Here is a 72089-nt window from a genome sequence, read left to right on the forward strand (position 1 = left end):
CTCCTGCTTTTTTTTTTTTTTGCTTTCCATTTGCTTAGTAGATCTTCCTCCATCCCTTTATTTTGAGCCTATGTATATCCTTGCATGTGAGATGGGTTTCCTGGATACAGCACACCAATGGGTTTTGACTTTTTATCCAATTTGCCAGTCTGTGTCTTTTGATTGGGGCATTTAGTCCATTTACATGTAAGGTTAATATAGTTATCTGTGAATTTGATCCTTCCATTTTGATGCTAGCTGGTTGTTTTGCCATTAGTTGATGCAGTTTATTCATTGTGTTTATGCACTTTACCATTTGGTACATTTTTGGAGTGGGTGGTACTGGTTGTTCCTTTCTGTGCTTAGTGCTTCTTTCAGGAGCTCTTGTAAAGCAGGTCTGGTGGAGATGAAATCTCTAAACAACTGCTTGTTCATAAAGGATTTTATTTCTCCTTTGCTTATGAAGCTTAGTTTGGCTGGATATGAAATTCTAGGTTGAAAGTTCTTTTCTTTAAGGATGTTGAATATTGGTCCTCACTCTCTTCTGGCTTGTAGGGTTTCTGCTGAGACATCAGCTGTGAGTCTGATGAGCTTCCCTTTGTGGGTAACCTGACTTTTCTCTCTGGCTTCCCTTAGCATTTTTTACTTCATTTCAATCCCAGTGAATCTGATGATTATGTGCGTTGGAGTTGCTCTTCTTGGGGAATATCTTTGTGATGTTCTCTGTATTTCCTAGACTTGAATGTTGGCCTGCCTTGCTAGGTTGGGAAAGTTCACCTGGATAATATCCTGAAGAGTGTTTTCCAGCTTGGATTCATTCTCTTCGTCACATTCAGGTATACCTATCAAACGTAGATTAGGTCTTTACACATAATCCCATATTTCTTGGAGGCTTTATTCATTTCTTTTTACTGTTTTTTCTCTCTCTCTTTTATTTTTTTTTTACTCTTTTTTCTCTAATCTTGCCTTCTCATTTTATTTCATCGAGCTGATCTTCAATCTCTGATATCCTTTCTTCTGCTTGGTCGATTTGGCTATTGAAACTTGTGTATGCTTTGCGAAGTTCTTGTGTTGTGTTTTTCAGCTCCGTCAATTCATCTATATTCTTCTCTAAGTGTTTATTCTTGTTAGCATTTCGTCAAACCTTTTTTCAAGGTTCTTAGTTTCTTTGCTTTGGGTTAGAACATGATCTTTTAGCTCAGAGAGGTTTGTTATTACCCACCTTCTGAAGCCTGTTTCTGTCAGTTCATCAGACTCATTCTCCATCCAGCAGTGTTCCCTTGCTGGTGAGTTGTGATCTGTTGGAGGAGGAGAGGCGTTCTGGTTTTGGGTATTTTCATCCTTTTTGCACTGGTTTCTTCCCATCTTTGTGGATTTATCTACCTGTGGTCTTTGTGGTTGGTGACTTTCAGATGGGGTCTCTGAGTGAATGTCCTTGTTTTTTTGCTGATAAAGTTGTTTATTTCTATTTCTTAGTTTTCCTTCTAACAGTCAGGCTCCCCTGCTGTAGGACTGCTGGAGGTCCACTCCAGACCCTGCTTGCCTGAGGATCATCTGCAGTGGCTGCAGAACAGTAAGGGTTGCTGCCAGTTTCTTCTTCTATTATCTTTGTCCCAAAAGACTACCAGCCAGATGTCAGCCTGAGCTCTCCTTTGTGAGGTGTCTCTTTGGTTATATGGGTGTTGGGGAGCTGCTTGAGGAGACAGTCTGTCCCTTATAGGAGCTCAAGTGCTGAGCTGTGAGCTCCATTGTTCTGTTCAGAGCTGCTGGGCAAGTACATTTAAATCTGCTGCAGTGGAACTCGTAACTGCCTTTTTTCCCCCAGGTGCTCTGTCCCAGGAAGGTGGGGCTTTATTTATAAGTTCCTGTCATTCTGCTGCCTTTTTTCAGAGATGGCCTGACCAGCGAGGAGGTAGCCTAGCACAGTCTGGCAGCAGAGGCGTTGCTGAGCTGACATGGGCTCTGCCCAGCTGTTGTGTGAACTTCCTTGGTTTTGTTTATAGGGGTATAGATAGAACTGCCTCGGTAATGGCGGTCTGCCTCAGTAATGGCAGACTGTCTCTGTAATAGTGGACTGCCTCGGTAATGGCGGATTGCCTCGGTAATGGCGGACTGCCTAGGTAATGGCGGACTGCCTAAGTAATGGTGGACTGCCTCAGTAATGGCAGACTGCCTCAGTTATGGTGGAGTGCCTTGATAATGGTGGACTACCTCAGTAATGGTGGACTGCCTTGGTAGTGGTGGACTGACTTGGTAATGGTGGATGCCCTTCCCCCTGACAGAGCTGGACCATCCCGGATCCAGCTGTATTGCTGTGAAACTCTCAATCCAGAGTGTTTCCGATTGCTGGTCTTTGTGGAGGTGGGACCAGCTAAGCCAGATCACCTGGCTCCCTGTTTCAGCCCCTTTTATTCAGTTGAACTGGCAACTCTGACTCCCAGGCATTCCAGTCATCAGTTGAAATGGCGCCCAGATTTGTGTGAGTTTTTGTGCGGAGACCCACTGCGCTGGCTGAAACAGCCATGTTGGAAACTCACGGCAGTTTTCCGCCCAGGAATCTCCTGGTCTGTGGGCAGTAAAAATTCGTTTGGAAATGTGGTGATCACCCACCCTCTGCATTTTTGCTGGGAACTGCAATCCAGAGCTGTTCCTATTCAGCCATCTTGGATCCTCAACATTTTATTTTTGAATAATTATTGATTGATAGAGACAGGGACTCATTCTGATTCTGTCACCCAGGCTAGAGTACAGTGGCACAATCTGCATCATTGCAACCTTGAACTCTTGGGCTCAAGTGACCCTTTGCTTAAACATTCCAACTACCCAGGACGAGAGGTGCATGCCACCACACTCGTGTAATTTTTTTTTTTTTTTTTTTTTTTTTTTGGTAAAGACAAGCTCTTGCTATATTGCCAAGGCTGGTAACATCTGGCCTCAAGTGATCCTCCCACCTTGGCCTCCCAAAGTGTTGGGATAATAGGCATGAGCCACTGTGCCCAGCCATTACAGCAGAATACACGTACCTCTCAATTACACACAGAAAATTATCCAGAATAGTCTTCTAAATTTGTTAAGACTTATGTTGTGGCCTAAAACATAATCTATTCTGGATAATTTTCTGGGTTTTTCTTGGTTGGTAGGCTGTTAATTAATGCCTCAATTATAGAACTTGTTATTGGTCTATTCAGGGATTCAACTTTTTCCTGGTTTAGTCTGGAAGTTCTGGTCAGGGCAATCAGGCAAGAGAAAAAATAAATAAAAAAGTATTCAAACAGGAAGAGAGGAAGTCACAGAACTAGAAGAAAACTACCTTAAATTTCATATGGAACCAGAAAAGCTCTGATATAGCCAAGACAGTCCTAAGCAAAAAGAACAAAGCTGGAGGCATCATGCTACCTGACTTCAAACTACAAGGTTACAGTAATCAAAACAGCACAATACTGGTACCAAAACAGGTATATAGACCGTAGGGACAGAAAAGAAACCTCAGAAATAACACCGCACCTCTACAACCATCTGATCTTAGACAAACCTGACACAAACAAGCAATGGAAAAAGGATTCTCTATTTAATAAATGGTGCTAGGAAAACTGGCTAGCCATATGCAGAAAACAGAAACTGGACCCCTTCCTTACACCTTATACAAAAATTAACTCAAGATGGATTAAAGAGTTAAATGTAAAACTTAAAACCATAAAAACCCTAGAAGAACACCTATGCAACACCATTTAGGACATAGTCATGGCAAAGACTTCATGACTATAACACCAATGCAATTGCAACAACAACCAAAATTGACAAATGGTTTCTAATCAAACTAAAGAGCTTCTGCTCAGCAAAAGAAACTATCATGAGAGTGAACAGGTCACCTAGAGAATGGGAGAGAATGTTTGCATTCCATTGTATCCATCTGATAAAGGTCTAATATCCAGATTCTACAAGGAACTTAAAGACATTTATAAGAAAAAAATAATCCCATCAAAAAATGGGCAAAGGATATAAACAGACACTTCTCAAAAGAAAGCATTTATGCAGCCAACAAACATGACAAACAGTGCATCATCACTGGTCATTAGAGAAATGCAAATCAAAACCACAATGAGATACCATCTCAGGCCAGTTAGAATGGCAATCATTAAAAAGTCAGGAGACAACAGATGCTGGAGAGGATGTGGAGAAATAGGAATGCTTCTACCCTGTTGGTGGGCATGTAAATTAGTTCAACTATTGTGGAACACAGTGTGGCGACTCCTCAAGGATCTAAAACCAGAAATACCATTTGACCCGCACCTCTACATACCATAACACCGCACCTCTACAACCATTACTGGGTATATACCCAAAGGATATATCCTATAAAGACACATGCACACGTATGTTTATGGCAGCACTATTTACAATAGCAAAGACTTGGAACCAACCCAAATCCCCATCAATGATAGACTAGGTAAAGAAAATGTGGCACATATATAGCATGGAATACTATGCAGCTATAACATAGAATTAGTTCATGTCCTTTGCATGGACGTGGATGAAGCTGGAAACTATCATCCTCAGCAAACTAACACAGGAACAGAAAACCGAACACCACATGTTCTCATTCATAAGTGGGAGTTGAATAATGAGAACACATGGACACAAGGAGGGGAACATCACACACTGGGGCCTGTCATGGGGTAGGGGGTAAGGGAAGGGGGAGCATTAGGACAAATATTTAATGCATGTGGGGCTTAAAACCTAGATGGAGGGTTAATAGGTGCGGCAAACCGCCATGGCACATGTATACCTATGTAACAAACCTGCACATTCTGCCCATGTATCCCAGAACTTAAAGTAAAATAAAAATTTAAAAAATGAAAAAAATTCTTTTGAACTTTCAGGAAAAAGTCAAAAAGTAATATGCTGGTGAGGTTACGGAGAAAAGGGAACCCTTATACACTGCTGGTGGGGGTGTAAATTAGTTTAACCATTGTGGTAAACAGTATGGTGATTGCTCAAAGATCTAGAATCAGAACAACCATTCAACCTAGCAGTTTCATTACTGAGTATATACCCAGAGGAAGGAACAGAAAGCATTCTACCAAAAAGACACATGCACATGAATGTTTACTGCAGCAATGTTTACAATAGGAAAGACATGGAATCAATCTAAATGCCCATTAATGACAGATTGGATCAAGAAAATGCGGTACATATACACCATGGAATATTATGCAGCCATAAAAAAGAATGAGAGCATGTATTTTGTAGCAATATAGATGGAACTGGAGGCTATCATCCTTTGCAAACTAACGCAGGAACAGAAAACCAAATACCATGTTTTCACTTATAAGTAGAAACTAAACGATAAGAACTTAAGAACACAAAGAAGGAAATGACAGACACTAGGGTCTGCTTGAGGGAGGAAGATGGAAGGAGGGAGAGGAGCAGAAAAGAATTATTGGGTACTGGGCTTTCATAATATGTACAACAAACCTCCATGACACATGTTTATCTATGTAACAACCTTCACATGTACTCCCAAACCTAAAATTAAAACAAAAAAAAAAAAAAGAAAAAAAATAGATTCCAAATTCATATTCTGAGGCTAACCTAATCCTGATAATACAACTTCATAGTAAAGCATATGTTATGTGCCTTCATTTTAGCCTCTTCACCAGATAAACATGCTGGATCAGATTAATATAGCCTTGGGTACACTGGATGCAGTCAACGAACTGAAAATATGTTGTTTCCTATTCTGATCATTAAAGAGCCATCAGAAAAAATCTGCACTCATATAGCATGGACACAGTTATTTATTTACAGGTTTGCTTCCAGTGCTATGTTACTCACCTGCCTCTGGCATAATATAATCTAAAGAGATCTAGACTGTTTGAACATATAGAAAACCTTCTTCGGATTCATTTCATCGAGTATCATGCTGATGGGGCTGCATTGTTGGTTCACTGGAGATCTTATTAAGAGATGTGCATTCCAGGGCTAGGAAAGATTTGGAGACATAATACTTTATTAGAGTATTTAGGGGTCTGGGGTATTTAGGGGTCTAGAGGTAAAAGCCATGGTGGGATATACCCTCAAAGTAAAGGCAAATTGCTTCATTTTGCATTCCCTATCACAAAGAAAAAGGTGGTGCCTGCTATATTCCTCCATGGGTTGTTGAAGCAAACATTTCCACCTGTGACTGCTACTCTGGCCCATATACTAGATAATAATGAAGTGGTCATCTTTGAATAGGGCCCAAAACAAGAAATGACCTTGCTGTGGGTCCAGGCTGTCACGTGAATGAGTTAAGGATATGCCACCCCAAAATATGCCAAATCGGCATATTGATTATTTCCAGCTGAAAGCACTTCAAAAACCACATTTCCAAAAACAGCCATTTGACCTGCTGGTTCCCAAATGTAGCAAACCATAAGTTCCATACAGACTAGGAGTTCAAGACCAGTCTGGCCAAAATGTCAAAACCCTGTCTCTACTAAAAATACAAAAATTACTTTGGAAGGTCAAGGCAGGTGGATCACTTGAGGTCAGAAGTTCGAGACCAGCCTGGCCAACATGGTGAAACCCCATCTCTCAAAAATTAGCCAGGCCATGGTAGTACACATCTGTAATCCCAGGTACTCAGGAGGTTGAGGCAGGAGAATTAGAGAATTGCTTGAGCCCAGAAGGTAGAGGTTGCAGTGAACCAAGATTGTGCCACTGCACTCCAGCCTGGGCAGCAGAGCAAAACTCTGTCTCAAAAAAAAAAATGAAAAAGAAAGAAAGAAAAAAAAAAAAAAAAAAGAAAATCCAGGTGTGGTGGCACATGCCTATCATCCTATCTACTCAGGATACTGAGGCATGAGAATTGCTTGAGCCTGGGAAGTGGAGGTTGTATTGAGCTGCGTTCACATCACTGCACTCCAGCCTGGGTGACAACTAACCACTATCAATCCCTTTTTAAGACGGGGAAAAGAGTTCAGAGATGTTGGGTTCCTTGCTCAAAGACAGACAAGTGTAAGGGAATGGAATGGAAACTTGAGCTCAGGTCTTAAGGCATCATCTGTGTTCTTTCCACTATTTCATCTTAACTTCTCTCAGAGTGAGCAAATAAGAGGCTTTCCTGCCAAATCTGCCCCCATATCCTCCTGTTTTTCTGTTTGATAAACATAGCAGCTGCTGCTTTGGTGTTTTGTTTTGTTTTGTTTTGTTTTGTTGTTTTTTTTTTTTTGAGATGGAGTTTCGCTTTTGCTGCCCAGGCTGGTGTGCAATGACGGGTTCTTGGCTCACTGCAACCTCCACCTTTTGGGTTCAAGGATTTTCCTGCCTCAGCCTCCCAAGTAGCTGGGATTACAGGCCTATGCCATCACGTCCAGCTAATTTTTTGTATTTTTAGTAGAGACAGGGTTTCTCCATTTTGGTCAGTCTGGTCTCAAACTCCTGACCTCAGGTGACCCACCTGTCTTGGCCTCCCAAAGTGCTGCTTTGGTTTTTTACTCTGAATTTGAATGTCTTTATATTGGCCTTGCACTTTCTAGTCCTCCAAGATCCCCACCAATCCCTGTGGTCTAACTCCAGGTTGCTTCACAAGGTTGTTACCTTCCTGGCTCTTAAGGCTTTTGTGTTTTTGACCCCTGAAGTTTCATTCAAGTTCAGTTTCGAATGTCTCATTCCAAAAGTCAGAAAGACCGGGCTAAAGTCTAAGTTATGCGTTAACCTTATTGTAAGGGTTAAAAAATTTAAAAGATTGAATTTTCCCGGTTGCCAAAAGGATGAGACATTCCCCTACCCCCTTTTCTTAAAAGATTTTCTTGAGCAAATTGTAATTATAATCCGTGTTATGTGTGTACGTGTCTTTTTAAAAGCTAAATACCCAGGTACAAATAAAATAAATAAATAAATAAATAAATAAAAGCTAAATAAGCCTCTTGTCAGACAAAAACCAGGAATCTTTTTCTTAAGATCCCAGGAGCCAACTCCTTGAAATGTAGGTATCAAGGTAGACAGTGCCCCTGTGTTCCACACCGCAGGAGTTAACCTAAGCGCCTTACTCCAAGCCTTAAGTACCTGTTTGTCACAGAGATAACGTTTTATTTTTCCTTTGGATAAAGGCAATTAGCCAACACAGACGGCCACTCCAAGGGTAAACTACCAAAAAATTGAATACCAAACCACGTCGTTAACTCGTCTTCCACGAGTACATGCGTGTGCTTGGCTACATAAAAGGCGAGATTTTTGTCTCTCTTTGCAATCTCATTAGCGGATTGCCTGTGACACCATTCCAGTCTGGTTCGATGCTTACAGAATAATACAACTTTTTTTCCTTTTCTACATTTGTTTAGATTTTCTAGGACGGCAGGAGATTTTTTTTCTCGACAATATCAATTTATTTAGGTCCCCTGCTTTTACTGCCACCCTCCTTCCCACCTGCTTTCAATGGCAAATTAGAATAGTGACTTGCCCCTTGCTTACCTCTTGCTTGACTTTGGGAACCGGTAAAAAACTGCAACCCGTGGGCGGTGAGAACCACGATTCCCAGCATTCCCAGCGCTCCGAGTCCTTTGAACTTCCTTTTCCGGGTCTCGAAGCTGCTGAAACCGAAAGTGCTGCGCTGTGGGCGCACAGCCGAGATTGATTCACCTTCACCTGCAGAACTCCAGCTGACCCAAGTAGGAAGCCAGGCGAGCTGTAAAACATGAACGGAAGAGTGGATTATTTGGTCACTGAGGAAGAAATCAATCTTACCAGAGGACCCTCAGGTATGTGCGGAACGAATCATATCGGACAGTAGGGGATTAGAGGGTGTAATTGCCGACACCTCTGCTGCTCAGCGGGATTCACCTGGTCTTGGAGAAGGCAGGCCCCAACCTAGAGGTTTCCTCCGAAGCTTTGGGGTGCTTAGAGAACTTATATTGAAATCCATCATTAGCCAGATACGGGTCTGAGGAATCCACCTCAAAATCCAGTCGGGTGGCCACAAATATGTATAGTCAAGAAGGGGTTCTTTCTGCAAATCGTGCGAGAAAAGCCTTTTTTAAAGCCTGCGTTTTAAAGCCAGCTTTCCTTGGACACCACATCCTTCCTTCCGTTGTCTGTTCTATCCCTCTCCCTACGAGGGATCGTTTAGTAAAATGGGAGCTTAAACGGCGTGGACTCTGAATGCATAGCCGTTTTCCTGCAGCTGGGAACCCTTCCTTGCGCCTTTCATTTCTGGGAAATTCACTTAGAGCCTCAACTAGAATGTTAAATCACGAAGAGCCCTTAGAAATCTTTTATTTACACAGGTTCCCAAACTTGGTTCTGCCACAAAATTACCCAGGGCTTTTTGGTTTTGCCTTTTATTTAAAAAATAAAAAAGTTTATTTCCTACGTCGCATCTGCAGGGATTTGGATTCAAAACGGTTGTGTGTGTGTGTGTATGTGTGTGTGTGTATGTATTTTTTTTTTAAATGAACACCTTATGTGATTTTGAGTAGCCAAACTGCTATCCTCTTCCTCCACTGAGGCTCTTCATTAAACCAGGCTCTTGACATTACTACATTCTGCCTTCTTAGGACTTTGTTGACTTTCCTTTATAGTTGTTTAGTTCATTGGTTAAGAGCTTTAGCTTTGGAATTACAGTATCTGGGTCCAAATCTTGTATCTAACCTCTTACTGGTTCTTTGGTACTTACTGGCTAACTTAAGTGATGTAAGCCTTAGTTTATCATCTTTAAAATGGGGATGGTTGTAAATACACTTCGTAGTGTTGTGAGAATGATGTAAAATGTTTACAACATTGCCAGACCCATGGTAGGCAGTTTGAGTCTGCTATTGTTGTTGTTAATGGATGAATGGCTAAACTGACACAGTAAATCCTACTACTACTGTATTCCAAGAGTCTCTAATAAATCATCAAGTACTATGAGCTCCATCTCTGAAATGTTCCCGAAATTCTTTCACTCCTATTTCCATTGCCACTATGTAGGGTAGCCCATCACCTTTTCTCATCTGCAGTTCTGCAGTAGCCTAATCATCATGGATAGATTATTCTTTATAAAATATGACTTTCAGAATTACCCATACTTTGTGTCTTCCTTTCTTCTTTTTTTTTCTTTTTCGAGACAGGGTCTCACTCTGTTGCCCAGGCTGGAGTGTAGTGGCATAATATCAGCTCACTGCAGCCTCTACCTCCCAGGCTCAAGCAATCCTCCCACCTCAGCCTTTTGAGTAACTGGTACCACTGGTATACACTGCCACATCTGGCTAATTTTTTTTGCATTTTTAATAGAGACGATGTTTCACTATGTTGCCCAGGCTGGTCTCGATCTCCTGAGTTCAAATGATCCACCCACCTCAGCCTCCCAAAGTGCTGGGATTATAGATGTGAGCCACTGCACCCAGCCTTCCTTTCTATTATAAAAAATTGGAAGTTGGTTTTACTTATTGGAATATAACTCATCACTAATATCATTATTATTATTATTTTTAGAGACAAGGTCTCACTTTGTTGCCCAGGATGGTCTTGAACTCCAGGACTCAGGTGGTCTTCCTGCCTTGGCCTCCCAAAGTGCTGGAATTACAGCCGTGAGCCACCACGCCTGGCCTGTCGCTAACCTTAATGGATTAATGTCATGCTTCATTTGTGGGCCTAAACTTTAGTCAAAGGCTCATTTGGTATGCCCAAGTTTCTTGGATTCATTTTTTTGCTATTTTATATAAAGTTCTCCTTCACTCACTGTTAATGTGTATTGACTTTTGAGGTTAACATAGAAAGTTACTTTTAAACCAAAATCTGTTTTTCTGTACTTTTCATTCATTGGTAACTTGTTCTCTTAGTACCATTTAAAACAATGCTAGTTCCTTTTCTGATTGCTGTGCAAGTAGTAAAGGCTCTAGTTCTGCTCCTGTTTTGCTTCTTTCTTCTTTAGCCTAAATATCTTCGGTTATTTTTTATTTTATTTTATTTTTTTAGACGGAGTCTTGTTCTGTTGTCAGGCTGGAGCTCAGTGGCGCCATCTTGGCTCACTGCAACCTCTACCTCCCCGGTTCAAGCGATTCTTCTGCCTCAGCCTCCCGAGTTGCTGGGGCTACAGGTGTGTGCCACCACACCCAGCTAAGTTTTGTATTTTTAATAGAGAAGGGGTTTCACCATGTTGGCCAGGATGGTATCGATATCCTGACCTTGTGATCCGCCCGCCTTGGCCTCCCTAATTGCTGGGATTATAGGCGTGAGCCACTGTGCCCAGCTCTTTACTTATTTTATTACCTCTCGAGATGTTTGAGATTTGATTCTTGCCTTTTGTTTAAGAATTTAATGTACTTTGACATAGTCCTTTTGCTGTTGCATCCACAGTATTTTCAGATCTCCTGTCTAAAGCAGAGCAGAACCCTGATACTATCTCTTGTTCTAAACATGAAATCTTCTTAAAATTCAGTGTAATGTCACTTCATCTTTTTTGGCATTTGCAATAATAAATTTCCTAGTGTTAGTATTTTCCCAAAACATTGGCATTGGCATTAGGACAAGCTTCAAGGACTATTTAAAGGGAATAATTATATCTAGCTAATATATTTCAGTAAAAATGGTTTGATTTCTGTATCATGTACTTATTACAAATGAATGTATTTATTCACTCAGTGGCTTCCTAAATTTTCATAAGCATTTGCATGTCTTAATCATATAAGTCAGTGAACTTACTGGGAGAGTAGAGCCACAAATTTAGGAATGAACTTGGTTGAAAACAGTCATTTGAAATTTGGTTGGTTCAGTTAACAAGGAAAGGTTTCAAGTTCATGTTTATCACTTACCAGAACTGGTTTCCTAGTATGCGATACTCTTCTTTTGAGAGTCTAATTCAGCTTTTCTTCGTGGTATCATCATGAAGATACACAGGGAAGAGACTGAGTCTCAAAATACCACTAGAAACTAATCACTACTAGAAATTTCTACATAATTTTGGAAGCCCCATAAGTATCTTTTTTTCTATAGAAGAAATACGAAAATCCTCTAATTTTAAGGTTGCATTTCTTTTGTAGACAGCATTGTCACTCTTTGTCTTTGTACAGCTTTGTACTCAGGAGCCTGATGGCTTAATCAGGTCCAAGAACGTGTATGCTGTTGCCCATTTGTGTTCTGTCAGGGACAAGAATTGTGGATATTTCCACTGTTTGGGCCCATATTAAAAGGCACTTGAACCTGTTCTATGTGATCTGCTCACTGCAAGGGTAGGAATGAAATCTTGGGGAAATTATGACAAAGTGAGTGAGGAGGCTAAAGAAACTTGACGTGTTAGGTTGGTGCAAAAGTACCATTACTTTCTTTTTTCTTTCTTTCTTTCCTTTTTTTTTCTTCATCACGCTCTGTCGCCAGGGTGGAATGCGGTGGCACGATCTTGGGTCACTGCAACCTCTGCCTCCCAGGTTCAAGCAATTCTCTTGCCTCTGTCTTCTAGTAGCTGGGATTACAGACGTGTGCCACCATGCCTGGCTAATTTTTGCATTTTTAGTAGAGACAAGAGTTTTACCGTGTTGACCAGGCTGGTCTTAAACTCCTGACCTCAACTGATCTACCCACCTTGGCCTCCCAAAATGTTGAGATTACAGGTGTGAGCCACCGCATAAGTATCACTACTTTCAATGGCAGAACCGCAATTACTTTTGCACCAACCTAATAGCATGGAATCTCTCCTGTTGTCTGCTTTCTCCACTGTAAGGAGGGTCTTGGGCTAGATGACTTCAGAGGTCTCTTCCATCTCCAAGAGTTCATAATTCTTTGGCCCATTCCACATGTTATTTTATGATTCCTACCATTTTGGGTTTTGTTTGTTTTGTTTTTGTTATTTGATTCCTGCCATTTTGGACTAATGGTATGAGCTGAAGAATTTCAGAGGCAGTGCTACAATCTGAAATGTCTTTAAGGGTTGAACAGTTTACGTGTTATCTTTTGTAGAATGCCGTTTCTGTTTTTTTGCTGTAGGATTCCAATTTGATTATAGTGTCTAAGGCTCTCACTTTTTCTTTATCAAATTGAAAGTCTCTTAATGAGTCTTAAAACTCAGTTACTCTAAGAATTGTGAAAAGACTTTTAGTATGTTTTTTTGCACTGCAGCAGGTAAGAGATTGGCCATAAAGACAACCTGACTGTACACTGGTACTATGATTAGGATTCTTTTTCTTGAGGCCTGAGGCCTCAGTGGGTTTCAGCAAGCTACTCCTGATAATGCCATCTTTAAAGAGGAAAGAGAATATTTATTTTCTCATTTTCTTTAAAGGCCTTGGAGAAGAAGATGGGTTGATGGCAGTGTTTTAATAATGAATCCTAAAGAAAGAATTGCCTTTCTGGTAGTGTGCTAGTTCATATATATATATTTATGCATACACACACACACATATGTATATATATTCTGAGCAATTCTCTTGCGTATAGTCAAGTATATGCTATATATATACTATACATACATACATACATACATATTCATTTAATCTTCACAGCAACCCGAGTGGTAAATATTTAATCCACATTATTAGATTGGGAAATTACCTTAGAAAGGTCAAGGACTTGTCCAATTTCTAATGCAGGTAAGTTTCAAAGGATTTTAACCCAGGTGTGTTAATTCTGCTCTACCATATACTACTTTCCACTGCAGTAGCCATGTTTAAGAAGTTGACTGCCAACCTTTCTCCTGACCTTTATTTTATTACATCATGCCTTATTTCCAGAAGCATGTGATGCATCTTAATGACTATCATAACCTACAGTGGAAAGTTTTTATAGTTTGCTCTTGATAGAGCTGAGGGCATATCAAGGTGAGTACCTAAAATCAAGATGCCCCATTAAGCTCTATCATTTAAGCCCTTGTAGACCTGTCATGAGCTTTGGGTTTAACACTAACTGAAACTGTTGCTAATAATTTCCTGATCTATTCCTTTCTGCATGTGTCAAATAGATGTGAGACTAAATACTGTATCATACTTGCCCTACTTTCTCTTGCTTACACAAAGTCTAGCCTTCATGGAATTTACAATCCAATAGAAATATGATGTTCACATATGAAAAATTAAATCTCAGTGCAAAGGTGCAGATAGTTAAGGAAAATGATGTGTAGATAGTTAGTGGGAAGGCAGAGGAAGTGTGGAAAGGAGCATGGTAATATGACTCTGTGTTGGAAAAGTTCAAGAATGCAGCTACTGCTGAGGACCATTAAAATGATCAATTAAAAGAAGGTGGAACTTGTGGGTCTTCTGGAATGGAAAGGCTTTAGGCTAAGGCCAGTGCCAGGGATGAGTATGGTCTAAGCAATAATAGAGAAAAGAAAATAAGCAAAGCATATTCTGAGGTTAGTGAGTAAACCAGCCTGGATAGAAGGGAAGTTTCCTTTGGGAGATTCAAGAGAGAAGTAGCTGAGTAGTAACTGAGTAGGTGAAGATCAGATTGTGGCGAGTCTTTAGTGTTAGCATGGAAACCTAACTTTTCTCTAACGCTCTGTCTGCATTCTTTCTGCTTCCTAGTCATTGGTTGGGACTCAGTTCAGAGTTAGCTCCTCCAGGAAGCCATCTTTATTTAGGATAGATGCTCTCTTATTGTCAGTATTATATACCATTTACAGATTGCCTGTAACGTATTGCCAAGCTAAGCACTTTATCTTGTCCCCTTCTAAAAAGGAAGAGATGAAATGGTTATTATCCCCATTTTAGAAAAGAGGAAACCTTGACTTCTGCATTATACAACTCTTTAAGTGCAGATTTGGATCCAGGACTGTGTGACTTAAAATTCCAAGCTCTGAACCACTGTAAATAATTTTGTTTCTACTTGCTTTCTCACTTATGTCTCTTCCTTCTTCGACTTCACTTTGAGCTCTTCTAATTCAAAGACTGTATATTTTATTTCTTTCTTTTGTTTAACTTTTATTTTAGGTTTAGGGGTACAGGTATGGGTTTATTGTACAGGTATACAGTGTCGTGTGGGTTTGTTATACAGATTATTTCATCACCCAGGTATTAAGCCTGGTACCTGTTATTTTTCCTAATCCTCTCTCTCGTCCCAGCCTCCACCCTAAGTAGGCCCCAGTATCTGTTGTTCCTCTCTATGTGTTCTTATTATTTAGCTCCCACTTATAAGTAAGAACATGTGATATTTGGCTTTCTGTTCCTGTGTTAGTTTGCTAGGGATAATGGCCTCCAGCTCCATTTATGTTTCTGCAAAGGATGTGATCTTTTTCTTGTTAGTGGCTGCATAGTATTCCATGGCGTATACGTACCACATTTTCTTTGTCCAGTCTACCATTGATGGGCATTTAGGTTGATTCCATGTCTTTGCTATTGTGGATGGTGCTGCAGTGAACATACACAAGCATGTGTCTTTAATGTTTTGTTTTGTTTTGTTTTTTCTTTTTTTTTTGAGATGGAGTTTAACTCTTGTTACCCAGGCTGGAGTGCAATGGTGTGATCTTGGCTCACCACAACCTCCGCCTCCTGGGTTCAGGCAATTCTTCTGCCTCAACCTCCTGAGTAGCTGGGATTACAGGCATGCGCCACCATGCCCAGCTAATGTTTTGTATTTTTAGTAGAGACGGGGTTTCACCATGTTGACCAGGATGGTCTCTATCTCTTGACCTCGTGATCCACCCGCCTCAGTCTCCCAAAGTGCTGGGATTACAGGCTTGAGCCACCGCGCCTGGCGTCTTTAATGTTTTTTAATGCTTTGTCTAGTACATGACACACAGTGGTCAGTAAATTGTTAATGAAATGACTGAGCAAGTCGATAGATGTCAGAATAATATAATGGAATGTTTGTTTATTTATGACACAGGGTCTTACTTTGTCACCCAGGCTGGAGTGCAATGGCATGATCTTGGCTCACTGCAGCCTTGACCTCCTCCTGGGCACAAGTGATTCTCCTGTCTCAGCCCCTCAAATAGATGGGAATACAGGCATGCACCACCACACTGGACTAATGTTTTTATTAGCTGTATTTTTCGTAGAGACAGGGTTTCATCATGCTGCCCAGGCTGGTCTCGAACTCCAGAGCTCAAGTTATCCACCTGCCTTGGCCTCCTAAAGTGCTAGGATTACTGGTGTGAGCCACCACGCCCAATGTACTTATATATTTTTAGATAGGGTCTCGCACTGTCACCCAGGCTGGAGTGCAGTGGAACTGTGACAGTTGACTGCAACTTCAACCTCTTGAGCTCAAGTGACCTTCCTGCCTCAGCCCCCCACAGTGCTGGGATTCCGGGGGTGAGCCACTGTGCCTGCCATAATGTCATGTTTTAAATAAAGAGAAGTAGTAACATGATCTATTTCAGCTTTTGAAAAGTGCTAAACATGGTTCTTCACTAAATACAATTTGAGAAAGAGAGAATGAGGATGTATACGTTGTATTATGATGGACAGGAAACTGGCTAAGATATCAGAAACAAGGAGAAGAAATAGATGGAACACCTCTTGGAGAGAATTGAGTAAATGGAACAATTCTCTAAAGATTGCTTCAAGGATCAGTGTTAAGATCTTTTCAAAACAATATTTAAGAAAAACTACAATAAAATATCTAGGAATTACTTTGGGGAAATAGGCAAGCTGATAGATGTTGAACTGTAGAAACATTTTGTGAAGCCATGTGACTAGGCAGAAAAGTGATCAATGATTACATTTGATAATTGCACAATTATTTAGTGAGGGAAAAATAGGCAAACTATACTTAGATGATAGAGTCAGAACTGCTGGTTTCAGAAGACTGAAAAATAAAGTAAAACTATTTTTTAAATGTTTTTAGCATTTATTATGTGCCTACACTATGATTAGAAATCATGGGTACTAGAATAAAGAATAAGAAATGATCCCTGTTTTTAAGAATTTTGCAGTTCAGGCCAGGCACGGTGGCTGTTGCCTGTAATCTTAGCACTTTGGAAGATCGAGAAGGAGGACTGCTTGAGCCCAGAAGTTCAAGACCAGCCTGGGCAACATAGCAAGACCCCATCTCTACCAAAAAAACCAAACCAAACCAAACATTAGCTGTGCTTGGTGGTGCATGCCTGTAGTCCTAGCTACTTGGGAGGCTGAAGTGGGAGAATTACTTGACCCCAGGAGTTTGAAGTTTGAGGATGATTATGATAAGCAGGTACTAAGTACCCTGAAGAGGTAGCATAGCCAAAGAGCTATAGACCTTTGTAAGATATGTTTTATTTCTTATAGATTCAGACTCAGTGGGCCATTATAGACAAAAGACCCAAGAAACTTAATAATGCCTTTAGGAAACATTTTGGAAACAAATTAGATAATGTCCTTTACTTTTATAAAACTTGGTGTATTCATACTTGCTGCAATTTGCAGTTTACCATGTCAGATAAGAAACAGTAGAGTAAGAAAAAGTTGAAAAGAGGACACTGGCAAGTATCTGGGAAGGGGAGAGCATATAGATTGTAATATGAGGGAAAACTGAAGAGACTGAAATATTTTATTTTGGAAAACAAGGAAACATATAGAAGCATGATCTAGTGGAGACCAGGCATATACTTTCAGTACTTGAGCAAGGGCTTATTATAGAGTAAGAGAAAAAGGATGCCTACCTAGATATTTGAAAGAGAAGTTTAGGAGCAATAAAAAGAGGTCCCGTTTTATGTCTTGGTGGGTACTGCCTGAAACCTATGTGGTATGGCATATTCTTTTTGCCACTATTAGATGGAGCACCAAGTTGGGGAGGGACCAACTGTGGGCATTGTATATTGTTTTTTGTTGTTGCACTATCTGTCTGTTCCTTTGAAGTAAAAAACTTTCCCTCTTTCTCTTCTTTTTTGTCAATGCATATTTGTTGTTGTCTTTTAGGGGAGATAACAATAAGTATTTATCTTGAGACCAGAGAGTTTCTCCAGAGAATTTAAGTTTTGGATGAAAAGATGTCTGTTTAACCTCCTGAGTTGCTCATTTGAATCATTAATTCATCTTTTTGTCAATCCACACATATTTATTGAGCAATTACTGTGGGAAAAGCTTCTGTGCTAGACACTGTGGATACAACAGAGAATTGTGTTTTAGTATAATTGTAGTGAGCAGCAGAGCATAGCGTTTAAGAGCCAGAATGAGGCTGGGCGCAGTGGCTCATGCCTATAATCCTAGCCCTTTGGGAGGTCAAGGTGGGTGGATCACCTGAGGTCAGGAATTTAAGACCAGCCTGGCCAACATGGCAAAACCCCGTATCTATTAAAAATACAAAAATTAGCTAGGCACAGTGGTGGGTACCTGTAGTCCCAGCTACTTGGGAGGCAGAGGCAGGAGAATTGCTTGAACCTAGAAGGTGAAGGTTGCAGTGAGCTGAGATCGTGCCACTGCACTCCAGCCTGGGTGACAGGGCAAGATTCAGTCTCAAAAAAAAAAAAAAAAAAAAAAAAAAAAATGTCAGAATGCTTGAATTCAAATCCTTACTCTGTCACTCACTGTGTGACCTTGTGCAAGTCACCTCACTTCTATCTGCCCCAGCCACCTCACTTCTGTCTGCTGCAGTTTCCTCAGCTATAAATAAGAGTATTCTTAGAATCTCCTTATAGAGTTGTGAGGTTTAAATGATTTTTTTTTTTTAGACAGAGTTTCATTCTTGTTGCCCAGGCTGGAGTACAGTGTACAGTCTCAGCTTACTGCAACCTCTGCCTCCTGGGTTCAAGTGATTTTCCTGCTTCAGCCGCCCAAGTAGCTGGGATTACAGGTGCCCACAACCAAGGCTGGCTAATTTTTTTGTATTTTCAGTAGAGAAGGGGTTTGCTGGGATTATAGGCATGAGCCACTGCTCCCGGCTGATTTTTGTTTTATAAATATATTTGTAGTGATAATTCTGTACCAGGTACTGTCCTAAGCACTTTACCACAAAACAACTCATTTAATTCACTGAAGTACTTTCATGGGACTGCTATGTGGGGAGTAGACTTTATGGGGCAAGAGTTGAGTCATCCAGGAAGGGTAGGGTAAGCTGTATTAGCAATTTCAGGGATATGGGGCTTCTATTTCTATATTTCCCTCCTTTTATGCCGTATTTAGTTTATTAAAAACACTTTTACTGCAATAGTCCTATCCAAACAAACAAAAAACCTGCTAGAGGCTCCCAGAAACATTTTTAACCTTGTAAGATTTCCCTAGAACTAGAAATGTTAGAAATTCCTGACCTAGGTGTAATTTTCAATTCCAGTAACAGTCGATTGACATCAGTTGGGCTCTGTGTATGTACTAGGTACTATATTGGCACATGAGGTACAAAAATGAATACAAGCTAATTACTTTGTCTACTAAGAATGAATATTGCAATAGGGTAATGAGACAATTAAACAACTAATTTCATGTTTTCAGGCAAAGGCAAGAAGACAGCCAAAGTCATGGAGATAAGCAGCAGCTGTGGGTGGGGGGTGATAGGGTGAAAAGCAAGGAGATGGCAAATATTAGATTTTGTTTACTGCATAATGCAAAGTAGAGAATGTCCAAAGATATCTAGAAAGGAGATTATGAAGATTATGGGGATTTTGAGTTTAAACTTTGTCTTCTACATTTTTTTTTTTACTTTCATTTAATCTTGGTGATATACTTAGAATTTCTTTAGAAATCATTTAATCATATTTGCATAGGAAATAGAAAAAGTCTACTGTAAGGAGGATACTATAACTGGTTTTTTTTGCTTAATTATCACAAAATTGGTGCTTTGAGAAACTTTAGCCTTTTATTATTGACTAATATTAAGTTAGTACAGAAGTAATTGTGGTTTTTGCTGTTAAAAAAAAACAGCAATTATTTTTGTTCCAACCTAGTAAGTAGGAGTCAATAATAAATGTTTAGAATTAATCACTAGGTTCATCTCAACTTTAATGAGGTGTGATTCACATTCAATAAAGTATAAGTGTAATCACCCAGTAGGTTCTTATTACTTGCTTGCTGCCTTGACTGAGCCAATTTATCAAGACAGGGGAATTGCAATAGAGAAAGTTTTATTCACACAGAGGTGGCTGTGCAGGAGACCGGAGTTTTATTATCAGTCTCCCTGAAAACTCAGGGATCAGGGTTTTTAAGGATAATTTGGCAGGTGGTGGGTTGGAAAGTGGGGATCACTGATCAGTCAGGTCAGAGGTGAAATCAAAGGGAAGCTGTCCTCTTTTGCTTTGTCATTTCCTGTGTGGGGACCACAAAGACTGGATGAGCCAGTTTATAGATCTTGGTGGTGCTGCCTGATCCATCAAGTGCAGGATCTGCAAAATATCACAAGCACTGATCTTAGGTTTTCTAATAGTGATGTTATCCCCAGAAGCAATTTGGAGAAGTTCAAAATCTTGCAGCTTCCAGCTGCATGACTCCTAAGTCAGAATTTCTAATCTTGTGGCTAATTTGTTAGTCCTTCAAAGGCAGCATAGCCCCCAAGCAAGAAGGGGGTTTATTTCACCAAAGGTCTGTTATCTTTATTTCAAAGTTAAACTATAAGTTAAGTTCCTCCTAAAGTTAGTTTGGCCTACACCCAGAAATGAACAAGGACAGTTTGGAGATTAGAAGCAAGATAGATGGAGTCAGTTAGGTCATATCTCTTTCACCATCATAATTTTCTCAGTAACAATTTTTGCAAAGGTAGTTTCATAAGCATTATAAATATAAAGTTTATTGTGTAGTTGTTTCATGTGTTATTCTGCAAAGGTAACCTGAAGTTTCGTGTGTGTGTGTGTGTGTGTGTGTGTGTGTGTGTGTGTGGTGGTAGGCCACCTCCTGCCCTGCTTATGCCTGACTAGCTACCTACTAGCTAGAGATGGGGTTTTGCTATGTTGTCCAGGTTGATCTTATATCATTTTAACATATAAGCCTAATATATATCTTTTGGACTTCCAGAGGTTCCTTTAGGAAAAGAATTAATATTAGAATTTGAAATTTGGTTTCGGAAAGCATGTCAAATAATGCAGGTTGGAAACAATCAAAACAAGATCACAAGGCACAGTAAAATAATAGTCATTAATTAAGTCGGGGTGATAATTGAAAGTGAAGACCTTTACTCTTTAGTAGAAAGGAGACTCGGTTTCCCAAACAATCAAAGACCTAATAAAGACAGCACAAGACCAACACATCTTTCTCTCTATTTTTATAGATTACTCAAAAGATGAACAAGTCTTTTATTCTCTCTTATTATATGAAAATCTTGTTTAAAAGAGCAAACCAAATTCTGCCTTTGCATCAGTATAATGCCAAGGCTAGCTTTAATAAACAAATCTATCTAATCTCAATCAGCTTTGAACACACAAGATTTCCATAACCCTTTTATAATCTCTTACAGTTTTCTATTAAAAAGCAGATCAGTGCCCCCCGAACCCCATTATTTTGACTCAGGCCTTGTATCAGTGTGCTTTTGATATTAATGCTCAGTTTTGATTTTGATGCTCAAGTTTTTAAAAAGTGAAGTAATCCCCTTCAATTTTAGCCAACTTGATCACTCACAAAATTCATGAGATTCATGTTCCACAAACCTTCTATTAGGTTGGTGCAAAGGTAATTGCGGTTTTTGTCATTACTTTTGTACCAACCTAATATAACCTGTTCAAACCTTGAGTTTTGTCCTATACTTCCTTTTTGATATTGGCATTCTACCTGAGGATAGAAATTTATTATACATTTATTTCCCCCTTATCATTCATTCATTCATTCATTTATTTTTTTCCATAAACCTTCTACAATCTGTTCAGACCTTTAGTTTTGTCTTATACTGATTTTTTGATGTTGGCACTCTACCTTAAGACAGAAATTTACATTTCCTTCTTTCTTATCATTGATCAATGGATTGATTGATTGATGATTGGCTGAGAGGGTCTCACCCTGTCACACAACTTGAAGTGCAATGGCGTGATCACAGCTTACTGCAACCTCATCCTCCTGGGCTTTGGTGATCCTCTCACTTTAGCCTCCTGAATAGCTGGGACTATAGGCACACACAACGACACCCAGATAATTTTTCATATTTTTTGTAGGGATGAGGTTTTGCCATGTTGCCTAGGTTGATCTTGAATTCCTGCACTCAAGCATTCCACCTACCTCAGCCTCCCAAAGTGCTGTAATTACAGGTGTGAACCACTGTACCTGGCCCTCCTTATCATTTAATTTACATTTCTTTCCTCCTTAATCCTTTTGTTCACACAAAGTTATCAAGTAATCTCTCTCGTCAACTTTCTTTGCATCTTTCTTTTATTATATGCCCTGTATTGTTTCTCTTATATTCAGTAGTTTTAATTGTATATATATTAACTATAACTTTAACTCACAGTAACCCTAATTTCCAGTGAAGAACCTAGGAAGTAAGGTAATTTTGAACAGTTTTATACCAGTATTTATAGATAGGATCATTTCATAATTTCTAGAAAGATAACCTTCTCAATCTGTTTATTAACAGATCGAAATTAACTTTTCTATACCATTTAAATGACCCAGGCATTTTATAATTATCTGTTACTTAATTTAGCATAACATGACTTTAAGTTTCTGAGAAAGATTCTTAAAATTATGAAAAAGTTGCTTATATACTTTTATAGCATTTACATTCATTTAATTTATTCATTCTTAAAAGTTAGACTTGTATAGATCATTAAACAACGCTGGCCATCATCCCAAGTTATTTCTTTTTTTGTGTTTGTTTTTAAGACAGGGTCCCTTGCTCTGTCACTTAGGTTGGAGTAGAGTGGTGCTGTTATGGCTCACTACAGGCCTACAGTGGTGCGCCACCACCCATGCCCTGCTAATTATTTTTTATTTTTGTAGAGACAGGCTCTTGCTATGTTGCTCAGGCTGCTCTCAAGCTCCTGGCCTTATGGACGTTAGCTACCCTGCCTGGCCTCAAGTTATTTCTTTGTTAATGGTTTCCACAGCCTGTGAAACCCTGAAATTACATACATGCATATTTTGCTGATCAAAAGACACAGCTATTTTCGTTAAACCAACAAAGTTGTCTTATTTTAGTAATGTGAACTAAGTCGCTTTTGAGTTACTTTCTATATTTCTGATAAAATACTTGATTTACGTGCTTACTTAATAAGCCATTTTGTTAGTGGAAAGGGGTCCCAATCCACATCCGAAGAGAGGATTCTTGAATCTCACACAAGAAAGAATTTGAGACGAGTTCATAAAGTAAAAGCAAGTTTATTAAGAAAGTAAATGAGTAAAAGAATGGCTACTCCATAGAGCAGCCCTGAGGGTTGCTGGTTGCCCATTTTTATGGCTAATTCTTGATTATATGCTAAACAAGGGGTGGACTGTTTATGCCTCCCCTTTTTAGACAATGTAGGGTAATTTCCTGACATTGCTGCGGCATTTGTACACCATCATGGCACTGGTGGGAGTGTAGCAGTGAGGACGATCAGAGGTCACTCTTGTCACCATCTTGGTTTTGGTGAGTGTTGGCCGGCTTCTTTACTGCAACTTGTTTTATCAGCAAGGTTTTTATGACCTATATCTCGTGCCAACCTTCTTTTTCATCCTGTGACTAAGAATCCCTTAACTTGCTGGGAGCGCAGCCCAGCAGGTCTTAGCCTTATTTTACCTAGCCCCTATTCAAGATGGAGTTGCACTGGTTTAAAGGCCTCTGACAAGTGCATTAGAGTGTTTTCATATGTTTTGGTAGTGAAATATCATGTATACATGACACATAACCGTAGAGACATAGAGACAGAAGCAGATCTTGTAGCTTTATAAGATTCTTCATTTGCTAGTTTGCAAATAATCTCTCCCTGTTTAGACTACCAGTTCCTTGACTACCTGGTCCATTGCCCTAAACAGTTGTTAGCTAGGTAACCCTAAATTGCAAAGACATTACTCTTAGGTGAAAATTTATACCCCAGAGGCACAGCACTTACATCTAAATACCATTATTTGCTGAAACAAAAAGAATCAGTGAAGACAAGATTGCCAGGAAAAGTGTCTTTAAACATAGATAAGGTTTGTTATGTAAATTTTAAGCCAGTGTCTTTCCCATTATAAAAATTTTTAGCTCCTTGGGCATAGGGGGTCACCCTTACAAATAGAGATTTCCTTTATATATGTAAATTTATTTTACATAGAGTTTCAAAGTAGCTAGCTAAGTGCCAGAAAGTTATATTTCAGAGACTAATCTTGTTAGATACTTAGCCCATTTCTTGAGTAGATTACTGACTTCAAGGTGGAGCACTTTCATGAATGTCATCAGGAAAGTATTTGCAGTTTCCAGGGCCTAACATACATACATTTTTATTTTTTTATTTTTTTTTAAGGCAGGCTCTCATTATATTACCCAGGCTGGTCTTGAACTCCTGGACCCAAGGGATCCTTCCACCTCAGCCTCCCTAAGAACTACAGTTGCGCCACCTGTTGTCCCAGTGAGGACTGCCTCAGGGCCTGATATTAAATGTCTGAAAACCAGGCACATCTGGAAGGCAGTGCATCTGGATCTTTAAAAATCAAGAAAACCACTTTACTGTGAATCTTGGTCTCCACACAGAGCAAAATGCCATGTTACCAGGCCACACAAACGTCCACAGTGCACCTCACTACACAGATATCTCTCTAAGTGATTAAACCACACCTTTCTTACCTAAATGCGTTACAAAAAAAAAAAAAAAAGAGTAGCCGCCTGTAGTAACCACCATTCACCATAAACAACTGCTGTTAGTCACCTCCAATACTGCAGCTCTTGTCAGTGACTTACCAGCCTTAACATACACAAAGGTCAAGTTCTCTCTCACAGTATGGATTAATCTCTGGTACCCTCAAAAGCCAAAAAGATGAAGTAATGCAATATGGAAGAGAGCAGAGTTTTAGACCTGAGAGGAACCTGTCCATGACTTTTCAGACTCTATAAGAAAACAGAATACCCCCAAAATGGGGTGAATGGTGTGTTTTTTCTGTGTTCCTTGAGGACTCTGAGTCTCCTTTAGATTTCTTCCTGTGGTATCAAAATAGCAAAAGGAAGGAAGAGCAGAGTGGAAAGAAATAGAAAAAGTTTAGCCAGGAACAGTGGCTCATGCCTGTAATCCTAATTCTTTGGGAGGCGGAGGTGGGAGGATCACTTGAGCCCAGGAGTTTGAGACCAGCCTAGGCAAAATAGCAAGACCTTGTCTCTACATTTAAAAAAAAAAAAAAAAAACGGAAAAGAAAAACATTAGCTGGGTGTGGTGGTGTGCTTCTGTAGTCCCAGCTATTTGGTAGGCTGAGGTGGGAGAATCACTAGAGCCTGGGAGATTGAGGCTGCAGTGAGCTGTGCCACTGCACTCCAGCCTGAGCAACAGAGCAAGAGCCTAGAGATTTTAAACTTTGTGAAAGGCCAGTGAAGTTTTATATTTTTAGCAAAAATTATGCCAGCAAGATTGGAAACAGAGGACTCAAGGGATCAAACATATTTAAAAAGGGGTCTCAGCTGACTGAAAAAAAAAAACCCACTAAGAACCAGGATCCAAGTAAGGAAAAAAGTAGAAAGGCCTTTCTCCCCTATAAATGATAGCCTAAATATTACTTTTAATTAAGCTTTTGTTCTTTTATTTTAAAAACATGTTAAAGAGTCAGGGTCTCACTATGTTGTCCAGGCTGGTCTCCAACTCCTGGCCTGAAGTGATCTCTCCATGGCCTCCCAAAGTGCTAGGATTACAAGGGTGAGCCGCCATGCTCAGCCCTAATTAAGCTGACGTCTGACCAGAGAACTCTAAAAAATCATCTTTTCAAATCTCTTATTATCGGATTTTAATGAAGGCAATTTTAAGGTAGGTCTCTCATTCAGTTTGTACGGTTCTAAAACCAGCTTTTTTGTGTGCATTTCAGAGGATTCCTGTTTTGTCTATTGCTACTATGGCCATCCCAAGTTAGGTGGGTCTACTTTCCTAGATATTTACAAGAGGATGTCCCATAAGTGTTATGTATAAATCAAGCTGGTGTTTCTAAAAAGAGCACTTGGATTTTGATGCTGAATTTTTCATTATTTATGAACTTTTCAAAAGTGACCAAGGCTGGGAATGTGTTTAGGGTAAAAGTGTGCTGACAGCCTCTAATCACCAGGTGGCAGCAGAGGGCTCAGGGTATGGGGTGGAGACGGTTCTATTGTACCTGTCTGACAAAGAGAGGATCCCTAAAATGTAGAACTCACTCTCATGCGCTTTTCAGTTAGGAACTAACAGGGATTGGTCACAAATGAAAGGCTAAGTCTGAATTTTCAAGTAATAGAAAACAGCTGCTGTCTTAAAAGCATGCTACAAAAAATGAATCCAGTAGTGCCTGACTGGCTATCCTTTAACCGCTCTGCTATAATGCAGAGGCTTGACCTGAACCACCAGTTCTGAGCCTGAGGCAGATCAAAGGCAGTTCTCTGCAGAGCTCTTTACTGGAATATCCTGTCCAAAGATAGACACCTAAGCTTTTACACTTAAAGGAAAGAGAGGGTTTGAAAAACCGCCCAAATAAAGTCTTAGACCTTCAACCAAAGAGTGGAAGGTCCAAATTCATGAGAACTCATGTGAAACATCCAATGGGTCTTTTGAAGACAGAGCCTTCCTGCTGGTACCAAGAGCCACTGTCAGAGAGAGACACTTGGTGGTCAGGGAGAGTTATTCTGAATCCTGCACTTTACTTGAGATATGTTAACCTAAAAGGAAGAAGCTGAGGCAAAATTAATGTAAGTTAGAGAGTTTATTTGGGCCAGGCTAGAGGATTGCAACCTGGGATTATAGATTAAATTTGTCCTGAATAACCAAGAGTAGGTCTCTCATTCAGTTTTTATGGTTCTTGTGCTTGCAAATGAATTATTTTATACATTTCAGCAGATCCAACTAGCAAGTTGGAAGTAGATTTTTAAAGGAAAAGAAGCAGCAGTTCCGAATTTGTTTACCAATAATTTACTTAAAGTAATATAAGCAATTAGTTGGCTATACATTGTTTTTTGTCTCACAAATTCTAGGAACTTCAAGATAATTGGTGAGGCAGCTATTCGGGAACAAATGACTTTAAATAGTAGCCCCCAGGCATGGGTGTGATGGACATGACTGAAGTCCCCTGCTCATATCTCTCTGTGCCTAACATGGCTTAGACTGCTCTGAGCTATTTTCTTTTCTCAGTTGCTACACCTAAGTTTTTTCAGATATATCTTATTTTTTCAGATATATTGTCCCACAGATATCTGAGGCACTATTCTTTTTCTTTGTTTTTAAATTTGAACTTTTCTGCCCATCTGCCTTCCCATGCCCTCTAATCTGTTGTTAAGCTTGTTCAGTGAATGTTTCACTTGTTATTGTACTTATCATTTTCAGTTATAGTATTTCCATTTGGTTCTATTTGTTTCTTTTCTGTTCACCCATTAGGAAGATATTTTATGTACATCTTTTAAAAAATTTTACATATATATTTTTAATAGACATGGGGTCTCCCTCTCTGCTAGGAGCTGAACACTCATCAGGACACTCTGGATGTGGAAAGGAGCTGCCCCATGCAGGTCCCCTCTGAGGGGGACAGAACCTCTGTTCTGTCACTCAGTAAAGCTTCCCTTTGTCTTGCTCACACTCCACTTGTCTGTGTACCTCATTCTTCCTGGTTGCCAGACAAGAACTCAGGATCCACGGAATGACAAGGCTAAAAGAGCTGTAACACAATCAGGGCTGATGCATGTCCCTTGCTCGTCACGTTGTGGGTGAAGAGAAGGAGAGAAGAGTTGCAACCCTGCCTGGATCCAAGACCTGGGAGCTCCCTGAGCCACGGCTGTGACTTCCTCCTTGGGGCCCTGCAGTTCCTAGCATCTCCAAGCTTCCAGGTGCCATTGTGTTTGCCAGTGCCAGCTGTAGAAGCTGCTTGCACTATGCCTGGTCCAGCTGTAGCCTTGCAGAGAGCTGGCACCTGGAGCTGCCCACCCTGCTGCAGCAGCCACAAATAGGTCTCCTGCCAGAAAAGTACACTCCAAAGTTCCCATAACAAAACAGAGTGCCAAAATATATCAAGCAAATATTGAAAAACTGATCCAAAGAAGTAGACCGTTTTATAATAATAGTTACACTTTAGTATCCTCATTTTCAGTAATGGATAGGACAACCAACAGAAAATCAGTAAGGAAATAGAGGATTTGAACAATACAATAAATAAATTAGACCTAACAGGCATCACCAAATAACAGCAGAGTACACATTTTTAACATATAGTGTTTGGAAAACTGTATATTCACATGCAAAAGTGTGTGAAAGTTGGGTTTTTGCCTTAATGTGATGTACAAAAATTAACTAGAAATTTATTAAATACCTAAATGTACGAGCTAAAACTATAAAACTCTTAGAAGAATGGAAAAAGCGTCAATACCTTGGATTTGGCTATCATTTCTTGGATGTGATACCAAAAGCACAGGCAATGAAACAAAAAATAAACTGGGCTTCATTAAAAGTAAAAATTTTTGTGTTTCAGAGGACACTATGAGGAGAGTTAAAGATAACCTACAGAATGGGAGATGGTATTTACCAATTATATATTTGCTAAGAAGTTAAAATCCAGTATATATAAGGAACTTTTACAACTTAGTGACAGAAAACAACCCAATTCAAAAATGAGCAAAGGACCTGAGTAGACATTTCTCCAAAGAAGATAATACAGATGGCCAGAGGCCAATAAGCACATGAAAAAACTATTTAACTTCACTAGCTATTGGGAAATGCAAATCAAAACCACAATTGGTTACCACTTCATACCCATTAGGATGACTATTTTGTATACATACATATATATATGTGTGTATATACATACATACACACATAGCATTGGGATAGCTGTGTATTGCTTGTGAGAATGTAAAATGGTACAGCCATTTTACAGGAAGGGGCTGGGCATGGTGGCTCATATCTATAATCCCAGCACTTTGGGAGGACGAGGAGAGCAGATCATGAGGTCAAGGGATCGAGACCATCCTGGCCAACATGGTGAAAACCCGTCTCTACTAAAAATACAAAACTTAGCTGGATGTGGAGGCTGAGGCAGGAGAATCGCTTAAACCCAGGAGGCAGAGGTTGCAGTGCAATGGTACCACTGCCCTTCAGCCTGGCAACAGAGCAAGACTCTGTCTCAAGAATTGGAGGAAGGATCTCAAAACAGATGCTTGTACACCAATGTTCATAGCATTCAAAATGTGGAAACAACACAAATATCCACTGACAGATGAATAGGTAAATAAAATGTGGTGTGTACATACAATGGACTATAATTCAGCCTTAAAAAAAGGAATGAAATTCTGAAATGTGCTACAACATGAATGAACCTTGAAGACATTATGCTAAGCAAAATAAACACACAGAATAACAAATATTGTGTGATTCTACTTTATGGGATACCTAGAATACACAAATATACACAGAAAGTATAACATGTTGTCAGGGTTTGGGGGAGGGGAGAATAAGGAGCTATTTTTTAGTGTGTATACAGTTTTTATTTGAAGAAAAAGTTCCAGATATAGGTGGTGGTGATGATTGTACAACATTGTGAAGGTATTCAATGCTACTGAATTATGCATTTAAAAATGGGTAAAATATTAAATTTTATGTTGTTTATTTTACCATGATACAGATAAAGACAGACAGGGGGGTTGTGTATCCAGCGTATCCAGTGGAGTTTGATTGATGTCTGGGGGAAAACTAGTGGGATTGATCTTGGGATAGAAAAAAGCCTCCAGGTAACTCCAGGTAAATAGAGGGAATATAGGGTGTTTGTTAATCTAGTCTTCATAACTCAACAAGTGGCTATAATGCTTGGTGTTAATGAACTATTTTGTTTCATTTTAATTATGTCCAGAATTGTTATTTCTAGAAATACAAGCTAACACTGGTCATTTACTTTATAACTTTTAGATTTTGTAGATAAGAATCTGAATGAAATGAAGGGCTTTTCCTTTTCTGGTTTAAAGGTAAACAATAGGAACCTTGACTAGGGTAACAGAACTCTATAGTGGTAAATTCTTCCTCTAGAATATATTACCCTTGGGGATTGTTCTACAACCATTATCCCAGCATTGCTTATTCAGAGCCAGCCTGGAGACCAGTTAGCTCCTAAGATAGCCAGCAATACTTAGAAGACTACTATTTTTCCTAAAGCAATTTATGTTTTCTGCAAAGATGTGTTGTAGCAAAATGGTTAAAAATTCACGCTTTGGAATCACACAGCCTGACTTAGAGTCTTGACTTTGTAAAGAGCTGTGTGAACTTTTCGTAAAGTTGCTTAATCTGTCCATGCCTCACCTTTTAAAGTCTTCTTTGAAAAATGAGTACTTGTGTTTGTCAAGAAGATTAAAGGAGATAATATATATCAAGTACATAGCATATGATTTGGTACATAATAAGGTCTCAGTAAACATTAGCTGTTGCATCTGCCATTGCTCTTATAAACAAGGCTCAGGGTCCAGACCTATAGTCAGGAATTCAAAAGAAGGTATTTCTTGTTTAACTTTCCAAGGCTCTTCTATTAGGCCCATTTTGTTTCTCCCTTAATCCTATGCTAGTGTCATTCTTATGCTACCTTTACTATTTTGCATTTAGACTGCTCATCTAAATTAGATACCCAGCAACCCGCTTTAATCTTGCCATATTTTAAAATTTATTGGCAAATTATAACCAGAGTTCTCTAAGCTCTTCATTCATTCACTTACAAAAAAAAAAAAAAAGTTGAATCTCAGTCTTTTTTCTTCCTCCCTCTCCCCTCAACTCCTTTTAGACCTTAAATGCTAAGAGCTAAATTAATTATACCCTTTAGCGCCAAAGTACACTGTTATCGTCAGTATGTTCCTCTCTGGTTCTTTTTTTACCCTTCATACCTAAAACCTAACCTGTATCTTTCTCCCCATAAGTACCCACTCTAATGTGTCTTTATATTTCTTTAAATATGCATGCATTTTTGTAAATAGGTAATATTTGTGTGCTTTTTTTATTTATAGGGTGGTATTATGTTATGAATATTAACATTACATTTTAAAACCCTGTTTCTTTTGTTTGTTTGTTTTTTACATTTCTATATTTTTACAAGCCTGGCTACCTTGTAAATAGCTGTAATAGTTTTTTGTCCCATGGGTGGGTGGCCAGGCTTCCCCTGTGAGTTAATGAAAAACTAAGAATTATTAAGGTTCTTTTTATTTTCCTTTGGTTTTAAATCTTTTTTTTTAATTTTTTAAAATTTTACTTTAAGTTCTGGGATATATATGCCGAACATACAGGTTTGTTATATAGGTATAACATATGCCTACATACATGGGGTATATGCTGTGGTGGTTTGCTGCACCTATTAACCTGCCATCTAGGTTTTAAGCTCCACATGCATTAGGTATTTGTCCTAATTCTCTCCCTCCTCTTGCCTCCTCACCCCGCAACAGGCTCCGGTGTGTGATGTTCCCCTCCCATGTTCATGTGTTCTCATTGCTCAACTCCCACTTATGAGTGAGAATTTGCTGTGTTTGGTTTTCTGTTTCTGTGTTAGTTTGCTGAGGATGATGGTTTCCAGCTTCATCCATGTCCCAGCAAAGGACATGAACTCCTTCTTTTTTATGGCTGCATAGTATTCCATGGCGTATGTGTGCCACATTTTCTTTATCCAGTCTATCATTGATGGGGATTTGGGTTGGTTCCAAGTCATTGCTATTGTAAACAGTGCTGCAATAAACATACGTGTGCATGCATCTTTATAGTAGAATGATTTATAATCCTTTGGCTATATACCCAGTAATGGGATTGCTGGGTCAAATGGTATTTCTGGTTCTAGATCCTTGAGGAATCGCCACACTGTGTTCTGCAATGGTTGAACTAATTTACAATCCCATCAACAGTGTAAAAGCCTTCCTATTTCCCTGCATCTTCGCCAGCATCTGTTGTTTCCTGACTTTTTAATGATCGCCATTCTAACTGGCATGAGATGGTATCTCATTGTGGTTTTGATTTGCATTTCTCTAATGACCAGTGATGGTGAGCTTTTTTTCATGTTTGTTGGCTGCATAAATGTCTTCTTTTGAGAAGTGGCTGTTCATATCCTTTGCCCATCTTTTGATGTTTTTTTATTATTATTTGTTTAAGTTCTTTGTAGATTCTAGATATTAGTCCTTTGTCAGATGAATGGATTGCAAAAATTTTCTCCCATTCTGTAGGTTGCCTGTTCACTCTGATGATGGTTTCTTTTGGTGAGCAGAAGCTCTTTAATTTAATTAGATCCCATTTGTCAGTTTTGGCTTTTGTTGCAATTGCTTTTGGGATATATGGTCACTCTACTTACGCAAGATTTTTCTGGGACATAGCCAATAATTAGCAAGAGATGTACTGAATATCCTTTCCCTTTCCAGTGATTTCCAACTGGCATCTGTTTTAATTGGTTGGTACATACACCGGATGATTGCTGCAGATTTTGATATCACACTTGCTAGAAACTACTCATGAGGAGGAGTTCCAGGGTCACACATCATAGACATACTTAATTAGTTTGAGTTCCTGTTTATAGATGGTGGAATTTGAAAATCTGTCTATCTTCTCGTTTTTCAGGAGCTTTTGCATTTATACTGCATATTTATTCATCCTTTCTCCGTCAAACTATCTAGGTTGGAGCTTTAGCGGCCACTAATTTATTGACAACTACTCCTAGCGCCCTATCCCGGCAGAGCAACTACTGTGTAGTTTATAAAGAACTGTTTTCATATTTTATGTATTGGACCGTAATACCCTTTGAGGTAGAGAGGGCAGAATTTATACTTCTTATTTTATGGAAAATGAAGCTGAGGATCAGAGGCAAACTGACTTGCTTCAGTCTACATATCTGGTAAGTTATAAACTTAGAACCAAGTCTTTTGACTTTGATTTGCTTCTACAATATCTAAAAGAGACAGGGAAAAGGATAAATTTTGGGTTGTGGTTAAAGTAGGAACTGTCCAGTTTAGATTTATGTCTTCTTCAGAACATAACACATTGCCCAACACGTAGTAAATGATTTGCTTCTGCAGCATCTCAAAGGGACAGGAAAAAGGAAAAACTCCAGTTTGTGATTGAAGCAGTGGGTGTCCAGTTTAACTTTATGTCTTCCTTAGACGATAACACAATATCTGACACATAAGATTCAATTTTTATTGAGCAAATGAACTGGGGATTATGTAGGTATCCGTAGGGCCCAGGTTCAGTTGGTCATGCTGCTACTCAATGCTGTGGTGACCCTTTTTTATTGCAGCAATGCTTTGGCTTAGAGATAAGCCCAGTTCTGTAAATATTATGGTGGAACGAAGGACTTCAGGTCAGTCCAGGAGTTCTCATGTTAAATAATCTGGTTCATTTACAATAGAAGCAGCAATGGGTTATCAATGCACCTATATAATATGACTTTGATGGGGTGTGTAGTAGACAGCCCTTGTTTGTTTGCGATAAATCTCAGTAAGATTTCCTCTACTCTTCCTTTTTTTTTATACAGTTAGCTTTGAATAACCAGTAGCAAAGTTCTTTCTCTTGGTAACTTCTATATTGCACTCAGCTGCTTAACATTTGCCTCCTGTTCCCAAGATCACCAGAGGCAACTGTAGTGTTTGATGAGGATGTTGGATTTCATCGAAATATTTTCTCTACTTAGTTTGTTCCAATTTGGGAGAGGTGGGTTGGCCTTGGCCCCCTTGTTCAAAGCTGCCACAGTTTTGAAGTCATTTCAAAACCTTTGATAATCATGTTCCGTCTACTTTTCCACCTTATCTCAAATTGCTGTGCCCTCTCCAGTACTTCCCACCTTCTACGATACAAATTGAGGGTGCGCTAAGAAAATCATTTAGTAAGTTAAGCTACTATTTTTAATACCCAGCCCTTCAAGGAAGTTAAGATAGCGTCTTCCAGAAGTAGCACCTTACTTATTTATTTATTTAGAGAACAGGGTCTTGCTATGTTGCCCAGCCAGGTCACAAACTCCAGAAGTAGCACTTTCTATCATGTATCTTTTGATTTTATTATTTTAGAGAATAAATAATTTTTGTTCTCTAGCTGCAGAGGTTTTATGCACAAGGTATGCTTTTTATTTATTTTATTTTTGAGATGGATTCTTATTCTGTCACCCAGGCTGGAGTGCAGTGGCACAGTTTTGTCTCACTGCAACCTCTGCCTCCTAGGCTCAAGCGATCCTCCCCCTCAGCCTCCTAAGGCTGGGCACGTGCCACCACGCCTGGCTAATTTTTTGTATTTTGGTAGAGACAGGGTTTCACCACATTGCCTAGACTGGTCTCAAACTCCTGACCTCAAGTTATCCACCCACCTTGGCCTCCTGAAGTGTTGGGCTTTCAGGTGTGAGCCATCCCACCTGGCTAAGGTATGCTTTTTTAAATTAAATGTTTCCTGTTGTGTCTTTCTTTGGTCATCTTTTTCTTTAAATTGCAAATTGATTTGCTAGTGCTTATAACATACTGTGAGCTTTAGGTATAAGCTTTTCTCCCACCAATGGGGAGAACTTTTAGAAAGCCCGTATATGTCTCTTTGAGTATCTTTTCTATTGAGACCAGTAGTAGGCTGGTGATTATGGTTATTCTTTCCAGTTGCACCACCAGATATTTGGTTCTTGTTTCCAAACTATCTCCTTTCTCTGATACTGTGGCCCCGAATTCTACCAGTAGCTGACATTAAGAAAGCCCTAGGGAAGTTCCTTTTTTTTTTTTTTCTTTTTTTTTTAAAGCATGAGTAAAATCCCTTTCTAACAATGGTTTCTGTACAATGAAATCCTCTCCAGCACTTTGTCTTTGGTTCATGGAAATAGCACTTTGGTAGTCAGTTTCTTTCCTTCTCTTTTTTCTTTCTTTTAATATTTTATTGTGGTAGGAACACCTAGCATGAGATCTACTCTGAACAGATTTTTCAGTGTACAATATAGTATTATCTACAGGCACAATGTTGTACAGCAGATCTCTAGAACTTAATTCATCTTGCATAACTAAAATTATATCCATCTTAAATAGTCAACTAATAGAAATAAAGATTAGAATGGTGGTTTTCAAGGACTTAGGGAAGAGGAATTGAGGAGCTGCTAATCAACGAGTCGTCAGTTTTTTCTACAGTGAATAAAACTTGTCAGTTGCTGTACCCAAGTATAGATTGAGTAGCCCAAATCCAGTCTGAAATCTGAAATGCTCCCAACTCCAAAACTTTTTAAGGGTCAGCATGAGGTTCAGAGGAAATGCTTACTGAAGCATTTCAGATTTCAGATTTTTGGATTAGGGATGTTCAACTGGTAAGTTTAATCCGTATATTCCAAAATCCCCCAAATTTAAAATTGAAAACACATTTGGTCCTAAGCATTTTGGATACTCAACCTATATATGGTTGTACTTGAGGTAGCAAACGAAGGGAAAGTAAATTTGGTGATTTAGTCCTACATGAAACAGCAGTTACCTTTCTGGTTCTGAGGTTTCTCTGCTAACACCTACACCACTGCCTCTACCAACCAAAATAGAAAAAATAAATGAGACTCTCAAGACCTTTTTTCAAAGCACTATCATACATAAATTCTCTAGAAGCTTGGGAGAAGGAAAGAATGGAAGGGAAGGGAAGGTATGGTTAGGAATCTCTCATGTCAAATTAGGAACCGTTCATTTGATAATTGGTTAAAATGCATAGCTTCTTCTCATGAACACAGCTAACCCTGCTACATTAATATCAGGTTAGCTGGGCATGGTGACGTGCACCTGTAGTCCTAGCTACTCGGGAGGCTGAGGGAGGAGAATTGCTTGAACCCAGGAGGTGGAGGTTGCAGTGAGCTGAGATCACGCCACTGCACTCCAGCCTGGCGCCTGGTGATGGAGCGAGACTCTGTCTCAAAAAAAAAAAAAAAAACTATTAATATCAGGAATGTCAGGAATTGGGTCCTCTGAATACCATCAACAGGATCAAAATTAAATATGAGTAGAAGTTACACCTAGGCTGGGCATGGTGACTCACATCTGTAATCCTAGAACTTTGAGAGGCCAAGGCAGGAGTGATTGCTTGAGGCCAGAAGTTCATAACCAGCCTAGGCAATATAGCAAGACTCTGTCTCAAAAAAAAAAAAAGAAAAGAAAAAGAAAAAAAGAACTCCGTAATTACCACTGTTCTTTAAGTTCTATATAGATCTTTCTTTATATATTCAACAAAACAAGTGGATCACTGTGTTTGTATTTTCAGTTGTGCCTCATTTGAGTGGACAACTCAGTACTCTTGATATTACTGACCTTGTTCATGACCATTCACCAGCTCCATCACAGCCTGACTCACCAGCATCTCCTCCATCAGCCTTTCCTCCCCAGTAATAGGCTTTTCCTCCCTTTCTCTTCATCTTCTCTAATCCCTTTATTTCTTCTTCACCCCCATCTTTTTTACTCCTCCATGATTTTCTCAGGGCTGGGCTTCAACATCGTCGGTGGGACAGATCAGCAGTATGTCTCCAACGACAGTGGCATCTACGTCAGCCGCATCAAAGAAAATGGGGCTGCGGCCCTGGATGGGCGGCTCCAGGAGGGTGATAAGATCCTTTCGGTGAGAACGGGCTTCGGCCTCCTTCACGGTCCTTTCTCTCTAAACCCTAGGTCCTACCCCTATCCCTTTCCTTGAAAAGATTTGGATCTGGAAATACACAGGTTGTAGAACTGAATGGGAACAACTATGATCAGTCATCCTTTTCAACCCTATCATTGAGCATGAAGGGTAATATTATGCTCACCTGATAGATGAGAATGTGAAACCCAGAATGTGAAGTTACTTATTCAAAAAGCACAAGGCAGGAAGCATGAGGGACTCATGGTGAAAAGAGATTTAAAATTTAAAATCCACGAATTTTATCTTTCATCCATTACTTTATATAATACCTCCTTTTGTTGATTAAAACACTAATGTATATCTTTGGGGGAATGTCAGCCCTTGCAATTGAATTTAACTTAACTTCAAAAGACAGAAAGAAGGAAGGTTGGGAATTAAGTGTCCTTTTCAGACTCCGAGCCCTTTTTCACCCATTATTAACATGAAAATTTGGAATGCAGTTGATTTGGATAGCGGTCCACTGTGTTCCCGTTTTATCCTGCTTATATCTCTACCGAGACTTACTACATGGTAATTATTAATCTTATTCTTTTCCAGAATTTCCTCAAGGGCAGTGACAAGATCTTTTTTTTAACCTTTTGAATCATAGCACAGTGCTTAATAATGTGTAAGAAATGAACAAGTTAAGAAATTCTGGCAAACCTAAAATGGTTTACTGATAAATATGTACCCACAGGCCTCAGCTCTTAAAATAAATTAGAATAAGCCTGAAGTCAAAACTATTAAAATGCAAAACATAACTCTGACCCTACTGTTCATTTCTCTACCTTACCATGGGCTACGGTAATAATATGATACTATCAGTTGCTGGGGGATAAGGGAGTATCTTGGAGATAATTACTCTGTAGAATTTCTTTTTTTAGTAACCTTTAGGGCTAGTGAATAATGGCCAACTTATTACTTGTATGGAAACAGTATAGATAGATGATTGGTATAAAGATTGGAAGAGTGCTGAGGGGGTGAGATATTATCTAGAATATTCTTGGGAGAGCTGGCTTCAAAGGGCTAGATAAATAAAAGGAAATTGAAATAGGATAGGGCTTCTCATAGCAGTAACTCCTATCTTTTCCAGGTGGGCCATAAGCCCATGGTCTGAAGAGGAGAAAACTATTCCCTGTTTTATCTTAGAACTGAATAGGGCAGGATCGCCAGGTTGGGAAAAGGTTGAAATAAATGAATGAAGTACAGACAGGAGAAGTCTTGATTGACAGAATTAAGTATTAGCCTCAGAGACATGATTTTGAACCTACCTCTATAATAAGTCAGCGTCATTCCTTAAACATTTTTTGCTATATAGTTTCATTTGAATTTTCCTTTTCACACCACTTCTCATGCAGTTCAGTTGATTAGTGATTAAAGGTCATATGTGTGAAGTCTCCTGCTCCTCTTAGCTGCCAGCTTATTGACCACTTCTCTGCCATGCAGCCAATTTGGTAGCAGTACCTGAAGGCAGAGATACAAAGGAAAAGAGACAGAGAACATCTACCTTTTCTTCATTTGGCATCTGAGTATTTTAGTGATCAGGCTAGGCAGTATGGTTCTGAATGCCTCTTCAGGAAGACTATGACTCCACTTAGTCCTCAAAAAAGAAAGAAAATCAGAACAAGTAGCTATTAGAGCCTCCTAAATTGACTTAAGAACGTCTAAGCATGTGTCCTCGCTGATCCATAATATAAATACGGTATGCACAGCAGTATTTCACTCCTTCTCATCGAGTATTTTGCCTCTCTTCAGTCCATTAAGCTTCACTTAGACCCTATTTATTAATCTGTGAGATGGAGACAGTGATAATATACCTGTCTTCTCAAAACGATAGTGAAAAGTTTAGAAGTAGATTATTTCCTTTAGCTTCCAGGGAAAGACATTCTTCCAGTATGAATCAACTTGGCAGTAGTACTGTAAGGAAGTGCTGAGAGTGGGTTGTTAAAATAAAGGTGTAGCATTTAGTTAGAATCTGTGCATCTTAATATTTTGACACATAAATTACATTCTCTTCAGATCACTGGAACCTGGGCTCTGTTGATGAAGAAAGACTTGAATAATATAGGAGTTAAGAAGAGAAAGAAGAGAGCTATATTATTTTAAAAGCTTTGGTTAAAGGTAGCTTATTGCAGAATGAGAATGGTGAGAAGTATATCAGCCCTAAATGTCAAGTAGCATGCTAACAACCCAAATTTTATTTTGTTTAATATTATAGTAACCCTATGAGGTGGGCATGATTATTGTGCTCAAGCCGTTTGCCCAAGGTCACACAACTAGTAAGCAGCAAGGGACTAAAACTGGTTTGTCTGAATTTGTAGCCTTTGTTTTTTAACCACTATGTTATACTGACTCCTAAAAGGTAAATCAGGAGCTAGGATTACTTATCCTAAAGACAAAGTTACACAGTGAATTAATAGTAGATTGCATGTATGGCTTTATATAAAAACTAAAATTAGGCCAGGTGCAGTGGCTGATGCCTGTAATCCCAGCACTTTGGGAGGCTGAGGAAGTTGGATCACTTGAGGCCAGGAGTTCGAGACCTGCCTGGCCAACATGGCAAAACCCCATGTCTACCAAAAAAAAAAAAAAAAAAAAAAAAAAGTACAAAAAATTAGCTGGGCACGGTGGCACATTCCTTGGTGCATGCGCCTGTAGTCCCAGCTACTCAGGAGGTTGAAGCACGAGAATCACTTGAACCTGGGAGGTGGAGGTTGCAAAGAGCTGAGATTGCGCCGGTGTACTCCAGCCTGGGCGGCAGAGTGAGACTCTGTCTCAAAATAAATAAATAAAATAAGATAAAACCTGAAATTAGTCTTTCTATAAAGGGTAGAATTAGAAAGAAGGAAATAAACCTCAATGTAAAAAAAAATTATTAGATATAAGCCAAGATGAGGAACCTTGTGTGAATCATTGCCTCACAGAGAAAAATTAATTGGAAGGCCTCTCAGGTTTTCAAAAAGGGCTGGGGCTACTGATAAATGGTGGGAGAAAAGTAGGTGTCTGAATTTATAGCAAAGAGGATTTTACTTTACTAAAATATAAGAAACATAAAGATATATACAAGATATTAAATATTACGAAGATATGTTACAAGGAATGATATGTTTATTTCTGGCCATTTAAGGAAAAGGCATGCAAAAGAAGAGGGGAAAAAGCCAGGGGAAGGAGAGGCAGCAACAGAAGACATATGTGGGGTTGTATTAGTCTGTTTCACACTGCTCTAAAGATATTACATGAGACTGGATTAATTTATAAAGAAAAGAAGTTTAATTGACTCACAGTTCCACTTGGCTGGGGAGACCTCAGGAAACTTAAAATCATGGTGGAAGGTGAAGGAGAAGCAAGTACCTTCACAAGGTGGCAGGAGAGACAGTGAAGGGGGAAACACCAGACACTTATCAAACAACCAGATCTAATGAGGACTCTTTCACTATCACGAGAACAGCATGGGTGAAACCGCCCCCATGATCCAATCACCTCCCACCAGGTCCCTCCCTTGACATGTGAGAATTACAAGAGTTTGCTTCAAAATTATTCTTTCTAGGTCCCATTCCTTAAAAAATATTATGAATTAGCCTGTTGCATCATTCACCCCTAACATCCTATTCCCTCCCTGTCCTTAAGTGAACATCTAGGCTATAACCATTAAATGTACTTAAGTATTTATTTATTACAGGCTTTGAAGTCTCTGTAAAATGATGCTAAATCTACAGAGCTTGGTGGTTAGTCACTGAGCAGCTGGAATCTAAAAATGTTTAGAGGATGTCAGTATTGGAGAGCAAATTCAATTTTGGAGTAGAAATGACATTGTCAAGGGAGAAAGTCAGGATCATGTTTTAGGGGCTGGTTTATCTTGTGTAGTGGATGAGAAATCATTCCTTTTTTTGAGACAAAGTCTTGCTCTGTCACCCAGGCTGGAGTACAGTAGCGTAATCTCGGCTGACTGCAACCTTTGCCTCCTGGGTTCAAGCAATTCTCCTACCTCAGCCTCCCAAGTAGCTGGGATTACAGGCACTCACCACCATGCCTGGCTAAGTTTTTGTAATTTTAGTAGAGACAGGGTTTCACCATGTTGGTCAGGTTGGTCTCAAACTCCTGACCTCGTGATCCACCCACTTTGGCCTCCCAAAGTGCTGGAATTATAGGCGTGAGCCACTGAGCTGGCCAAGAGAGATGGTTATTTAAAAAATAATTACCTTTGCATTTCTAAAAGGTCTTTTACTTGGGGTTTTAAAGTAGTCATTAGAATAACTTCTCTTATATTAGAATACCTTTAGGCTTAACTAGGAGGCTTGAAAGGCATAATTGGCTTAACTGGCCTATGCCCTTTATAACACCTTCTTTTGCCTGATGTACCAATGTCTTTCTTCCCTGTTAGCAGAAGGAGATTCAGATGAGGGGCAAGATTACACACTGAATCATTGGCAGGTAAAGCTACTATTAGAGTCCAAGCCTTTCCGCTTTATGTAATACTGAGATTATGTCAGTCAGGCTTTGTGTATTTATGGCTTTCTCAGGGTGCACTCTGCAGCCGAACTTTGGGAAAGCATGTGTTATTTATTATGCTCAAGTGTACAAAGTTCTCTTAGGTATTGTAGTGTTAATGATCAGCTGAGATACATCTTGAAGTTACAATAGAATGTAAAGCCATATCAGACAGAGTTCTATTTGGACTTTAAGAGAGTTACGTAGTATTCAAAATATATAGTTGCATAGGATTCAGAGTTACAGAGTATTCAAAGAAGTAATTCAGTCATTTGTAGTGAAGTTATCTAGAAAGACCTTGACAATGAAGTGGCACCTAACTAAATTTTTTTTTTTAATTTTAATACTACTTCCATATATACAAATGAATAGAAATATTTATAAATACCTTGTTTTTTTTAAACTCTAACATTTTTAAAATGTGTAACATTAAATACAAACAAAATGGCAAAACCAATAAAAATTTAATTTACAGCATAAATGTGATAGGCAATAATATGTTGCTAAAATAAAATCCTTGCTTGCCATGTAAATTCATATAGGTTAGTGTTTTAAAGTGAAGGGTTTTGGGCCAGCCTGCTTGAGTTTGAATCCTTGACTTTGCGGCTTTCATTCTATATGCTCACAGGTAAGTTGATAGCCTCTACACCTCAGTTTTATCATTTATAAAATAGGGCTTCCTAACTTACAGAACTCCTGTGAAGACTAAATGAGTTAATACATGTAAGATGAGTAGACAGCTCCAGACATGGTAATGTTCAGTAATTCTCTGCAATCATTACTGACTACCATGGCAAAGATTATTTTAAACCCAGTATTTCTACCATTTAATGTAGTGACTCAGTTATTTCATTTGCATTTATATTACTGTGAAACCTTGGCTCTGATATGACTGCATCATTAACTTATTTGTCTGCCTCTAGAGAAAATAATTCTTTATACTGAGAAATAAGAGTTATCACATGGGTTAGATTACTTAGGTGAGCATTCTCATGACAGTCAGCAATCTCACACCTATTCTGTCTCCCAGGAGTTAAGTAGAAAACTGAGTCATTGAGAATTTATTGTAATAGTTATACGAATCCTGAAGTTCTTTCCCTACAGCATATCTACCAAGAAAACCAAGGCATAACATGAAATTAAAGTCTCTCAAGTTTCTACAGTGTAGAAAACTCTGTATTCATTTCTACACTGTAGGTAGCAGGACTGATCCTTTATTAGAATCCGTCTTAGAAGATAAATAGAATTTTTTTTTTTTTTCCTTTTTGTTGCATTTATTTTTTGTACACTGAATTTACTCCCGTGCCATAAGTTTTTGTTTCTTCAGTTTGTTCTGGGATATCTTCTTCTTCTGGGCAACCTCCTCTTCTGGTTTAGGAACAATCTGTTCCTTTTCAGTAAGGATCATCTCAATGTGGCAGGGAGAACTCATGTACGGGTTAATTCGACCGTGAGCTCTGTAGTTCCGGCGGCGCATCTTGGGTGCTTTGTTCACTTGGATACGCTCAATGACCAGAGAATCTGCCTCTAAACCCTTAAGTTCAGCATTACTCTCCGCATTTTTAAGCATGTGCAGCAAAAATTCAGCAGTCTTTTTGGGCCACCGGCCTTGTGTCCAGCCCCATTGCTTGGACTGGGCACACCTGCCAACTCCACCATTGTAATGTCGGAATGGTACGCACTGTTTCTGTAAAGTGACATCTTTCAGATACTTCGTGGCTTTTCGTATATGCATACCCTTGATGGCCTGGGCAGTTTCACGTGTGTTCTTAAAGTGAATACGAAGATTGGAACCTCTTGATTTGCATGACTTTGTGGGGTTCTCCGGATCAAGTGAATAGCGAACCATTTTCACAGATTACCGCTAGACACTGGACGTCCGGAGTCGGCATGGACCACCGGCGACCCGCACCCGCCCGCCCCTACCAGTGGAGGGGCCCGGTCGTCCTCACTCCCGCCCATCACGTTCCTCTGCGAAAAGCAGAGGCCGATCGGCACCGGCTTCCAAAGTCGGCGCTCAGCACGTCCCCCCGCGTAAGAAACCATCGCCACCAGCGAGGATTTAGTAGCCTTGGGAGTTCTCCTCACCGGGTCCTGGAGGCCGCCGCCCCCGAGGCCAGGATGGCGGCGATGGCAGGAGGATTGAGCCCTTGGAGCAACACAGGAGAACCACTCACCTCAGGCCGCTTGATAAATAGAATTTTTTAACAGGGAAGAGCATTCAGGTGGCAGAGACAGTTTGAGCACAGGTATAAAGGCAAAAAATATGTTTTATGTCCCAGTCCGTGAGTTATGTGACTTAGCTAGAGTATAGGATATAGGAAAGGACGCAGTGAGAGATGGACCTGAGAAGACAGGTTAGAGCCATTCCCTAGAAGACTCTCCATATCAGCATAAGAAACGAGGTGTGTACTCTTTCCTTGCAACCCAATTTTCTTTTTGTTTTTTGAGCAGTAAAGTGCTACTAACAGAATTGTACTTTAGGAAGAGGAATCTGATGATGGCAAGAAAAGTATTGCGGAATATGGCCCAGGACTGGAAAGATGGTGGAAGATCATGGAGACAAAGGATTCTAATGATTTACCAAGTGCTTTGTTGAAATTACAACAGGGACTCCTAGATGAGCAAAGATGCAAATAAAGTCTAAAAAGGTGAAAGACTTTTATGAGGTCAAGGAGGAAATTCTGTAGATGAATAGAAAGTGTGAGAAGAGTGGAAATTGTGGTCAGATTTTTAAGAGTTTGAGATATTAGAGCTGAAGCATGTCTAATATTGAAGTCTAAATTTATGTCAATTGGTGACTGAAGTGGAATCGAGTTGGAAACTATTGGTTTACAAAGGTAGACAGTCTATAGGGCAGAAGTGTCGGTAGATTTATTCACCAAGTATATTGGTAAGAGATAGAGTAGAGGGAAGATTATGAATGGCTTGGAGAAGGAAGATGGTGACAACGAAAATGAGAGAGTTGAATAAGTGACTTGAGCATCAGCTGAGCAGAGGATAGCTGTTGCGTCATGAGGGAAGAATAATAGTGCAGAAGGAACAGTGAAATGCAAGGGCACTCTGATCTTTCTCTTTTATTATTTACATATCCTAGCCTTAGCTGCAGCGTGAATCTCACTAAGCTTCATTTCTTCGTCTGTGGAAACAAGATAAAAATAATGTCTACCTCATAGGGTAATCATGAGAATTAAATTAGATAACATGTAAAGTATAGAACCTATCAAATACATCAGATTTTCTTGCTGCCATTGCTGTTAATGAAGGCATTGACATGTATAAAAGATACATAATCTTGCACTAAGTAGGCTCTGCTGAATACAGTATAGGATGGATTATTACTCCTGGCTAGTATAGGATGGATTATTACTTGTGGCTAGTGTCACTCCTAACAGCAGAAAGTATTAATGCCAGTATTCCTTCACATCTCTCACCTCTAAGTGGTAGGAGTGACCTACATTCAAATTTTTTCAAGGATTGAATATCATCACAGGAAGATGGTTTTTAGTAAATTTTGATAAAAAATGGCTACTAAGTCAGAAGTGATGGATAGTAGTATCTGTGGAATCAAGGGAAGTTGATCACTATGAAAAGCCCAATAGAATGGGCTAGTGTAGATTTATACCACACAAAAATAAATTGGCAGAGAGTTTGATAGAGTTATATTTCTAGAGTTATAGCTGGCAATGCCAGGGCTTAGGAGTATAAAGGATAGGGTGGTAACCTGGAAGATCATGCTATCTGTAGGGAAGCAGGTTAATGCTCATGGAAGAAATAGTAATACAGTAACAGATTCCCAAGTGTCAAAATGAGACAGGCATAGAAGCTAAGAGGAAGGAGAGACAAGTTTTTATTTTATTTTATTTAGGTTCTCTTCAAATGGCCTGTGAAACTTCAGTGCTAGGAAAACATAGTTTGAAAATGAAAAAAGTTCTAAGTAACTTTGCCCATGCTCCTAGTCCTTGCAATTGGCTCTGAAAGAGTTTGTTATTTAAAGTTTGGCTATTTGAAAATAAATTGTTGGCTTGTGATAGCCTTCTGCCTTTCTTACTACTCTTCTTTGCTGTTTTGACAGGTCAATGGCCAAGACCTAAAGAACCTGCTGCACCAAGATGCTGTAGACCTCTTTCGTAATGCAGGCTATGCTGTATCTCTGAGAGTGCAGCACAGGGTAGGTATCACTTCAAGCCAGAAACCTGGCAGCAGGCTTTGCACCGTATTTCTGAATAAACCCAGTGTGTGTAATCTTCAGTGTTGCTTTTTGTTTGTTTTACCCTCACTCCTTTCAAGAGTTTCTCAGGCAAAGGAAGGGGTCCATTGGTACTTCTGCTTATCATTGAAGGAAATTCAGGCCAGGTGCAGTGGCTCATGCCTGTAATCCCAACTGTGGGAGGACAAGGCAGGTGGATCGTTTCAGGCCAGGAGTAGGCCAGCCTGGCCAACATGGCAAAACTTCCTCTCTACTAAAAATATAAAAATTTCAGTCACAGTAGTAGTTTCATAGTAGAAGTTGTATGGGCTTTTCATAGTGAACAACTTCTATAAAATACAAAAATTTTAGGCACACCGGTAGTCCCAGGTACTCAGGAGGCTAAGGCGGCAGGATTGCTTGAACCCAGGAGGTAGAGGTTGTGGTGAGCCAAGATCATACCACTGTACTCCACCCTGGGCAAGAGAGTGAGACCCTGTCTCAAAGAAAAAAGAAAAATTCACAACAGTATGGCTTATAACCCAGGTCCTCGCTTCAAGGTAGTATGCCTTAAAGATAAAGCTTGACAACCAAATTAAAATAGATGGTTTACAGAGAGACGTCATCTCTTTAAAAAATAATAATAAATACATACAAAATTTTAAGAGTCATATGAACCAATGGCAAATAAATAAATTCATTAATTTTTAAAAAGATGGTGAAAAAAAAACATAGCTTATTTTGCTTTTTGGTAGGGAAGGAACTGTATGTCCACCCTTGAAAACTCATTTATAAACCATTTGATAAAACTCTTAACTACAAAGAGGGTGGGTTTTCTGGTACCCACTGTATGCCTTTGCCTGTCACTGCCGTGAACCCTTCATTTATCAATTTGGTGACCCTCTTAACCAAAGCTTTAGTGTTTATAAAAGAGCTCCAGGAAAAGGGAAATGGAATTTAGTCAAGGCAGCATCTATCCCTGCATCTGTTTCTTATTTCTTAGTGTTTTATAATTTGGATGATGTTGTAAAGGGAATCCTGGGTAGATATAATTCCTCTTATCGCACTGAGACTTTCTGAGTACATTCACAAAACAGGTCCCATGTGCCTTTAAATTAAGTAATCGATTTGCTGCTTCTTAAATTGGTGCACTCTTTCCCTCACTCAGTGGCTAACGGTTTAGCAGCTTAAGAAGACTGAGAGGAGTTATTAAAAGAGTAGAGAAGACAGAACGTGAAAGATAACTGAGAAAACAACCAGAGTTGCAAGCAGCATCTGGGTGTAATGGATTAGAAAACAGGTTAATAAGAAATATTATTGTTCATCAGTTGCTTCTGCCTTGGCTCTTCTCTTTCTAAAGCATGGGAGCATTTGTGCAGAAGATAAAGACAAGTAAATACAGGCACACACTTCAGTATGATTATAGTTGTTTTGGAAGGTATGTGGAAAGTTATTTCCAGGGTTCACTTTTAAGGAAACATCCATAAACAGTTCCTAATAAAAAAGACCCTTCTGTTCAAGGAATTGGCCTAGCCCTAAAAACCATGTCTTCCTATTGATCACGTCCTCTCAAGACAGCTCATCAGCAAATGAATGAAAAACGTAGAGGTGGAATAGAGGGTATAATGGTGTTTTGTGCAGTCTTGCCTTTCAGATTGAAGGGTTAGAGTTTTATGAATTGTAATGAGGAAGTTAAGTCTAACTGAAATACGATGGTGCCATACTTATTGCAAGTTAGCCACTAAAAGTTGATATTAAGAAAAGCCACTTTGGCCGGGCGCGGTGGCTCAAGCCTGTAATCCCAGCACTTTGGGAGGCCGAGGCGGGTGGATCACGAGGTCAAGAGATCGAGACCATCCTGGTCAACATGGTGAAACCCCGTCTCTACTAAAAATACAAAAAACTAGCTGGGCATGGTGGCGCGTGTCTGTAATCCCAGCTACTCAGGAGGCTGAGGCAGGAGAATTGCCTGAACCCAGGAGGCGGAGGTTGCAGTGAGCCGAGATCGCGCCATTGCAGTCCAGCCTGGGTAACATGAGTGAAACTCCGTCTCAAAAAAAAAAAAAGAAAAGCCACTTTGAAAACCATCACCAAAATGAAGACCATCCAGCCTCAAAGGAAACACTTAGGCAATAGAAAATTATAACCACTAGAATATAATTTCTTTTCACATCTATTCCATATAGATTCACCTTCATCCCTGTCTAGTATTAGAAATGAGCAGATGAAGGGCAAAACTCCATCTTTGGAGGGAGTTTGATTCCTTCTGGGATTTGGAAAGCATTTTTCAAGTAATGGCATTGCACCGATGTTGGCATTACACCTATGTTGACATTGCCCAAATCTGCTCTTAGTACATTTCGATGACTGATTATTGAACTAAACATTTCCAGAAAGATCTCCCTTCTTCCTCACCAAGTAATATCCAAGTTCCCTATAGGATCGTAGGTTTTATGTCATATCTTCATTTTCCTGATACGATAAGGTACAGGCAGTACAGAAACAGAAATTACTTGATTTGCCCTCAGGAGTCCCTTTAGGTCAGCAAGGTTAAATGCTTCCCCATCAGACCTATTTTCTTTCCAAAGATCCTGTGACACTGATACATCAGCTCAGGATAAAGAGAGGACTCCTTCTGCTAGGTATTGCTGAGGGATACAGCTTTGGGTGGGCTACAGTCTACAAACCCAGGTGATGTATCAACCTGGGCGTTTCAGTTGTAAACACACGTTAGTCACTAGAGTTAATGTTTTTCTTTCCCTTCCAGTTACAGGTGCAGAATGGACCTATAGGACATCGAGGTGAAGGGGACCCAAGTGGTATTCCCATATTTATGGTGCTGGTGCCACTGTTTGCCCTCACTGTGGTAGCAGCATGGGCTTTCATGAAATACCGGCAACAACTTTGAAAAACTTGTTCTCTTTCAGTGCTCCCAATGAAGATACATTTCACTCACCCTCCACCTCTGCTATGCTGCCATGTCTTTCCCTCTGTAGCCAACACATGATTTGAAGTGACTGATACCCACCCCAAACCTTGATGTTCAAAATTCCAATTCTTCGTATTCTGATGGGAAAGTAAAGGTATTGTTTGAAGGAAAACTGAAGAAAAGACTTGCTTAGAACAAAGGAGGAGTTATGTATTTTACTAGGACTTTCAATAGAAATTCAGCTATAACCCAAAGAGAGAAAGATTCAGTCTTCCTGTCACCATAGGCGATACCTCTTTTCTTAGCTGGCATCTCATAAAGGCCAGCTATGTGATATTAGAGGAAGAAAGGATTTTTCTTTTTAATGATCTTCCTTGGGAAATTATTGTGGCCTTTATTTAATTTCTAACTACATACCTGGGTGCCTATATCAGACAAAGGAGAGTGAGAAGAGCATTTTTACTTTTTTAAAAAAGCAAATACATATATACACATACATATGCAAATATTATAGTCTAATATTGATACCAATGGAGAATTAAAGAGCTCATGAGAAAGCTATTTTGTGGTTTCTAGGTTTCTGATAAAAGGGATGATCTTAATTGAAGAATTTAAAGAGAACAGAGCAAATGTAGTAGGAGCAAGGGAGTGAGCCTTATAAGAGGATGTTATAAGTCTCATTTATTAAAAAAACAACTGAGGCTGGGTGTGGTGGCTCATGCCTGTAAATCCCAGAATTTGGGGAGGCAGAAGTGGGAGATTGCTTGAGTCCAGGCGTTCAAGACCAGCCTGGGCAACATAGCGAAACTTCTCTACTTAAAAAAAAAAATAACTGAAGTGACTAAAAATCTTATTAGAAGAACAATATTTCTAATAATAACCAACTACAGTGAGTTATAAGATAAATTGTCATAATCTAGCGAGACTCACATCTAAAAAACTTTGAGGTGGAAAGGTAAATCTTACCTATCTCTGGGCTGCTCTAGTGACTTTTTTGATATCTCACAGTCCTATTAAAGAACTAGGTGGGGCTGGGCGTCGTGGCTCATGCCTGTAATCCCAGCCTTGGGAGGCTGAGGCAGGCATATCACAAGGTCAGGAGATCAAGACCATCCTGGCTAACACAGTGAAATCCGTCTCTACTAAAACAAAAAATTAACTGGGCATGGTGGCAGACACCGGTAGTCCCAGCTACTTGGGAGGCGGAGGCAGGAGAATCACTTGAACCCGAGAGGCAGAGGTTGCAGTGAGCTGAGGTCATGCCATTGCACTCCAGCCTGGGTGACAAAGCAAGATTCTGTCTCAAAAAAAAAACAAAAAACAGAACCAGGTGGAATGATTGTGGTAAGAGCTATAGTGCTGGAGACAAACCACTCCAGTAGGAAAACTCTAAAAGGACAAATGATAAGGTAGTGCCTCCAAGGTGGTACCTGAATGCTCTCAGGCTATCTTTTTGGTTTCTAGTAACAAACCTGAGAGAAGAAACTGCCTCCCTGGCAGGATGGGTGTCAAATCAACTCTGCCTCTGATTTAGTTAAAATGAGAGGGCATGGATCGCTAGTATTTTTGAAAGGCTCTATACACTACATATGGCTAAACCTTTTTGCAGCAAGAGGGAGGAAAAGAGTTTTGTTTGATTTAGGAGGTAGGGAAATTTGATGTGTGTTTCATGTGGCCTAGGAGGAGGATATGAATAAATGGATATTACAGAATGCCAGTGATATCAATAAGGTGGGAACCGTCCTGTTCATGTTCTTTTAAAGCTGGTTTTAAGCACTATGGGTAGCTGAATTTTCTGGCTTTAAGAAAATAATTTCCATTATCCAAATATATTGGCCATACTATAGGCCTTATATAATTTTGACAGCAAGATTATGAAGACTCAGTCAATCAGTTGTATTTCATTTCTAGCTGTGGACAGTCTAGTAATTAAACAAATGTTGATTGGACATCAGCTTTGTCAAGACACTTTTACAAAGAAGTACAGTGCGTATCCTCCATCCCATGGGGCTTTTGGGATCCAACTGGGAATAGAACACTCTTATTGGCCACATAGGAAAGACAGTGTAAGTAGGGGTCATGTTTATGTTACAGGCAGCAAAAGAGAAAAGTTACTGAGAACTGTTAACTGAGAAAAGTTGCTGGGAACATTTGAGAAAGTTAGTGGAAGAAAGGGACAAGTCAAAGACCCTTGAGGAGCTCACAGGCTAGTTAAGGGAATTCATAAGTAGGTGAGAAGTTAAGTAATCATTGAAAACAATAATAAAAGGATACCATACAAAACACGATGCAGCAACAAAGAAGATATGCAGACAATCATCACATTTTCTTTTAGGAATTCAGGGAAAAAAAGATGTCTCATAATGGCATCAGGCTAGATTGGAAAGGGAAGGCTTTTAAAAATAAAAGGTCCAGTAAGACCTTGCCTCTGGGTCAACTACTGGTATAAGGAGGAACTTGCTTTAAACAGTCCTGACAAAGTGCCTTTTTACCTCAACTGTTCAATGCCTTTGAGATTCACTTAGTCAACCGGACTCATTGTAGGTTCCACAGGAAAACACCGACAGTATTCTAGTTCTCACCCCAACCAACCACGCTGGCAGGGCACAGCCTCTCGTACCCTTCCTGTTTCTGAAGGTATGTACAGTGGCTTCTACAGCAGACCTGCTTACCTCCCAGGATCACCTCATGGTTTGGACAAACAGGAATGAAAGCTCTAGTTTTTTGCTTGTTGGTATATGTAAATTTTTTTAAAAAGTATCCTTTTCCATCGTTGGTAGAAGTTTTACTTTCATTGATAATAGGGATTCTGATGTACTCTTATAACTTAGGTTTTCTCAGAAATTAAATAGCATTTAAGATCAGTGTAATACAGTTTTAAGCAATTACACTAACTATATTGTTGATTCTGTAGAAAACTAAAATTATAGATGAGGTATCAGAATCCATTATAGGTTGTAAAAAAATTTATGTTCTTCATAGATTGAGTCTAATATTTCTTCTACAGATTGTATTTAATGTTTCTGCTACCTAAATTATTACACTCAAAGTTTTGAAAATTGAACAAAGATATTTTTAAGTACTTAAAACATTTCTCTATATTTATCATTCTGTATTACATATATAATTATAATAAGATTGTTCGCTTCAACTATCTGTACTTTCTTTTCCTGCGGTTTTAACTTATATATTATTGATTTAACTTAATGGTACCATCTAGCCATGTATAATGGAAAAAGGAAGTTAATATTTGTTATTATGTTCTGTGCCAGGGACTGTACGAAACTCTGATTGGTATACTATCATTACTGCATGCCTAGTGCATGCCTCACAGCTCGGGATCTAACTATTGTCAGAAAGAAACTAAAGATGAGAGAATAAATTACTTTGCTAGGATTATATAGGTGGTAATAATAGAATCGGATTCTGTCACTGGTAGTGGTTTTCAAAGCTAGGTCTCAGGACAAAAGCATCAGCATTACTGGGGAACTTGTTAGAAAAGCAAGTCCACAGCCTGGGCATGCTGGCTTATGCCTGTAATCCCAGCACTCTAAGAGGCCTAGGCAGGCAGGTCACTCAAGCTCAGGAGTTTGAGACCAGCCTGGGCAATGTGGCGAAACCGTGTATTTACTAAAAGTCAAACAAATTAGCTAAGCATGGTGGCACACAACTGTAGGCCCAGCTACATGGGAGGATCACTTGAACCCAGGAGATTGAGGCTGCTGTGAGTCGTGATTGTGCCACTCCATTGTAGCCTTAGCAACAGAGTGAGACCTTGTCTTAAAAGAAAAAGAAAAGCAAGATCCCAGACCTAGTGAATCAAAAACTCTTGAGTGTGACATCACATCTGGTAATCTTTGTTTTAATAATCCCTCCAGATGACTGATTCATGCTAAAGTTTGAGATTCATTGCTCTATGCCAATCATCATTCTCTTTGCTTGAGTTAGAATCATCTGGAGAGCTTGTAAATGTCCTCATGCTCAGGCTGCACACAAATCAGTTAAAAGGAACCTCTGAGGGTGGGACTCAGGCAGCAGTAAAATAAAGTTCATTGGGTGATTCTGGTGTGCAGCCTCAGTTGAAAATGTTATATGGCATTTAAACTCAGACACTATTTCAATTGTTAAATTACATACATTGCTTAAGCCAAAAGCAAAAAACTCAGGCCTTTAGAGCCCAGCTTTCTGAGCTTCTGCACGAAGTAAGAAGCAGAACATTCATTTCTTCCTGATTTGCTAAGAATTGATCAACCTCCAGCAAAATGTGTGATTAGTGAGTGTTTCCGTTTGTGCTTCTATTAAATGAGAACCAATCATAGAACATTGAACCGAAAAAGGACCAGAGAGATTCTAGGATGAATCTGTCTTGGAGATGAGAAAAATCAAGGCTCAGAGAGGGAAGCTAACTTAACTCTGATGAGACTTAGTTTGCTGCAGAGGTCACCTTTCTGTCTGGTATTTAGGTCTTGAATATATTCACTACATGATTACACAAACTATCCATTTTATCTTAGTCCACTTCAGTCTTCTCTCTTTGGGCCTGAATAAAGACCAGAAGAACTGATAGACAGCTAAAGGATATTGCAAGCATCATTGTTGGAATTGGGAGATTCCAAGAACAATCTGAGAATGATCTCATATCAAATACAGATGAGTTATTCTGAGACTAATTCGAATAGTTTTAAAGTAGAGACATGTTTTTTATGGTGGACATTGTTTTTATTGTGTAAATAAGCAATTTTTAAAGTATATTTAAAGAAATGAAACAGCATAAGGAACCATATAGGCTGTCAAGTATGTGGGGAAGTGGAGTTCACATAGTTTCATGTGGAGTCCATAAAGATTTTGTTATAGTCAATTTTAGTGAAATTTATCCTTGGTCAGATGAGGGTTTTTTTTCCCTTCATTCAGCAAATAGTTAATGAGTGCCTACTATGTGCTAGGTGCTGAAGGTACAGAGATAAATAAGACTTAGTCACTCTAAGCTGAAATTGCTCAGCATATGAAAGTGAAGGAATATTTGTAGGTGATTTTCATGTTAAAGTATTTTTCTGTCATCACCTAGAAGATTGAGATATGAAGCTCTCTACCTCTCACCTACAATAGTTTTAGAGTTGGCTGCTACTTTGGTGGAAGCCCCTTTTGCTGTTCCTCTTTTAACTGCAAATGTTTTTGAGACCAGCATTCACATCCAAAAGGGCAATTGTGATAAAAAAGAAGACAGTATTTTAAGGAATTCTGATCAGAACCAGATTCTTAACTGCCATAGACTCTTGTTATGATGTTATTTATATACAGAACACAAAGTACTTGATTAGCTTAACTGATGTACTTGATACTATAAAACCTATATTGTAAGAAAGTATTCCTCCTCCTAAGGAATCAAGCAAACACTAGGTCCTGTTTCCAAGTTTTCCTTACTGTTCATGTTCTCTTTGTTTTTGCGGGGGGTCGGGGAGTGGGGCCGGAACGAAAGGGGTGAGAGCTAAAGTATGTTTTCAGTGCAAGTCAATTATTAACCAACAGTAATTCACAAAATTATATTTGCTGTAATCATTAAATTTAGTGACTAATCCCAGGAACAAGGGTTAGTCCTTCTTCCTAGTTTGCAGATTTGCAAATGGAGATTGAATCTTGTTTTAATCTTTTATCTATAATGTAATATGGGCTTCTTATTACTGAATATATTTGCATTTTATCTCCAGGCCATGTTAGTTCTTAGAAGATTACTTTCTTCATAAACCTTATTGTTAAAATTTTTTTTTTAGTTTTATTTTTCAGACAGAATTTTGCTCTTGTTACCTAGGCTAGAGTGCAATGGCATGATCTGGACTCACCACAACCTCTGTCTCCTGGGTTCAAGCAATTCTCCTGCATAAACCTCGCAAGTAGCTGGGATTACAGGCATGTGCCACCATGCCCGGCTAATTTTGTAGAGATGGGATTTCTCCATGTTGGTCAGGCTGGTCTCGAACTCCTGACCTCAGGTAATCTGCCTGCCCCAGCCTCCGAAAATGCTGGGATTACAGGTGTGAGCCACTGCACCAGCCATCTTATTTTGTTTTGCCTCCTTTCTGCTTTGATTCTAATGTCACATTGCATACCTGGATATAAACAGCAGTCAGTTTCTCAGATCAAATAGAGCCCTGTAGCAACTTATAAGACACATGGTCATAAAACTGTGTATATTATCCAGGGAATATCACTACAGATTAAATATATTAATGAGGCCATCAAAATCTGTGGTAATCTCTCAGGCTTTGCTATTTGGTACCACATACAGCTAATGAGATAATAATATGTCTAATTGCACCTAGCCATTATTGGCACTTAATAAAACTTTGTCGTTGAATCTTTACAATCTTTTTTCACCTTATTTTGGAGACTGTTGATTACATATCTCCTTTTTTTTCCTTCCAGATGAGGGTTTTTTCCTTCATTCAGCAAATATCTAATGAGTGCGTACTGTGTACTAGATGTTCTTAGGGTATTGCATGTATAATATTTATTTAAGCCTCAAAACAGCTCTTAAGATAACTGCCGTTGTTATCTTCATGTTATAGATAAGAGGCATAGAGAGGTTAAGTGACTTGTCCAAGTTATACAGCTACTAAGTGCCGAAGCTGTGATTTAAACCCAGGCAATCTGGCTTCAAAATCTGCATTCATAACTATAACACTTCACTGTCTCTACTTCCCATGGTGCCAGGCACTGTGTTAGGCTGCTCTTTTCTATGACTTAATGCCAAATTCTCATATCTGTGCAAGGCAGTATCAATATTCCCATTTTATAACTTGATGCTTAAAGAAGTTAATAATTTGCTCAAGATGCATAGCCAGTCACTGCCAGACCTGGAAGTTTACTTCAACCAGTGAAGAGTCCACTGCCGTTCCACTATTCTGGAAAAATTAAGGTTTATTATACTCAATTTGATTCAACCATGCTATCACGTTCTTCTATTATGGATAATTGGAAATTGACTGCCCTAGGTTAAATGTCTTCTTATAGTAGTAGCAGCATCATTCTGTATTTATTCATAATGTTTGAAAGCAATGGCCAACATTTATTATCTTACTTGTATCCCCATTCATCCCCCAAAGCCTTATAAAGACACATAGAAGGCAGAAGTGGGTTTGCACCACAGGATGAATAAGGACTTGTCAGAAATGAATATTGTTGACCTTTATTCAAAGTTAGTTTGCATATAGCTGACTTTGATATGAAGAGAAAAGGTAGTTTACATTGGTCATCATTGCTCTGTCACCCATGGTAAGCAGTTCAGGCCTGAAGTCAAATTACTAGTCTATAGTATGTATAGAATGGCCATGTTCTTTCTTGATGGGAAAAGGTATGTCAGTTACCAATTACGTAACAAACCACTGCAAAACTTAAGTGGCTTAAAACAGTAACAGTTTTTTAAAAGATTCTGTCAAGTGACTGTTTCCTCTGTGGGATCCCTCATGTACATGCAGTCATCTAATGGCTGAGGGTTAGAGTAGTTCAATATTACTTCTCTCATGTCTGGCAGTTGGTGCTGGCTCTTGATTAGGGGGCCTTGGTTCATCTTCCAGTAGATGAGATTGGGCTTCTTCCCGGTATTGGGAGATCTCAGGGAAGTGTTCCAAGAAGGCAAGCCCCAGTGTGAATATACTTTTCAATCCTTTGCATTTGCTGCACTGTCTAATGTCTTACTGGCCAGAGCAAGTCATGGCTAAGCCCAGAGTCGTTGTCAAAGGGGACTTCAACTCTACCTCTTAATGGGGGTAGTGCAAAGACTTTGTGGGCATTTTTAACCCACCATAGAAAGAAACCAGACTTAGTAAAGAACAGGGGTCAGCAAACTTTTTCTTAGAGAGCCAGAGGTTACACATTTTAGTCTTGCAGGCCTTAGGTCTTTATAGTTGTAGCATAAAAGCAACCACAGACAACAAATAAGCAAAGGATGTGACTTTGTTCCAGTGAAACTTTATTTACAAAAATAAGAGGCCCTGTCAGACTATAGTTTGAGACTATTGTTGAGATACATATACCCTTAGGAGTAAAAATGATAGAAGAACGCCCCCAAATGTTGACTCCTTTGAATCCCAAATTGAAGAACAGTAACACGTTTCCTAGGAATGGCTCTTTTAAAAAATCTCCAGTCCTCCAAGAAAGAGAAGCCAGGGAAAGGCCAACAAAAGTTTCCCATGGTGTAATTTTGGAAATGAGTTGAACAGTGACTTGAACATTATTAGACTTGATTGATCACTCATTATGGCCAGGACACAATTCAAGATTCAGTTACTCATATAAAAATACTACTAGCTATATTGAGTACTTACTTTATAAAAGTTATTTAATGCTTAAAGTAAGCCTATTAGGTCAAAACTATTTCCCTTATTTTAAAGATGGAAAGATAGAACTTCAGAGGTGTGAAATTGCTGTCCCTAGGTAATAGTAGGTTTTTTAAAAAGTCAAGATTTGAAGCCAGAGCCAGAACTTTTTCTGTGCTCCTTCTACATTACCATATTATCTTTGCCTTTTGGAGTTATTATTATTGTGAGATGTAGTTTCACTCTGTCACCCAGGCTGGAGTGCAGTGGCTTACTGCAAACTCTGCTTCCCAGCCAAGTAGCTGGGATTAAGGTGTGCACCATCACACCCAGCTGATTTTTGTATTTTTAATAGAGACGGCATTTCACCATGTTGGCCAGGCTGGTCTCGAACTCCTGACCTCAAGTGATGTGTCTGCCTCAGGCTCCCAAAGTGCTGGGATTACAGGCACGAGCCACCGCATCCAGCTGGATTTAATTTAAGAAGGAAATTAAATATAGAATAATTTATTCATGGGAAAGTTATTTGGCAGCAGTCACAAAAACATATCTCTTCAGGTGCAGATAGAAGATAGAGAATGAGAAAGCATTGGTATTTTTCTCCTATCTATTATATAATGTTGTGTATTAAACAAAGTTTGGCCAGGTGTGGTGGCTCATGCCTATAATCCCAGCACGTTAGGAGGCCCAGGTGGGTAGATCACTTGAGTGCAGGAGTTTGAGACCAGCCTGGACAACATGGCAAAATCCCATCTCATTTTTGCAAAAAAAAAATGCAAAAATTTGCCAGATGTGGTGTTGTGCCCCTGTAGTCCTCAATACTTGGGATGCTGAAGTGGGAGGATCACTTGAGCCTGGGAGGTTGAGTCTGCAGGCCATGATCGTGCCACTGTGCTCCAGCCTGGGTGACAGAGTGAGACATTGTCTCAAAAAAAATAAAGAAAATTTTGAGGTATAGTAAGGACAAAGATCAGGATTGCCATTGAAAAGACAATTTATGCCAGCTGCAGTGGCTCACACCTGTAATCCCAGCACTTTGGCAGGCTGTGGAAGGGAGATCACTTGAGGTCAAGGTTCGAGACCAGCCTGGCCAACATGGTGAAACCCCTTCTCTATTAAAAATACAAAAATTAGCCAGGTGTGGTGGCAGACGCCTGTAATCCCAGCTACTTGGGAGACTGAGGCAGGAGAATCGCTTGAACCCAGGCTACTGCACTCCAGTCTGGGCGAAGAGTGAAACTCTGTCTCAAAAACAAACAAGCAAAACAATTTGTTACAGCTCCTAAGAGAAAGGGACACACCAGGCCAGAGGGAGCCATGCACTAGGGAGCCACAGGGATCAGGAGGCAGAAGAAGCAGGAAGAACTGTGGGCAAGAGCCTTCCTTGTGGTTTTCATGGGAAGGAACAGGTGAGGCAGGGTGAGCAGTTTGAGCATTGGCTAGTTTGAATAATTTTAGTGGGCTTTGTAGCATAGGGACTGTCCCTCATTGTCTGGTACCTGGCCCTGGGATGACTAGGACAAGTGGATAATGGCCTGATGTGCAAGAGCTTGAAAAAGAGGTGGGTGGGGTACAGGCTCTGGATTGGTTGGTTTGTATTTGAAATGTGCACCCATGAGTAAGTTGTACGGTCTCCAAGAATTGGCTAACCTTGGGAGAAGCAGTCCCTCCAGGGCCAGCAAGGCCCCAGGTGTGAAAGCATCAGAATACAAAAAATAAAATACGTGATTAATACACTGCCACTACTGCCTTAGTAGGTTCTTTGTCCCTCTGATTTCTGCCTTGACTCCCAAATGATGGAAATAACAGCCAAGAACAAGAAAGAAAGCAAAACAACAAAGATCCAAGCAACTAAAACAGATGTTACTAAATCCATGCACAAAAAGTTCTTAATTTTATTTTATATAATTTTCTAAGGCGGTTGGTTAGCAGATTTCTGAGCCCATCATGAGTTACTTTAGTTAAAATAATAGCTACCGCCTAGCACTGCATGTACAGGTCTGATAGTAATACCTGCCAGTGCCCTAAGCAGTTAGGAGTAATTCTTCCATATCACAATTTTCATCTACCCTCAACCACAGTGGAACTGCATTTCAAACCGTGTACATTAGTTCAGTGGTTAACTAGGATAGAAAAGTGGTTTTAAACTAGCTTTGCTGGGCAGCAGCTGCCAGCTAAAGCACAGCCTGGTGAGCTGTCCAAATCGTGTCTGTAGCCACACCAAATGATCCTGGGCATCCAGTAGTCCTTGGGCCTATTAACTTCAGTGACCTGCTTGCATTGAGCATTTTATTCTGTCTTCCACTGACTGTTATCACCTGCTCACTGTTACCAACTGCTCCACTGACTGTTATGAACTGCTCACATCTTAAATCCTAGTCCAAACCACTGTCTGATTTCCCTTGGACTGGTGTCCTCTTCACTCTCCACTGGGCCTCTGTTCACTTTTTGCTACAGGCTATCTAAAGAGATCCTGGTTAAAAAACAAAAACCTCAATCATGTCTTCTCGCTGCCTGGAAATCGCTTAGAAGTTCCCCATTGCTCTTAAGATTCAGTGCGGAATACTTGGCATGACCTATTAGGGAAGACATCGAATGCCCTAGTTCCTGCCTACTTCTCCAGACTTAACTTCATTTCTCTGTCTACCCTTTCTGTGATCCCTATCTTCTCTGGTCTTTCAGGGTATTCAAAAATGCCACACTCCTCACCTCAGGACCTTCCCGCAAACTCTGAACTGTGTGTCTTCTGTCCCACTTATTTTCCAGCTAAATTATCAGCTTAGTGTCATGCCCTTCTTTTCTCAAGCTTGTCTTGTCCTGAGGGCACATTAGACTTGGTTCCCTAGATACATCCTTCCTTCTGTTCCTGGTTTCACTCCAGAGGCTTCTCCCCACAGCCCAATCTGCATCTCGGCAGAATCCTCCACACATGAACCCTCTGACATCCAACTGCATCAATCATTCCATCCTAATACCAAATACTTGCTCATTTACATTTGTTTTCAAATGATTTCTGTGATTTTTTTTCTGAATTGTATAAGTTTTGTTTTGTTTTTACGGAGATGAGGTCTCACTATATTGTCCAGGCTGGTCTCAAATTCCTGGACTCAAGCAATCCTCCCACCTCGACCTCCCAGTGTGCTGGGATTACAGGCTGCTCAGCCTCCAAGTGTGCTGGGATTACAGGCGTAAACCACCACGCCTGGTCGCTTTTCTTATTATTGCTCTAGTCTCTAATCCTTCCCCTTGGGTTTCTAAATTTTTCCTGGACATTGGCCCTGGAGCTTCACGGAAGTGAAGGACACTCAAAAAATACAGACAGTGAGGAACTTTGCATCCAGAGAGGACATAAAGGACAGGCCATCAGAACTCAAATCTGGGTGGAGCTTGGTAGCTCAGGCCTGTAATCCCAGCATTTTGGTAGGCTGAAATGGGAGGATCACTTGAGGCCAGGAGTTTGAAATCAGCCTGGGAAACATGGTGAGGTACTGTCTCCACAAAAAATAATAATAATAATAATAATTTTAAAAATTAGCTGGGCATGTTGATGTGTACCTGTGGTCCCAGCTACTCAGGATCCTGAGGTATGAGGACGGTTTGAACCCAGCAGGCTTCAGTGAGCTGCAACAGAGTGAGACCCTGTCTCAAAACGAAACAAAACAAAAAACCTCATATGCTTCCAGAAACCTTCAAACAACCAGTAAAGGAAGCCTTTGATTTCAGCTCTGTAATCATACACAGAATCAGAGGGAAAAGGCTTTCGAATCCATGAAATGGTAAATTCCTTTAAGGTACCAATAATAGTAGCTATATAATAATCCACATGAAGATCTCACTAGAAAAAGAAACTAAGTTTCATACAGAGTTGGAGGATACAAGAAACATATATTTTAATCTGGCTCTGGTGGGGAGGGGATGCAAGTTTAAGGAAATTTAACAGTATCATTGCAGTAATCATTTAATGCATGTCTTGGCTAGAACAAAGAGAATGACAGTTTGGTGAAACAGAGAAAGTATAAGAAGCTTTTCTCTTTTTTGTCATTTTTTTTTTCCTTTCAGGAGCTTTGCTTTATGCCTATTATTTTAGGAAGTCAGGAAATTTATTTTAGACTAAATAAATCTGGGGTTGGGGACGTGTGCTAAGTAGAGGTAAATCGTTTTAGGTAAAGAGTGCAAGATCATAAAGTGTCTTTCTAAGAGAACTTAGCACTGTAATGGATGTTGGGAAATAAGTATTATACATATATATATATAATATATATATCATAATTATATATATAATATATATAAATATATATCCACTGTTAAAACTTGTCCAGTCTATTCTCTTGTTTTTTTTTGTTGAAAAGACCACTGATTCACTGGACTTTAGTCACTGTTTGGCTCATTTAAGACAACTTTTCCTTCTATGTTACAGCCAAGGGCTTAGTCCTTCTTTAATGTTAAATTTCCAAGTTCCTTGGGCTAGGCGTAGTGGCTCAAGCCTGTAATCCCATCACTTGGAAGCTGAGTCAGGAGTGTTCCTTGAGCCCAGGAGTTCAAGACCAGCCTGGGCAAACCCTGTCTCAAATAAATAAATAAAGCCGGGCCACGAGGTCAAGAGATCAAAAACATCCTGGCCAACATGGTGAAACCCCCTCTCTACTAAAAAATACAAAACCGCACACCTATAGTACCTGCTACTTGGGAGGCTGAGGCAGGAGAACTGCTTGAACCCGGGAGGTGGAGGTTACAGTGAGCGGAGATCGCACCACTACACTCTAGCCTGGCGCCTGGTGATGAAGCAAGACTCTGTCTCAAAAAATTAAATAAATAAATAAATAAATAAATAAATATCCAGGTTCCATAGTAATTGGTATGCTTGACTTTTGAATGATCATTTGTGTTTCATCACAAAATGATCAATTTCTCCAGCTGTTCAACTTATTGTAATAGAACATAAAATTCTTATGTAATCCTTTTTACTTTCTTACGTCTATGTCTTATTTTCCCATTCCTAATATACTTTTAACATTTTTCCTGACTGTATTTATTGACTCTTTCAAATAACCATCTTTTGGTTTTACTAATCAATTCTTCTATTTTTGCTTGTTTCCTATTTTTTTAAATTTAGCTTTAATTCAATTAATTTTCTTGTTATGCTTTCTTTTGTGTTTTTGGTTTTGGGCTTTTTTTTTGTTGTTCTTTTCCTAAGTTGGATTTGCAGTTATGTACAATCATAGGACTTCATATATAAGTTTTTTCCTTTTTATTAACTGCCATGTAACATAAGTTCTATTTTGATATCCTGCTCAATTTTGGGGTTATTCAAAATGTTATTTGATTTGGAAGTGATTATTTTAGAAAGTAGATTCATTTTTGAGGCATCAAGTTCTATTAGATAAGCATTGTGTTTTGTTTTGTTTTTTTGTTTTTTTTTTTTTGAGACGGAGTTTCGCTCTTGTTACCCAGGCTGGAGTGCAATGGCGCGATCTCGGCTCACCGCAACCTCCACCTCCTGAGTTCAGGCAATTCTCCTGCCTCAGCCTCCTGAGTAGCTGGGACTACAGGCACGCGCCACCATGCCCAGCTAATTTTTTGTAGTTTTTAGTAGAGACGGGGTTTCACCATGTTGACCAGGATGGTCTTGATCTCTTGACCTTGTGATCCACCCGCCTCGGCCTCCCAAAGTGCTGGGATTACAGGCTTGAGCCACCGCGCCCGGCGTGTTTTGTTTTTTAGGAAACTTTATGTGTGCAATGGTATTTGACCGATCTTTTTTTTTTTTTTTAAACCAGTGGTAGACAATAGATGTTATTCAAGCACTGAAAACAACACAAAACACACATACAGACACGACATTTTTTTTAACGGTTTCCTTTTCAGAAAGTTTATCTTGAGATAAAAGTGCACTTTACTGGCTCTCAATTCAAACATTTGTCTTCATATTTCTAAATAGGTGTTTCTGGAAATTTTTTTCAAACATAAAGTTCAATAGATAAAATCCTGTTTCACCACTGACTTATATTACAAAAGCACACATCCACCTACCCAAAAAGGAAACCCTAGTTAATTAACAATATTTAGACAGAAAGCTTTCAGATAGGGCTTAACCCTGTGACAATTGGCAGGTTGGAGTTCCTGCATTGCTCTACCTGATGAAATTTGTAATCCAGATAATAGTGTGCTTTGTAACACTGCAGTTGACTTTGAGTTCCTTTTGGTTTCTTTTGTACAGAAGAGACCTCTAGCACTTTTGTATGGAATAGTTACCCCTGATTCTCTCTGAAGTGTTACAAAGCATGTTTCTGTTTGGTTTGAGAATTACTGGGCAGGCATGGTGGCTCATACCTGTAATTCCAGCACTCTGGGAGGCCGAAGTGGGAGGACTGCTTGAGACCAGTAGTTTGAGACTAGCCTGGGCAACATAGTGAGACCCTGTCTCTATAAAAAAATGAAAAAAATTAGCCACATGTGTTGACATGGACCTGTTATCCCAGCTACTCGGGAGGCTCAGGTGGGAGGATCACTTGAGCCTGGGAAGTTGAGGCTGCATTGAGCCATACATTCTTCATTTTTCACTGTATAGCATGATATGGGAAGATCCTGCCATTTCCTTTTTTTTTTTTTTTTTTTTTTTAAAGACGGGGTCTTGCTCTGACGCTCAGACTGGTCTCAAACTCCTGGGCTCAAGTGATCCTCCCACCTTGGCTTCTCAAAGTTCCGGGATTACAGATGTGAGCCACCTGCTCCTGCTGCTGCTGCTGTCATTTCATTTGTTTTTCCATTAAATTATGTATTGTGGTTTTGCACTATGAAAGAAGTCACAGAAAACTGAAATGTATTAGACATGGTCCCATTTACCCCACAGCTTATACTCCATAAAAAAAATAAGGCAAATACAGGAATAATTCTAAACTTGGAATATTCATGACCACTATCATAAGAGAGCAGTGTGTTAAAGAAGAAACAATTGATTTTCTAGCTGAACAATATCAAGGACATAATTTTAACTGGTTTCAAGTTGGACTGAACTGGACCAACTCTTAGCTACTCCAGTACTAGCCATAGAAATTAGATTGAATGGAGAAAAGGATTAAAATAAACCTTGGTGGCATGTTGACCTTGATGTGTTTGAAGACCATTCAGCCTCCTGGAAGTGTACCAGAAGTCTTCCATGCTGTGAGAAAACTTGAAGCCAATGTGAAAGCTGAGTTTATCTAGGGAAAGATGATAGAGGAGTGGTTGTGAGAGAGTGGTCCTCAGACCAGCAGCATCACCTAGAAGCTTGTTAGAAAGGCAGATTTTCAGGCCCCCATCACTGACCTACTGAATCTGAAACTCTGGTGATGGGCCCAGCAGTCTGTTTTAATGCTCTCCTGGGGATTCAGGTACACATTAAAGTTTGCGAGTAACTGGGACAGAGGAAAAAAGCAGGACTAAGGACTCCAGTTTAATGTTTGTAAATATGAAGACAACAAAAAGAAATTTCACCGTTGGAGAGGAGCCATGGCCATGAAACTTCTCTGAAAGCCACAGGAGGAGAGAATTTCAAGGAGATAGTCAATTTTATTCAGTTCTACAGAAAATTTAGTTCTGTTTGGGGTATTTGTACCACTTCCAAAGTGAGACTTTGTGTTTGCCTCTTGACTTTTCTGAGCCTCAGTTTGTTAACCTGTAAAATGAGTCTGACATCATGTTCTGCCTCCAACTTCATAAGGTTTTTGAGTGAATCAAATTAGTAAGCAAGCATGGTGGCACACACCTGTAGTCCCAGCTACTCAGGAGGCCAAGGCAGGAGGATGGTTTGAGTCCAGGAGTTCAAGACAGCCTGAGCAATATAGCAGACCCCCATCTCAAAAAAGAAAAAAATTAGTAGATTTAATGACATTATGAAAGCAAACAAAGATTCACAAAGTAACTAATCTTTCCATACCATAGCCATGAATTCTGGCCATAATTTTTTTTTTTTTTTTTTTTTCTCCTGAGATGGAGTCTGTCACCCAGGCTGGAGTGCAGTGGCACAACTTCGGCTCACTGCAACCAACTCCTGGGTTCGATAGATTCTCCTGCCTCAGCCTCTGGAGTAGCACCCACCACCATGCCTGGCTCTAAAACTCTAGACATTTTCCTACATTTTCACCACACAAAACACCAGCCTACTGGATACTACAGCAAAACTAGTAGTAGTAGCTAATAATGGGTTAAATCATATACATATATTCATAATAATGCTATAGTCAATAATCTTACACTACTTGAGAAGCTGAGGTGGGAAGGTTCCTGCCACCATGCTCGGCTAATTTTTGTAGTTTTAGTAGAGACAGGGTTTCACCATGTTGGCCAGGCTGGTCTTGAACTCTGACCTCAGGTGATCCACCTGCCTTAACATCCCAAAGTGCTGGGATGACAGGTGTGAGCCACCATGCCTGGCCAGTTTTAGAATTTAGGTTAAATTTTAGGATTTAGGTTAATTCTAAAACCTAACTTCAGGACTAACGTTCTCAAGAAGACTGGTGTTTTTGTTTTTGTTTTATAACATTGTTCCCATGTAGTTGCATGAGTTAAATTCTGGTAGAGCAGATACTGGAGGATAATATAACTTGCCTGGATATCAAGTACATACCAGTCCTCAGGGACTGGGATAGATGGTGGAGATACCCCATTTCTTGAATATACATATTTTTTTTTTTTGGTATGTTCTTTTAAATGTGACAGTTAAGATAGCTGAGTCAGCATTTTAACTGATTATTAACAGTGGAAACACAGATGGAATTTGAGTCATATTTCTGGAAAGGTAACAGATTCCATACTGATAAGAAATTTTGTGTTCACTTTTTGTGAGAATTGTAAAATGATGACAAATATCACTTATTCTGATTTAATAGATGGAAAAACTGGAGTATACAGTAGTGATGCTTAAGAAGAGCACTATGCATAGACAATGAAATTTACCACCTACATAGTACGATTTGATAGGTGCTTACATTCCTCAGTGTCACAGATTTTGTCCCCTGACCATCTGCCAGCATACTTGTGTTTACTACTATTCAGTTACTCCTTCAGGGCCATCTCAAGGTTCTCAATAAATGCTTATTTGAGTGATTGAACAAACAAGAGACTAAAGACATAAAGTCACTTAAATTGGATCTATGCCTTATCTGAAAAGTATAAGATTATTGACTCTAGCATTATTTTGAATATATGTATATAATTTAACCCATTATTAGCTACTACTTAGGTGAAGGGTTTTGATGGGGTAGTGTCCAGTAGGCTGATGTTTTATGTAGTGAAGATGTAAGAAAATGTCTAGAGTTTTAGAGCAGTGCCTTTGGCTTCTAGGATCTTAGGGAAAGTAGGAAATGTGATACAATTAACTAACCTGGATGCCACACGAGGTTTATTTATTTATTTTTGAAACAGGGTCTAGTTTGGCCACCCAGGCTGCAGTGCAGTGGCATGATCATGGCTCACTGCAGCCTGGACCTCCTGGGCTCAAGTGATCTTCGCACCTCAGCTTTCCAAGTAGCTGAGACCACAGGCATGCACTACTCTGCCTGGCTAATTTTTATTATTATTATTTGTAAAGATGGGATCTTACTTTTTTGCTCAGGCTGGTCTTGAACTCCTGTGCTCAAACGATCCTCCAGCCTCAGCCTCCCAAAGTGCAGGTATAACAAGTATGAACCACCGTAACTGGTCTGTATGAATTTTGAAATATCAAAGGGAAGTGAATAAAGAGGGAGAGAGGCACCATTCCTGGATTTCTGGAGGTATTCAAATACAGGTTGATGTGTAGAGTGGCTGGAGCAAACTCCTATTCCATTTCCCTGCTTCAAAAACCCATTTTGTCCATCTCAAGAAAAAAAAAAAAACTCCATTTAATATATTTTCCTTGGATAGAGGATGTGTCAGATATGAAACTGATAAGAACAGATACTACACTTGATCTTAGCCAAAAGGGTAAGTTTCATTGGAGTAGCCTGCAGTAGATCTGGAGTTTCTCCTCTGGAGACCATTTAGAGGGCTAATTTAATAGGTGGAAAGATGATAAGGAATTTAAAAAGGAACATTTCAGTGGAAACAGAGAGGCAGGGACAGATGGAAAGATTTCAGGAAGAGCATGGAAGATAATATTCTGTATTACCTGGACTCTGATTCACTCTGGCAAATGGGGCACATAGGGGATCAGTTTCCTGTTATCATAGTACTTCAGACACATATTTTTTTCTGTGCCCGTGAAATTGCCAGTGTCTTTAAGGTAAGGATCATATATTTTTATCTCAGTGTTCCTGGAACCCTTTCAACGACACGCCGAAAGGTTACCTGTATTGTTGCTGAATCATTGGAAAATGGACATTCATAAATGGCTAAAGATTACAGGTTAACTCGTAGTAAAAGCATTAGCATTAAAGGTTCAGTAATGACTGATAAAACACTACACTGATTACATTTCAACCTAATCTTTCTAGCGATTTAAAAGTCTCCATAGGCTGGGCGCGGTGGCTCAAGCCTGTAATCCCAGCACTTTGGGAGGCCGAGGCGGGTGGATCACGAGGTCAAGAGATCGAGACCATCCTGGTCAACATGGTGAAACCCCGTCTCTACTAAAAATACAAAAAATTAGCTGGGCATGGTGGCGCGTGCCTGTAATCCCAGCGACTCAGGAGGCTGAGGCAGGAGAATTGCCTGAACCCGGGAGGCGGAGGTTGCGGTGAGCCGAGATCGCGCCATTGCACTCCAGCCTGGGTAACAAGAGTGAAACTCCGTCTCAAAAAAAAAAAAATAAATAAATAAAAAAATAAATAAAAGTCTCCATAAAACTGGTAAATTCCTCATCCCACAAATAACCAGAGACTGGAATACTAGCTTCGAAATACTTTTTACCTTAGCTGATTTTATCGAGTGACTATATGCCTAAGGGAGGGTTCTAAGAATACGTTAGTAGGGACCCAGAACATGGGAAGTACTGATTTCCTTATCAATTTGATGGTGGTCCTGAACTGATTACAATCTCTGAATCCCAATTGTACGCCAACGTTACGGAACCAAAAACGCCGACTCCCGTATTTCTGGGCGGACACACAAGTTTGTTACGATGGCTCGATTGCTTTTGCCTGGCGGAAACCAAACTGTGAGGTCCAAGCACCAAACGACCAAGGACAGGAAGTGAGTCCAGGTCGTACCCGTCTTGGGGAGAGCTTGGGCAGCTGAGACTTCGGAGTCTGCGCTGGGCCGGCTTGGAGCTCTGAGTGGATGGAAAAGTTCAGTCATGTTTGCACCCGCGGTGATGCGTGCTTTGCGCAAGAACAAGACTCTCCGCTACGGAGTCCCTATGTTGGTGAGTGGAGTGAGGAGGAATTCCGGGAGGTGTGGGACCCTGGTCGTCGGCAGGATCAGGACCTGGGAGGGAATCTGTAAAATGTGAAGTTGAGGGCTGGTACTCCGGCTAGGAAGGGGCCGGCGACTGGCTGAGAGCTTTCCTAAAAGCTCTTCTTTCTACCGGTCTTTTCCTACCCCCATCCCCAACCTCCCGGCCGCCGTCGCCCGCTCCCAGTTGGATCTCAGGTTTACTAGGATCTGTCCGCTTCTGAACGTGGCATCTTTCCCATCGAATGCGTTCATTTCCCAATGAACGCGGTCATTGTTACTACCCTTGATTCACAGTTAAGTAAATTGAAGCTCAGAGAATTCAATCAGAACCACAGTTTAAACCAAGTCTGCATGATTACTGTGCTTGCTTCCTCGCCCCCACCTTAGCTGTGTTTTGACGATACTGTGGATCATTGGGACTAGATGTATTCCATTTAACTGTACCAATTCCTGGTATCTTTCTGTTTCATCTACTAGTTTGTGAATTAGCTTAATTCTTAGAGTTGTCGTGATAACCTAAATAAGACCTTGTAAATCAAGTGTTGAGTCCGGTGCCTGCCACATCGTAGCCAGATGGTTGCTGTGTTATAATTTGTAAAGCACTCTGAAAACAGCTTCAGTGTTTATGTGGTTGCATCCAATTCCACACTGAGTTCCCTAAGGGTGTCATGAAAATGCAGGCTGAGGCTAGCTTAAGACAACCAGAGTTGAAATCCAGATGACTCTATTTGCTTTTTGATCACGGGCAAGTTATTTTGCTTCAGCAAGTCTTGATGTGTTAGTAAGTGAAACAGTTAAAGCATATGAACAAAAGCTGCTTTCTTTTAAATACAGAACAGATTTTTATTTTGTATGAATTTTGGCACAGGTGAAATTACCAGCTTTTCCATTTAAGCAGACTAAAAAAGAGAAGTGACTTTAAAAAGGTAACGGGTATTTAACACATTTTTTTAAAATCCAGATTCATCAAATCTGAATTTTAGGAAGATTCACCCATCTAAAGTATCCCGGTCAAGCACGATGGCTCACACCTGTAATCCCAGCCTTAGGAGAAACCAAGACAGGAGGATCGCTTGAGGTCAGGAATTCTAGACCAGCCTGGTCAATATAGCAAGACCCCTGTCTCTCCAAAAAAAAAAAAAAAAAAAAAGTATTGTTTGTTGGTTTTAGCAAATTCTATATTAGTAAACTAAAATGTTCGTATATTAGTACATTCTTAGTTGGAGCCATCACCACAATTTTAGCACATTTTTGTCACCCCAAGAAAAGCATCATAAAACTAATAGTAATCACTTCCCATTTCTCCCTACCTCTTATCCTGGCCTGGGAAACCACTAATCCACTTCTACTTGTAAATTTGCTTATTCTGCACATTTCATATTAATAAACTAATACAACATGTGGAGTTTTAGTGACTGGATTCTTCCACTTAGAAAGTTTTTAAGGTTCATTCACACTGTAACATATATCAATATTTCATTCCTTTTGATGGATATAATTCCATTGTTTGGATATATTTTATTTATCAATTGATGAACATTTGGGTTGTTTCCATTTTTATATTATGAATAATGCTGCTATGAACATTTATCTACATGCTTTGTGTGAAAGTATGTTTTCATTTCTCTTGGGTAGGAAATATCCCTGGATATGGAATTGCTAAGTTGTATGGTAACTCTATTGAACTTTTTAGAATGTGCCAGATGTTTTCCGAACTGGCTTCATTATTTTGCATTCCCAACAGCAATATATGATTTTCTATTTTTCTGCATCCTCGCCAACACTTGTTATTGTCCATCTTTTTAGTTATTACCCTTTCTAGAAGGTGTGAAGTGATATCATTGTGTTTTTTGTTTGTTTGTTTTTTGAGCCAGAGTTTTGGTCTTGTTGCCCAGGCTGGAGTGCAGTGGTGCGATCTGGACTCACTGCAACCTTTGCCTCCTGGGTTCAAGCAATTCTCCTGCCTCAGCCTCCCAAGTAGCTGGGATTACAGGCATGTGCCACCATGCCTGGCTAATTTTGTTACAATTTGAGCATTTTCCCATGTTATTAAATATTTTTATAAACCATAGATTTTAATGGCTGCAAATATTCCTATTATCTGGGGGTCCCATAATTTACTTTAAAAATCACATAATATTGGGCCATTAGGTTGTTTCCAGTGTTCTTGAGAAACATTGGTTGTATCTCTGTGTTGGTTTCTGGAGGATGCCTTAGCCTGGTACTGTCTTTTTTTTTTCATTGCATTTTAGGTTTTGGGGTACATGTGAAGAACATGCGAGATTGTTGCATAGGTACACACATGACAGTGTGATGTGCTGCCTTCCTCCCCATCACCTATATCTGGCATTTCTCCCCATGCTGTCTCTCCCCAGCTCCCTACCCCCCGCTGTCCCTCCCCTGTTTCCCCCCGGCAGACCCCAGCGTGTGATGCTCCCCTCTTTGTGTCTATGTGTTCTCATTGTTCAACACCCACCTATGAGTGAGAACATGTGGTGTTTGATTTTCTATTCTTGTGTCAGTTTGCTGAGAATGATGGTTTCCAGATTCATCCATGTCCCTACAAAGGACACAAACTCATCGTTTTTGATGGCTGCATAGTTAATTTTGTATTTTTAGTGGAGGTGGGGTTTCTCCATGTTGGTCAGTCTGGTCTTGAAACTCCTGACCCCAGGTGATGCACCCACCTTGGCCTCCCAATGTTTTGATTTTCATTTCCCTAATGACTTACTATGTTGAGCCTCTTTTCGAATGTTTATTGATCATTTGTATATCTTTTTGGAGAAATGTTTGTTTAAATCCTTTGCCCATTTTTTAATTGGACAATTTTTCCTTTTATTGGACAGAGATTTCTTTAAAACCTGAAACCAACAAATCTGCCAGTCTTTGTTGAGAGGTACTGTGTGCTTTTTTGGTCATGCTTTCAACATTCAGCCTTGCAATTTACAGCTCCATGTATAGCCTTCACTTCTTACTTGCTCAGAGCTTCAAGATTAGTCATAAGTGAGAATTTAGGGGCCTTCTCAGGTCTTTCTTGGGCATATACATTGCTCTGGGCATGTACACAGTTCTACTTATTTCCATGAATTTCTAAATTCTCAGGAATATATTTGAGGTTTTCAGAGTCCTGTAAAGACACCTTATTCCCATATACTACACCAGGCAGTCGTAATGTTAAACAATTACCTCTGATTTTTTTTTTTTTTTTTTTTTTTTTTTTTTTTACAAACACCTTCTAAGAGAAGTCTGTTGACACTAGCTGAGCTCCAAGTCAGGTAAACTAAAGACAGCTTTGTCTTTAGTTTAGATGCTAAGGAATAGCATCTTTCAGGAACTACCAGACTGGTGAAATGATGATAATTATCACAAAATGGGATTTTAAAGAGCCCCAACCCCTCTGCCCTCTTCAGTTGGTGCCAGACTTTACATCATGTATGCAGGCTGTTGGTTTTCATGGTTGTTACAGATTGAGTGGAGGGGTGTGAATATGGCAAAATAAAAACGCCACCAAGCTAACTGTTCTTCCTGAGATTTAGGCATTTTTCTTAGGTAAATACCGCGTACATTGTTGCAAGCCTTTGCTTAATTTTCAGAGTTCTAAAATTGTTTGACAATTTTTTACAAACGTCCTCATTGTTTTTGTGGAGAAAAGGATTTTTGGAGCTACTCCACCATGTCACTGATATGACCCTTTGGTTTTGGTTCTTCTTTATATCTTCTATGTTTTTGGTGAAGTTTTCTCATTTTCCATTTGTTTCAAGAAAATCTATTGTTGTTTGAAGTATTTTTATGACGTTTCCTTTGAGGTCTTTGTCAGGTAATTCTAATCTCTGGTTTATCTCTGTGTTAGCATCTCTCCATAGCCTTTTTAAAATTCAGGTTTGTCTTAGTCCATTTCTGTCGCTAGAAAGCAGGTGTCCCCAACCCCTGGGCCATGGACTGGTACTGGTCTGTGGCCTATTAGGAACCGGGTGGCACAGCAGGAGGTGAGCAGCAGGTGAGTGAGCATTACTGCCTGAGCTCTGCCTCCTGTCAGATCAGAGGTGGCATTAGATTCTCATAGGAGCACGAACTCTGTCGTGAACTGCACATGCAAGGGATTTAGGTTACACACTCGTTATGAGAATCTAATGTCTGATGATCTAAGGTGGAACAGTTTCATCCCCAAACTGCTACCCCACCCCCACCCCACCATCTGTGGAAAAATTATCTGCCATGAAACTGGTCCCTGGTGCCAGAAAGTTTGGGGACCACTGCTGCTATAAAGGAATACCAGAGCCTGGGTAATTTGTAAAGAAAGGAATTTTCTTTTGGCTCATGGTTCTGCAGTCTGTACAGACTGTGAAGCACGGGACCAGCATCTGCTTCTGGTGT

General features: G+C 39.7%; 2 protein-coding genes and 2 pseudogenes across 10 annotated transcripts in view; 2 read left to right on the plus strand and 2 right to left on the minus strand.

Moving 5' to 3' along the window:
* The first annotated feature begins 8514 nt into the window (after positions 1-8514).
* On the plus strand, positions 8515-48612 carry SYNJ2BP (synaptojanin 2 binding protein). Its single transcript, XM_032245747.1, has 4 exons — positions 8515-8720; positions 36270-36406; positions 45009-45104; positions 47890-48612. Exons 1-4 carry the CDS (start codon positions 8657-8659, stop codon positions 48028-48030), a joined length of 438 nt encoding a protein of 145 aa, XP_032101638.1. The 5' UTR covers positions 8515-8656; the 3' UTR covers positions 48031-48612.
* LOC116528509 lies at positions 42211-43119 on the minus strand (annotated as a pseudogene). The gene has a single exon (XR_004259073.1). The product of XR_004259073.1 is annotated as a 60S ribosomal protein L17 pseudogene (transcript).
* Positions 48613-66085: 17473 nt separating the features above from the next.
* Positions 66086-66317, minus strand: LOC116528749 (annotated as a pseudogene).
* Positions 66318-67425: 1108 nt separating this feature from the next.
* Positions 67426-72089, plus strand: part of LOC116528511 (cytochrome c oxidase assembly protein COX16 homolog, mitochondrial) — a 26389-nt gene continuing 21725 nt past the window's right edge. For 2 of the 8 annotated variants that reach the window (XM_032245748.1, XM_032245753.1), the window contains exon 1: positions 67465-67712. In XM_032245748.1, the coding sequence (XP_032101639.1) occupies positions 67599-67712 (114 nt within the window). In that variant the 5' untranslated portion in view covers positions 67465-67598. Of the gene's footprint in view, positions 67713-72089 lie in introns of all 8 variants that reach the window. The other 6 variants (XM_032245749.1, XM_032245755.1, XM_032245752.1 and 3 more) reach the window with 5 other exon arrangements.

Source organism: Sapajus apella, unplaced genomic scaffold, assembly GCF_009761245.1.
Source record: "Sapajus apella isolate SASKATOON/1434 unplaced genomic scaffold, GSC_monkey_1.0 scaffold59, whole genome shotgun sequence".
In the NCBI taxonomy this organism is placed as follows: Eukaryota; Metazoa; Chordata; class Mammalia; order Primates; family Cebidae; genus Sapajus; species Sapajus apella.

Coding starts and splice junctions, on each gene's coding strand:
- SYNJ2BP (XM_032245747.1), top strand. CDS start 8,657: ATGAACGGAAGAGTGGATTATTTGGTCACTGAGGAAGAAATCAATCTT. Junction 8,721..36,269: donor TCTTACCAGAGGACCCTCAG/GTATGTGCGGAA, acceptor TGATTTTCTCAG/GGCTGGGCTTCAACATCGTC. Junction 36,407..45,008: donor AGGGTGATAAGATCCTTTCG/GTGAGAACGGGC, acceptor CTGTTTTGACAG/GTCAATGGCCAAGACCTAAA.